The sequence below is a fragment of the Euprymna scolopes genome, chromosome 46 (genome assembly GCF_053919585.1).
Source record: "Euprymna scolopes isolate OS-2025 chromosome 46, ASM5391958v1, whole genome shotgun sequence".
Lineage (NCBI taxonomy): Eukaryota > Metazoa > Mollusca > Cephalopoda > Sepiida > Sepiolidae > Euprymna > Euprymna scolopes.
The window spans coordinates 88,912,729-88,984,817 of record NC_136527.1 but is presented as its reverse complement, the minus strand read 5'-3'; the positions used below and the strand labels follow the sequence as shown (position 1 = coordinate 88,984,817).

At 37.3% G+C, this 72,089-nt stretch overlaps 2 protein-coding genes across 2 annotated transcripts in view; one reads left to right on the top strand and one right to left on the bottom strand.

The window, feature by feature from the left end:
* Positions 1-31,918, top strand: part of LOC145270177 (uncharacterized) — a 43,921-nt gene extending 12,003 nt beyond the window's left edge. The window contains exons 3-4 of the mRNA XM_080125804.1: positions 12,742-12,774; positions 22,125-31,918. Of these exons, the coding sequence (XP_079981930.1) occupies positions 12,742-12,774; positions 22,125-23,173 (1,082 nt within the window). The 3' untranslated portion in view covers positions 23,174-31,918. The remainder of the gene's footprint in view (positions 1-12,741; positions 12,775-22,124) is intronic.
* Positions 31,919-50,196: 18,278 nt separating this feature from the next.
* On the bottom strand, positions 50,197-66,581 carry LOC145271288 (uncharacterized). Its single transcript, XM_080126839.1, has 2 exons — positions 66,183-66,581; positions 50,197-52,160 (listed from the first exon to the last, which is right to left on the bottom strand). Exon 2 carries the CDS (start codon positions 52,098-52,100, stop codon positions 51,051-51,053), a length of 1,050 nt encoding a protein of 349 aa, XP_079982965.1. The 5' UTR covers positions 52,101-52,160; positions 66,183-66,581; the 3' UTR covers positions 50,197-51,050.
* Between the last annotated feature and the right edge of the window lie 5,508 nt (positions 66,582-72,089).

Sequence of the window (72,089 nt, the reverse complement as noted above, 5' to 3'; positions counted from 1 at the left end):
CATGTAGATCAAAATCTATCTGGAATATGCGTGTGTGCACATCCCCATACCCAACATATCCACGACCACTGAAATTTTATATAACAGTTGAGAATCCACTTCTAATCTGTGACTAACCAAAAATGGTACCTGAACGTGTATTTGTTTTTTGTTTTTTTCAAATCGGTTTCTATTTAACCCATAGTTGGAACCCTAACAGGTACTACCAGTCTGGGTCAGAGTGGACCTGGGAGGAATGGCAATTAAAGTGTGGCTCCACATTCCCCAAAGTCCACAAGCTGGGGCCTCACCATCGGATATAGTTTAAGGTCATATCCAGGACGCAGAAAAATTTAAGTTATCAACCAAGAAATCAGTGACCAACAGGTGGCGCCATCAATAATCTATAAATGATATCTAGTTTCATTTTATTCGTTTAATCAGCAAAGGATAATCGCACAAGTGATTGTCATTTACAAGAGGGAAAAGTCGGTGAAGATTTAGGGGGGGGAGCTATGTACAAAGGGAAATAACCACAATAACTTTAAGCTACATGTGACACTTTATTTATAAAAAAATCCGTAAGTTCAAGCCTTGTGTTATCCTCATAAAAAATCCTCACTTTGTTAATCCTTCATTATCAACATTCAACGCAAGAAAACACTTATGGTTTTTTTGTTTTTTTTTTACAAAGGCGTCACCACTTATCAAGGCCGAGAGGCCACTCAAGGAGAAGGGTTAAAGAGTGTACAGCAGTCAAAAGGACAATATAGTAATTGATAGTAATGAAATTTTTTTTTTTTTTACACGGTGGTCACCACTTATCAAGGCCTGGAAGCCACTCAGGGATAAGGGTTATTGCAAGTACAGTACGTTAGTGTGGAGATTTGATGAAGTGTTTACTTAAGGGGCGGTTCATTAGGAATTTGTTACCGTTGGACTTGAAGACATCCAAGTTGTAGTCCAGTGGGAAGCAGGCAGACGGAACAGAGTTCCACAGACGTGCAGTTCTAAGAAAGAAGCTTTGTTCATGGAATCCACGTTTTGATTTAGGCACAGATAAAGAGTGGGGGAAATTTTTCACAGTGGATTCAGCTAGACGGGTGTTTTTCGTGAAAGATTGGCGAGGGGGGGGGGCCAGAGATTGGAGTTCAGACAAGCACCTGCCATGGAAATAACGATAAAACAAGGATAGGCTCGCAACGTCTCTTCTGTGGGAGAGAGGTTGCAGGGTAGAGAAAAGGGCATCCCCCACTAAGCCACGAAGTCTATTTTGTACTCTGTCAAGGCAGGATAGGCTGTTTTTAGCAGCTCCTGCCCAGATATGGCAGCAGTATTCCATCCTTGGACATACTTGGCTTTTATATAGATAGAATTCGGTAAATTTGTTAACTTAAGTGGAACAGCTCATCAGAAACTTGTTTGCATTAGACTTGAAGACAACCATATTGTAGTCAGTTGGAAAGCAGCAAAACGGAAGACAGTTCCACAGGTGTGCAGTTCTAAGAAAGCTTTGTTCATGGAATCTACGTTTAGGTTTAGGCACAGATAACGAGTGGGGGGGAATTATTGATAATTTTACAGCTAGACGAGTGTTTCTTGTGAAAGTTTGGCGAGGAAAGTTGTGAAAGTTTCTTGTGAAAGTTTGACTTATAGATTGAAGCTCAGTCGAACACTTTCCATGAAAATAACGATACAGCAGAGACAAACTCGCAACATCTCTTCTGTGAGATAAAGGTTGCAGAGAAGTTGGAACAATTTGAACTAATCTTCCTGACACGTAAATAAATGTTGCTTATTTCATGTTGATGCAAAAATCAAAAAAATCCGATCTTAAAAATGTCTTTTCTATTTTATAGAAAAACAATTGAAGCACGCATGGTCCTCTGTGAGTGCACAGTAAACGAAGCATAAAAAAAATGACTAAGTTCAGCATTTACTCCCCCGACCTTTTAGCCCCAAAAGATCCCAGGGAACGTCAAATCCTGGTGAAAATGAAAAAATGGTGCAGTTATAGGTCGTTAACATATTTAAATTTGAGTTCAGCACTATGCAAAACTGCTAAATAGACATACACAGAAAATTTTGGACAAATATGGGAAAATAGTCCCAAAAATGGAGTGTTTTTATTAGCCCTAAAAGAACCCCTGGGGCACACCCAAGAGTTATCGCGAAGTATAGACAAACAAAATTATATAGAAATCAGTTAGTTTCAATTTTTCAGAAAGTTTTATAAAAATCCAAGGCATCAATTTTTTTTTAAAAAAAGCACAAAAGTGTCAATTTTAGCCATTTAACTTTTAAATTCTATCATCGTATAGAAACGGCGCGTCAAGCAGCTCCTGATCAGCAGTGGCATTTTTAGGGCATATTTCGCTCTTATACGGATAGAGGATTGCATCGGCAGAGATAATGACTTCCTCACGACAAGAGCCATTCATTTCAATTGGGGGTCAAAACGATTATGATGAAAGGAGAGAAGCTTGGTTTTCAATGCATTAAAATTAACCAGCCACCCTTTTCCCCTCTTACTCCTGGACAGGGTTATTTTTTTACTCATATCATGTTTAATGTTTGTGCAAAATTTCAAAAATACTCCAAGGTGTAGTTATTGAAAAAAGTTTGGACAGACGAACATAATGAACAAAGCTTTTTCTTAGAATTGCACGCCTGTGGAACTCTGTTCCGATGCCTGTTTTCCACCTGACTACAACCTTACCAAAAAATAATTTTTACAGGGGAATATTTTACATTACACAGCCCAAGTTTAAACTACATAAGAAATATGAATTCACTAGATGTTGCAGAGTTTTTGGGGTTTTTTTTTTTTTGGCAGCACCAAAAAATTCGTGGGGTTGTTAAAATTTGTTGAGTTTGTAAAAGCAACTTTCTTTTTTTTTTTAACAAAGGAGTCGCCACTTATCGAGGCTCAGAGGCGACTCGAGGATAAGGGTTAAAAAGTGTACAGAGGTCAATGAGATAATATCGTAGTAATTGTTAGTAGTGGAAAGTTAGTAAGTTGGATTACTTAAGGGGGACAGTTTATCAAGAATTTGTTTACGTTGGACTTGAAGACAACCAAATTGTAATCAGCTGGAAAGCAGGAAAACGGAAGAGAGTTCCACGATTGGTATATATATATATTATTCCTTAATTGGAATTCATTTTTGAGATGAGCATTATATATATTAATTTATTTTTATTTCGAACTACTAGTCTCATCTTTATTAGTTGTTGTTTTTCATTTCTTTATTGGATTGTTTATTCACAACGTTTCGGCCAACTAATTCCTCTGGCCTTCATCAGGTGGTAACCGCGACGGATAGGAACTTCGAATCTCCTAACTGCATTCTCAGCCATCACTGCCATCCGTAGTTGTTGTCGTCTCACCACAATTTTGGCCAATTAACCTCTGGCACGCTTTGGGTGGGATTGAAACCGCTATCTTCAGACAATGTTCATCTGGAAACGTGGATTTATAAGATCAAAGAATCCAACCTTGATCGCCCTTCGGGGCCCGTGGCGCAGTTGATAGAGACATTGAATCTCTACAGTTCCAGATGAACATTGTGTGAAGATAGCGGTTTCAATCTCACCCAAGGCGTGCCAGAGGTTTAATTGGCCAAAATGTGGTGAGACGACAACAACTACGGATGGCTGAGAATGCAGTTAGGAGATTTGAAGTTCCTATCCGTCGCAGTTACCACCTGATGAAGGCCAGAGGAATTAGTTGGCCGAAACGTTGTGAATAATCAATCCAATAAAAATAAAAAAAATGGAAAACAACTAATAAAGATGAGACTAGTAGTTCGAAATAAAAATAAATTAATAGAGTTCCACGAGTTTGCAGTTCTAAGAAAGAAACTTTGTTCATGGAATCTACATTTAGGTTCAGGCACAGATAAAGATTAGGGGAAATTATTGATAGTGGTTTTTGCTAGACGGGCGTTTCTCGTGAAAGTTTGGCGAGGAAGAACCATAGTTTGGAGCTCAGACAAAAGAGTGGGGGGGGGGAATTATTGAGCACTTGCCATGAAAATAACGATACAGCAGTTACAGGCTTGCAACGTCTCTTCTGTGGGAAAGTGGTTGCAGGGAAGAGAAAAGGGCATCCCCCACTAAGCTACGAAGTCTATTTTCAACTCTGTCAAGGCAGGATAAGCTGCTTCTAGCAGCTCCTGCCCAAATGTGGAAATAGTACTCCATCCTTGGACATACTTGGCTTTTATATAGGTAGAGAATTGCATCAGTAGTGAGATATCTACTGGAGTGGTAGAATGATCCAACCATTTTCCCAGCTACCTTGGCAACAGATTTGATGTACGCATTCCATTTCAGATTAGGAATAAAGTTGTTAAGGAGGTCAGATGATGTAAAGATAAAAGCTTGGTTTTAGATGCGTTAAAATTAAGCAGCCACCTTTTTACCCCCATTGCACCACGTGCTCAAGATCAAAGGAGAGAGAATCAGAGAGATCTTGGTCATTTACGGCCTTTGATGTGTTTCTATAGATGGTAGTGTCGTCAGCATAAATGTCTACAAATGATCTTAGGATGTGATTTGGAAGATTATCAATGTAGATCAGGAAGAGAGTTAAGCTCAGAACGAACCCCTGAGGGACGCCAGCATTAATACTGTGAGCTTCTGATTTCTGCCCATCAACCACTACTCCTATGAACCTGTCAGAGAGAAATGATTTAATAATTGAAAAGACATTTCCAGCTAGAGTATAGCTGGAGATCTTATGGAGTAGATCTTTATGCAGTATCTTATCGAAGGCTTAGAAACAAAGCCTTCGTCCAGAGATTCACTAATCCTATGAGATATAACAGTTAACATGTCTACATCCATCCATCACGCACATAGCCGAGATTGAACTCACTACACAAGTTTGTAGTGTAATTCAAATCTTTTCGGTAGCTGAATATTTGATGCTACGATACAGCACATACTTGACACTCCGGTTCTCACTAGATCACCAAAGTTAAGCAATGTTGAGCCTGGCCAGTACCAGATGGGTGACCATTTGGGAAGGCAAGTTGCTGTATGTACCATGAGGTAAAATACCAGGTTGAGAAACTGGTGCAGTCTATCCTTCTCTCGAGGGTAGATGGGACTCTCTTAAGCCGTGGTAGGCACCCCATCTAGTGATGGCGTTACGATAAAAATACCCTTGATAGCCCAGGTGAAGCATCAAGTATTCAGCTACCGACAAAGTTTGAATTAACACGTGTGCTGTAGGCAAATTAAAAGATTTAAGTTAAGATTCATTCGACAAATCGAATTTTACATATTTCGTTTTAAACAAAAACAATATGACGTAATTAATTATGTTGAAAATAGTAATATATCCAAAAATTATGAAAAATCATCAAGTAAAACAACTGCTATCATGTTTTTAGTAAAAAACGTTTATTGCTATAGACAACAAATATTGCAGCCATGAACATGTAAGTTAAAACGTTCGTTCCGAGTTATGTCTCTTATGTGTAGACTTTTCACTGTCGACTTTATAATGTCTATGAAAAATGCAATTTTACCTAATTTTCCATAAAAATTACTTTTAACTATAAATATTTGGGTGTGTATTATTGTACACATAGATTCGAAAAAGTTGTCAAAAAACAAATATATAACAAATAAATGTTATCAAAGGCAAAATAAGTTACTTTTCTACCAAACTGGATATATTTTTCGTGTTTTTATTCAATGTAACATGTTTATTCAGCTCGAAAAACATACTGTGTTTACCGATGTATTGGAAAATTCAAAATGGCGCCCGACTCTCTCTTTAACACGGTAAGTTCGGAAAAAGGTGCTATAAATATAAAATTAGACAAAATACTGTTAGAAACTCACTCAATAAGTTGACATATATTCGGTGGAGTTTTAATAGTGTTTTGTCTAGTTTATTATTATTATCCCTTTAGGACCTTTTATCATGTAGACCAAGTCGGCGATACGTTTATCTACCGTACCCGACTCCCAATATGACATATTATTTTTAAAACATTTAAAATATACCTGATCACCAGGTTTAAACCGTTTACGTGATGTGTGTGTCGTTTTATATACGACTGCTTGCTTTGGTATTAATTTATCAAATGGTGATTTTATTTTTCTCGCAAACATTAATTCTGCTGGCGATAATTTTGACGGTGTATTTGGGTTCTCAGTTATCCTGTATATTTGCAGGAACTGTTGTAATGCTTTATCCGTCGGTGTCCCTATCGATTTTCTAAGGGCACGCTTTATCGTATCTACGAACCTTTCTGCTAATCCATTTGATCTAGGATGGAACGGTGGTGTAGTTATATGGTTTAGCTGAAACGATTCACAAAAATCCTTGAAAACACTTGAAGTAAATTGTGTTCCGTTATCTGTGACTACAATGTCTTGTACCCCAAAATGTGCAAATATTTCATGCAGAAAACTTATTATGTTATCTGTCGTTGGGTTTTTGACCCGCTTTACTTCCGGCCATCTGGAAAAACTATCTACTATGATTAGGTAGTAGTGTCCCTCGATCGGTCCAGCAAAGTCTTGATGAATGCGTGACCATGGCTGGTCAGTATTTTTCCAAGGTTTATGAACTATCGGTGGTGCCTTAGCGGCTAACGCACAACCTTTACATTTGTTTACTGTTAATGCAATATCCACATCCATATTACGCCAGCAAACATAACTCCTCATAAGTGTCTTCATCCTATTTATACTCGGGTGTCCTGTATGAAAATCACGTAAGATATTTTTCTGCAAGGTTTTCGGTACAACCACTCTTTCACTATATAATAATACCTCATTGCATAAGGAAAATATACTTTGCGTTTTTCCGTCATTTTCCCTTAATTTTTTCTTTATGTCTTTGATGACGTCGTCATTTTCAGCCTCCCTTTTTATATCGGTAAGCGTGACTGATAATTCTCTTATTATATTTGCCACCATGTTTTTTCCTCATAATTGGAACATATAGCTGCAATTACTGACTCTTCAAAGGTTTCATCCCTTTTCGGTATAAGCCTTGACAATCCATCCGCATGACCTATTTTTCCCGAACGGAGATGCTATATTTGAAAATTATAATTTAGCAAGATCATACCCCAACGGAGTAACCAATTTGCCGTATATACTGGTAAGCCCTTTTTTGAGCCGAAAATAGTCACTAGGGGCTTGTGGTCTGTTTTCAGTATAAAATGTCTTCCGTACAGATAACGGTGGAATTTCGTCACCGCGAAAATAATTCTTAATGCTTCCTTTTCTATTTGGGAGTAAGTCTTCTCTGACGGAATTAGGGTCCTTGAAGCGTGCGCTATAAGTTTCTTCGTTCCATCTGGCATGATATGCTGTATACATGCTCCTATACCATACGAGCTCGCGTCACTCGCAACAATTATTTGTAATTTTGGGTCGTAATAAGTTAAGGATAAATCTGACATCAAAGTCTTTTTAATTTCCTCAAATGAGTCTTGACATTCTTTTGTCCATATCCATGGTGTTTCTTTCTTTAATAATTCGTTCAGCAGAGCTCTTAGGTCACGCATGCCTTTGATAAACACTTGGTAGTAGTTCGCAAGGCCTAAGAAGCTCTGTAAAGTCGTCACGTTATGTGGTGCTGGCATGTTCCTAATTGCTATCGCTCTTTCTGGATCAGGGCGCCGACCATCTTTACTTATTATTTGTCCTAAATACTTGATTTTGTCTAGACAAAACTCACATTTGTTTTCTTTCACCTTGAATCCGTACTCGTTTATTCTTGTGAACACTTGTTTTAAATGCTCTATATGTTCACTTATGGACGCGCTCCTTATGATATGTCATCCAGGTATGCACAAGCACAATCTAAACCGTTCAACATTGTGTCCATCGCTTGCTGGAATATTGCCGGCGCGACTTTTATCCCGAACGGTAATCGGTTATACTTGAATAACCCTTTGTGTGTGTTAATGCATAAAATCTTTGAGCATTTTTCTTCTATTGGAATTTGCAAATCGGCGTCGGACAAATCTACTTTTTGAAAAATTTTTCTCACTATTTAGTTTGGCAAAAATCTCTTCCGGGCTTGGTAAAGGGTAATGGTGATCTTGTAGCATATTATTTAACCCGGTTGAAAAATCTCCGCAGACTCGAATTTGTTCCGATTTCTTCTTTACGTACACTGTAGGCGCTGCCCAAACGCTATTTTCGATTTTCGATAAAATGCCCGTTCTTTCAAGTCTGTCTAATTCGCTATCTATTTTGTCAAATCCGGCGAACGACACGTTCCGTTTTTTTCTTAAATACGGGTGTTGCATCCTTTTTTAGCTCGAACGAAGCTTTAAATTTATTACATCTTCCCAGTCCCATAGTAAATATTTCTGGGAATTCGTTCTTTAGTTCATTTTTAATATTTTCTGACGTTGTGGTGCAGCTGGTGATTTTTTTTACAAAAAGCGTTCATCGGTTTATCCCAAAGGTTGAATTTTCCAATAAAATCTGTTCCCAATAAATTCTTGCTTTCTTTAATTACGAAGATTTTCAATTTCTTTGTCGTGCCATTTAAATTAATGGGCAGGACGACTTCTACTTTCAATTTGATTTTGTCACCGTTTTAGCACCCTTATGTGACTTTTTCAGAGTCAGTTTATCCAGTTTTTTCCAAGTGCTAACGTTTATTACCGACAAATTTGCTCCAGAATCAAGTTGAAATTTTATTTGTTTGCCGAAAATATTAACTAACACATATTTTCGTAAATTGTCTTTCTCTTTGTCGTTTGTTCTCATTTCGTGTACTCTATATTTTGTTCTGCAACAAATACTCTTATGTCCGACTTTATCGCAATTGACGCATCTGATATTTTTGTAAGGACAATCCTTTCCCCAATGTTTTTCATCACATCTTCCGCAATTATTAGTTGGTCCCGATTTTCTATAGCTCCTTTGACTTGAATCGTAATTTCGTTTTCTGTAATTCGAGTTTTAGTATTTATAACTCGCGTAATCTTTTGGATTTTGATGAATCTCACACTTTCTTTGCCCTGCGTTTCTGCCAGATTTTTTAGTCTTCCTTATGTACGACACTCCTGCTTCTTCTATATCTCTGGAGTCTTTTTTTAGTGATACTGCCCTTTGACAATCTTCTGCTAACTTTTGCAGTGTCAGACCTTGTTCTGTCTTTAATTTTGAGAGAACGCATCTTCGGATCTCTGAATTTTTTGTAGAAACTAGCCCCTGTGCAAAAATTAAACATTTGAAGTCGTCCACCGTAAGTTCCGATAAGTTAAAATTGTCGCAGTGTTTATTCACTACTGACGCATATGTCAGGTAGTCCTGCTCCCCCGTTTTCTTAAGGTTCATACACGACCATCTCTTATGAAAAAGAGACATGTTCAGTCCGAATAACTCCTTAAGAAGTTAAGTGTCCCTGGTTTTGAATTTCCTTTTCAAGTAGTCTCAAAAAAATCTTGGTGACAATTTCGTAGTTGCTGCGTTTTAAACATTGAATTTCCGAGTGATGCTTTTTTTTAATCTTTGACAAATAAGTATTTCCCGAATACCACTGTTGAATTTGATAGTGTATTTTCTCACACGTAAATCTTTTTCTGAAATCCCGTCACCACTGTTGTGTCTGTATCAATAACAACACGAACGCAGAAAGTAAAGGTAAAACAAATATATTAAGACGAAAAGATAATACATATTTACAAAGGTGCAGTTGTATTGCAGTTGGAAGATTGTCCGGCAGAGGGTGTGTTAAAGTCTTCCAGGGAGCAACTGGCACATGCGTCTTGCCTATTCGGCGTTCGAACACAGCTCCCTGATCTTGCTGACTTGATACCTTTATCTATATCTTGTTCAACCACGTATGCTAATTAGTGGGCGTCTCCACAACATTTATTGTTTTGGGCTCAAATCAAATTAAAAAGTTTGATTTATGTCCAAGTAACCTACATCTAAAATTTCAAGTGTTTTTGATCCAAAATTAGTGGAGGAGTTTGGTGGAGTTTTCAAAGGTCAAATCGTTTAACTTTGAGCCCTTAATAGCCAAATTTCTGGCCGAAAACCAATTAAAAAGATTTTACCAAATCTCAATACCCATTATCTCAAATCTCGAGTCTGTAGACCGAAAATTGACAGAGTAGTTTGGTAGGGAAATGTAAACACACAAACACACACACAAACACACATGCAGAAATTTCACTTTTATCTATATATCTATAAAAGTGAACGTGTTTGTGCGTGTGTGTCTGTGTACATTTCCTTACGCAATAACTCAATCAATTTTAAGTATACAGACTCGAAATTTGATATACAGGTTACTTACTGATATTGGGAAAATCTTTGTGATCGGTTTTCGACCAGAAATTTGGCTGTTGAGGGGTCAACGTTCAACGATTTAACCTTTGAAAACTCTACCAAATCTTAGTTGAAATGTATCATTTTGTTTAAACAAAAAAACCAAAAAAAAACCAAAAAAAAAACCGGCAGTCTTGCAGTTAAGCCCGGCAAACTCGAAAGTAAGTTCGACAACTCTAGAACGATCACATCAGCATTTACACCATCAAATCACGATATTACGAATTATTAAAATTTTAAAACAAATAAAAAATATTTGATTAATATTTAATAAAAAATATTTAAAAAAATTATTTAAATATTTTTATCTTTATTTTCTTTTTTCACGGTTTAAATTTTTATTTTTTTAATTTAATTTGAGGGTAATACCGTCAGATCACGATATTACGAATTATTAAAGTTTTCAAATATTATTTTTAATATTTAAAAAGAAAAAAAATTATTTAAAGTTTTACACACGACAAAGTTTCATTTTTTTTATATTATATTTTGTTCTGTTAAGACAATACATGTACTTTCTAAAAATTGTTTAATTTTTCTGTTAAATAAATAATTATAAATATATAAAAATGAATATTTTGTTCGTTTTACCGATGTATTGGACAATTCAAAATGGCGGCCGACTCTCTCTTAAACACGGTAAATTCGAGAAAAGGTGTTATAAATAATAAACTAGACAAAATACTGTTAGAAATTCGCTCAATATATATTACCGTGACATAGGTTGACATATATTCGGTGTTTTTTTAACAGTATTTTGTCTAGTTTATTATTTATAACACCTTTTCTCGAACTTACCGTGTTTAAGAGAGAGTCGGTCGCCATTTTGAATTTTCCAATACATCGGTAAACACTGCATGTTTTTCGAGCTGAATAAATATGTTACATTGAATAAAAACACAAAAAATATATCTAGTTTGGTAGAAAAGTAACTTATCTTGCCTTTAATAACATTTATTTGTTATATATTTGTTTTTTTGACAACTTTTTCGAATCTATGTGTACAGTAATACAAACCCCGTAATATTCATGATTTGACGGTGGAAAATACTGATGTGACCCTTCTAGAGTTGTTGAACTTTGCCGGGACTTAACTGCAAGACCACCCCCCAAAGAATGATTTTTTTTTTAATGAAAATAAAGCATCATAAATCGTAACAATAAAAAAAAAGAAAAATTATTTTTTTCAGAGACATTACTAGACAATTTTTATTTTTGTTCCTGCCCGGAGTACCCCATTTGGGGGAGTTGGATTTCTCCACATTAAAAAAAAAACGACCTTGTGTCTAACTCTGCCCTCGTGGGGAGGCAAGTAAATAATATAAGGCATCTTGCTGCTCAACTTCCTACATAGTATCCCTGCAACTTATGCCCATGATAGCACCTATTTACTGTGCCTCCCCACAGGACAGAGTAAGACAACAGGGTCGTTTTTTTAACGTGGAGAAAAGGTACAAAAATAAAAAATATGTCTCAGTCGTGAAGGATTTCTCCTCCACAGAAAGAGAACAAAAAATGGAAGTGCAGCATCTGAAGAACAGATACTACACTTTTTATTTATTTGCTTCCCCACTAAGCAAATTAGGCAGGAGGCCGTTTTTTAATGTGGAGATAGGGGGAAGGGGGAGGGAAAGAGGGGATCCAGCTCCCGAGAGGTGGGAAGTGGGAGCTGGATTCGAAACTGTTGGTATGAAGGGTTGCCCCTTGTGACCTTGTTACCCCCACATATGGTCTTTGCTAGTCATACTGGTCTTTGCTAGTCATAGCTTTGCAGCATCTGCCGGAACAGATGGTGTTTATTTGCTCCCCCACCGAGCAAATTAGGCACAAGGCCGATTTTTAATGTGAGGAGTGAAGGGAGGGGGAAGGGAAAAAGGGGACCAGCTCCCGAGAGGTGGGAAATGGGAGCTGGTTAATGGTCAGGCATGTGGGGTTGCCCCCACATCTGGTCTTTGCTAGTCATAGCTAGTCATAGCTAGTCATAGCTTGCAGCATCTGCCGGAACAGATACTACACTTTGATCTTGATCAAAAGGTCAAATTAAAAATGGCCCTGATAATACCTATTTACTATGCCTCCCCACGGGACAGAGTTAGACACCAGGGTCGTTTTTTAACGTGGAGAAGCTCAGAAAAGGTACAAAAATAAAAATTGTCTCAGGCGTGAAGGATTTCTACTCCACCGAAAGAGAACAAGAAATTGAAGTGCAGCCTGAAGAACAGATACTACACTTTGATCTTGACCAAAAGGCCAATGTGGAGTGAAAATGTAATTAAAAATTTTTTAAAGTATAGTAGGTATTTTTAAAGTATAGTAACGGTACATTTTTTTTCTAAGGGACATTTTATGCTGATCACCGCTAAACGATTTCCTGTTCCGGCGAATCATAAGATATGACCCCCCCCCCTCATCGTACCTCCTAACTTATCCCCAAACATCCTGCTCTAAATAATGTCATCGACGGTACGTAGTTTTTATTTTTATTTGTTTTTGTTACTTTAAACATAGAATTATTTTTATTCTTAATATTTCTCTTCATAAACGGTTATTTTATTTTGGTGCTTGTACAGTTTAATTAACACATAAAAAAATAATTAAATATTCAAAAAAAAGAAAAAAAAAAGACATACTCGTTATGGAATAAAGTTTTCACTTAATTTGATCAAGTATTTTTTTTTATTATTTTTTTTTTTTTTTGCAGGGGAAAATCAAATTTTAATGAAATCGATCGTATCGTAGCCATTTGCCTATTTACGGGAACGAGGAGGGGGGGGTACCTTTAAACGAAAAATTGATTAACAAAGGACAGAAACTCTATAAAATAAGTGAAAATAAATAACCGGTACTTGTACAGTTTAGTCAAGACATTAAAAAATGAAAATATCGAAAAGAGTTTAAATTGTATGTATCCGTTATGGAACGAAGTTCTCTGAAAAAAAAATTCACTTAATTTCATCAACTAGTTTGTTTGTTTTTTTTTTTTTTACAGCGAAAAAAAAACACGTTTTTATGAGAGCGCGTTGAAGGCAACCATCTTGAATTTAAAAAAAAAAAAAAATTTGTTTGAATTTTAGAAATGTCAAAGGGAGATAACTCCAGTCAAAGCGCTGACATCCCTCCCCATCCCTAATACTAGCTTTTCTTCCTAAAAATCGAACATTTTTCTCGGTATCATAACAAATTGTTTTTTCGCTGTAAAAAAAAAAAAACTACTTGATGAAATTAAGTGAATTTTTTTTTCGGAGAATTTTGTTCCATAACGGATACGTACAATTTAAACTTTTTTCGATATTTTCATTTTTTAATGTGTTGACTAAACTGTACAAGGACCAAATAAATAAACTAAAATCATGGGTAAAACCTTGCAGAGGATGCATTGTTTTACGGTTATTGTAAATATGGAACAAAAATTTAAATTTCGTTCCGTTTTAATTTTTTTTTTTTTTTGAGCCCTAAAAACCAAAGTAATCGAAATTTTACAACCGTAAAACAGCGCATACTCCGCAAGTTTTACCCTGCCGATGTTTCAAAATAATCTTGTTAAATTTTGACAAACTTTAAGCAGTGGTCGAGTTATCTCCCCTAGCGCCCTCCTCTTCATCAGCGAAAAACAAAATGGTCGCAACTTGATCGATCTCACCAAAGTTTGATTTTCCTCTGTAAAAACAACCAAAAAAAAAAAATAGTTGATCAAATGAAGTGATTTTTTTTTTTTTATGAAAACTTTATTCCATATAATTTTTATTTTCAACATTTTCATTTTTTTAATGTCTTGATTAAACTGGACAAGTACAATGAATTTTGGTGCTTGTACAAATAAAAGCAACAGATTTTTTTTTTTTTTTTTTTAATAAGACTAGCCTGGGTACCCGGCGTTGCCCGGATGTTTGGAGGTGTGTGTTGAGCAAAAAAAAAAAAAATTTGTAGCAGGCAAGCCGGCTTGAACCCATACGAAGGAGGAAAAGAATGTAAAAAAAAAAAGTGATATCTTTGATGTTGCGCCCATCGCCAAACCGGAAGTGGCGAAGGTTTAAATTAAGGCTAGTCAGTCGAAAAGAGGGGATGACATCAAAAAATATCGGAGGAAAAAGCGACACCTCCTTGTAGAAAACTGCCCAGTTGAGGGTAAAGAAATTAATGTTTTTGGCCAATTTTTCAGTATTTGTCGTCCGTGCAACATCATTACGTGCAACGTCATTATGTGCAAAATCATTACGTGCAAAATCATTACGTGCAACGTCATTACGTGCAACGTCATTACGTGCAACATCATTACGTGCAACATAATTACGTGCAACATAATTACGTGCAAAATCATTACGTGCAAAATCATTACGTGCAACATCATTACGTGCAACGTCATTACGTGCAACGTCATTATGTGCAACGTCATTACGTGCAACGTCATTACGTGCAACGTCATTACGAGCAACGTCATTACGTGCAACGTCATTACGTGCAATGTCATTACGTGCAACATCATTACGTGCAACATCATTCCGTGCAACGTCATTATGTGCAACATCATTACGTGCAACGTCATTACGTGCAAAATCATTACGTGCAACATTATTACGTGCAACATCATTACGTGCAACGTCATTACGTGCAACGTCATTACGTGCAACATCATTACGTGCAACGTCATTACGAGCAACGTCATTACGTGCAACGTCATTACGTGCAACGTCATTACGTGCAACATCATTACGTGCAACATCATTACGTGTAACATCATTACGTGCAATGTCATTACGTGTAACATCATTACGTGCAACATCATTACATGCAACATCATTACGTGCAACGTCATTACGTGCAACATCATTACGTGCAATGTCATTACGTGCAACATCATTACGTGCAACGTCATTACGTGCAAAATCATTACGTGCAACATTATTACGTGCAACATCATTACGTGCAACGTCATTACGTGCAACGTCATTACGTTCCCACGCATCTGTCAAAGTTTTAGGCGGATGTACAAATATACTTACATACATTTAAACAGACAGCTGAGATTTATATAATAGATTACGAGCATATCTTTGTCTATAGACCGTCAATGAGATGGGGTATGTTGTGTCTGTTCCGTGGGAGGAGTCGACTGGAATCTTCTCCTCAGTCACAATCAGAGGTTGACTGGTTGGTAGTAATTTCTTGTCGCTAGTTATGCTGCTAATCGTCTCAGGGATGGAGGGCTTGGTATGCCAGGCCATGTCGCTATCTTCCTCATCACTGTCATCTGGATGTTCAAGACTAATCCTCGGGCCGTTACCCGGATGAGAAAGGACCTTGAAGTAATCATCTTTGTGGTCCTTGTATGTAAAAACCCTTAACTGGGAGCCAGCAAACTTTCGAATGTACATCCACTCATCTTGCTTGGATGAAACTAAGTATCGCTCACGTCCTTTATGTTTTGATAGGTCACTGTGAAGGTACTCAATGTCTCCAACATTCACCCCCATACAAGATTTATGTGACCAGGTAGGAGCCTTAGCCCGCTCACTATAAACATGGTTGGCCTTGCGCCTATGATACTGCTCTTCTATAAGATCCATATCATTGAATGGGATGTATTCATTGCTAAATTGGTCCTGGTGGTACAAGATCTCTCAGGGGGACAATCCAAGTGATCCAAACCTACAGTTTAACGTGCAACATGCTGCAGAGCGTGAGACTGTAGAGATCTGCGAACCAGCTGGGTCCGACTTGAGCTCTCGCTGCACATCTCGGATGGGCTTTTCAGTTACAATTGAGGTTTTAAGGAGTGCCTATCCTTATTGAAATATGGTGAGTGAACAGAAACCCATAATTTTGAAGAGATTTGAAGCTGGCGGGGAGGGCGTAGTCTGTCCTTACGACTGCAGGTGGATTAATGATTGGTCTTTTTCTTTTTTTTTACACAGTGATCACCACTTATCAAGGCCCGGAAGCCACTCAGGGATAAGGGTTATTGCAAGTACATTACGTTAGTGTGGAGATTTGATGAAGTGTTTACTTAAGGGGGCGGTTCATTAGGAATTTGTTAACATTGGGCTTGAAGACATCCAAGTTGTAGTCCGGTGGGAAGCAGGCAGACGGAACAGAGTTCCACAGGCGTGCAGTTCTAAGAAAGAAGCTTTGTTCATGGAATCCGCGTTTTGATTTAGGCACAGATATAGAGTGGGGGAAATTTTTCACAGTGGATTCAGCTAGTCTGATGGGCAAACAGGTCTTTAGAAGAGCCTCCCACAATATGTCACTTTGCTCATTTGGAATAAGGAGTGCAAAAGTATAAGAACTGACGTACCCACGTAAGACAAAAATCAGTTGTCTATTTCTCTTGATATCAGCAGCGAACCTAAGCCCGTGTATTCGGGGGGGGGGTCTTTACAGGACTGAGAAACAGCTACGGGTGGGGAGCTGCTTAATGAATCGCGCTGGTGACATGAGGATACAATTTTTGTTTACGGCTTCAGCCACGTCCAAGGCATAGAAATACCAGCTCACTACCTGTTGCATCTGGTGTTTGGTAAGGTGTCCCAGCTTAATATGCAACGTTGTCTATATAAAAGCCAAGTACGCCCAAGGATGGAATACTGCTGCCATATCTGGGCAGGAGCTGCTAAAAACAGCCTATCCTGCCTTGACAGAGTACAAAATAGATTTAGTGGGGGATGCACTTTTCTCTTCCTTGCAACCTCTCTCCTACGGTGCGAGCCTATCTTTGTTTTATCGTTATTTCCATGGCAGGTGCTCGTCTGAACTCCAATCTCTAGTCCCCTCTCGCCAATCTTTTATGAAAAACACCCGTCTAGCTGAAACCACTGTCAAAAATTTTCCCCACTCTTTATCTGTGCCTAAATCAAAATGTAGATTCCATGAACAAAGCTTCTTTCTTAGAACTGCATGCCTGTGGAACTCTGTTCCGTCTGACTGCTTCTCACCTGACTACAACCTGGATGTTTTCAAGTACAATGTAAACAAATTCCTGATGAACTGCCCCCTTAAGTAGACACTTTTATTAATTCCCCACACTAACATACTGTACATGCAATAAGCCTTATCCCTGAGTGGCTTCCGGGCCTTGATAAGTGGGGAATCTCCTTGTAAAAAAAAAAAAAAAAGGGGGCATGTTGCAGAACAATAATTGCATTGTGGGAGAAGAGGGTCCTTTCGACAAACAATTAGAAGGCCATCCTGGACTAATGTGACAGTCTGAAGATATCTTTTAACATTCTTAATGCCATTAAGACGCTTTGATAGGTGAGTTCCCTGTGTTGTGTGATCGTCTAATATGTTCTGATTATTTGTGATATCTTCATATTTAATTGCTCATATGCTTTTGTGTGTGTGTGTGTGTGTGTGTGTGTGGTACATGTATGTTGGACATACCTTCATGCGTCGTCGATGTTCCCACCTGGAATTCATCTCGTTTTGGACGAAGATTCATTCACTCCAAGACGATAAATTGGTTTTATAGTTTTTATTCACTTACCCTGCAACCTCTCTCCCACAGAAGAGACGTTGCGAGCCTATCCTTGTTTTATTGTTATTTCCATGGCAGGTGCTCGTCTGAACTCCAATCTCTGGTCCTCCCTCGCCAATCTTTCACGAAAAACACTCGTCTAGCTGAATCCACTGTGAAAAATTTCCCCCACTCTATATCTGTGCCTAAATCAAAACACGGATTCCATGAACAAAGCTTCTTTCTTAGAACTGCATGTCTGTGGAACTCTTTTCCGTCTGCCTGCTTCCCACCGGACTACAACTTAGATGTCTTAAAGTCCAATGTTAACAAATTCTTAATGAACCGCCCCCTTAAGTAAACACTTCATCAAATCTCCACACTAACGTAATGTACATGCAATAACCCTTATCCCTGAGTGGCTTCCGGGCCTTGATAAGTGGTGATCACTGTGTAAAAAAAAATAAAATAAAAATCTTGTCCACCTGGAATTCATCTTGTTCTTGGATGGGAGGCTGGAAACCTGTTTTGGATGAAGATTCATTCACTCCAAGACGATGATTAATTTTATATAGTTTTTATTCACTTTCTAGATGTCGATCGCAGAAGGATGGAAAGTGAATCTCTTGCTTGCGTGGTTTACTTATTCACACATGTAAGCGTCCCCACTCTCCAGTGAAGGGGAGAGGACGACTGTTAAGCCATCCGCTGTCTTCTATGTTCAAACCCGAACTCACTGATTCCAGCTAACCTGATCACATGACTTACACGCAAATCCGATCAGCTGACCCTCACTTCCGGTAAAACGTGTTTACAATATAATTTACACACCTCCCTCTATTTCTCAATCCATTTCCTAACACCTGCATCAGGCGCGTCCATGTTTGTCTAAAGTCTGAGCACTCATTTTGAATTTCTGTCCATGCTAGACGGCTGGTATACGGGAGGTTCAAGGATCCCTTAATGATCTCCACAGGAGAAGTCCTAAACATGACGACCTCCTCCTGCACCCACAAGAAGGAACAGACCTGACATGTTGGATGCCTTACCAAAATAAAATTGCATGGTAATCACCCAATTTCTGCCACAAAATTTTGATTGGCAAAACTCATAAACAGAAAATATATATTTTCTAATTTCATCTTTTTTTTTTACATAATCTGATTTGATGTTTTCCTTAATATTCAAATCACTATATTTTGCTGCTTAATATCAAATACAGCAAATGAGTTATTTTTTATGCATCAAACAATTACATTTTCTCATTCATCCAAACTAATCACTGAACATCAATTTCATATTTTCTTCACTAAAATATTACTGTGCTTGATGTCATCAAGTGGAGCGGATCATTTTTTTTTCATTTGTTCACACATTTTTCCAATTTATATATATTTTGTCAAAGATTCTTAGCCTATGTCATTGCATACCAAGCTGTTTATTAAAAGTTAAGGTTCACTGTAAACACATACGTTACACCAAAATAAAAACGCTTCAGATAATGTCTTGATATTCAATTCAGTTTCTCACATGACATCTTATGAAGTTAGTAGAAATGTTACAGACTTTTGAATCTCAAACACTTTCAATACTGTGCACTGATATTTTCTTTTTTGGAATATAAGCACATTCATGATTTTTTTTACAAACGCCAACAAATGTCACATTGTGTAGCAATGTACTGAAACAATTATAAAAAATATTTGTTTTTATTTTGGATGATGCAGGGCATCCGAAGAGAGATTTTTCTAACAAAATGAAAGTATAATTTTTAGCAATAGGTATCTAGGAAAAGGCCACTACATATGTTATAAATTCCAAATTTCCACAACCTGGCAAACACTGGTACACGCTAGCAAATTTAGATTTGCAATTACAGAATATGATTCTAATTTTTTCCTTTGCTCTTTATTCTAACACTACACTAAGTTTACTGTGTTATTTCGCTACAGTTGATATTGTGTAGAACAATAAGAAAATCATAGTGAACAATGCATTCAACAAAATTTCACACACATTTCTAGATACCTATAAAATCAGCAGGCAAGTTTGCTCTGCCGATGTTGGACGAAAGCCTGGAAATCGCAAACAGTTGAGAACTTTCCATAGGCCTCGCTATCGGTGAGGATAGTGGGATGATTTTCTGATGGAATCGGGTATATCAGCCAAAATTGCTTGATTGCTATAAAATTGCTTGATTGATACACAATTGCTTGATTGCGACAATGTTGTTATGGTGTTTACTCGAAGTGGAGTAGGTATTCACCAGAAGATGGTGTTATCGGAACGAACGTGGATATAGCTTGGCAGATGTGTTGTGATCTAGGTATTTGTCGTTGTTTACTGGCGTTGTTGACAAGACACACACTGCTTCCTACACTCCTTGTGATTATGGGTAACGGCCAAGGTTTAGCTGATACTATGCAGCCTGAATCCCAACGAGGCTCAATAGCAAGTTTGTCATCCTCATCAGCAGGCATGGAGAGTTCCAAGTACTCGCCAGGCCACACTCTGATTTGTTGGGGATGGGGCATGCAAAACATAAACAGGTCTGACCAGTCTTGTGTCAGAAGATATAGTAGAGCCATACCTGAATTGTGTGTCACCAATCCATATGCCAAACGTATCAGGTCTCACTGACGTCATTACTGTGTATAAATTGGACACTGCCAAGTGTCTTTACATCAAGATTCTCAATAACCAGGCCTTCAAAGAAGCACATTGTGTCCCCTCTCTCCAGACTAAGCCTGGTCTCTCCAACCACATTGAGGGGGGAGGATCTGTCTGCTTATTTGGCAGACTGGGACGATTTCATGATTTTAGCACTCAGGCACTTGGTTGTTGAGTGTCGTATCATATTGTGGCAACACTGTCCACAATGATTCGTACCAGATGATGATTTGAGAACATATTAGTGTAGTGGGGATTGTTCAGTTTTTACTCGCCGTGAGGTTGTCATATTTTCATCCTCTGTATATAAATTGTTTAAGGTCTCGGGACAAGTGGACTCATCAACCTTGATAATATATCTATAGTTTGATTCAGGAAGGTAGATACCTGATTTCACAGTAGATAAGTCTTCTTCAATTGAAGCTTCCTAGAGTAGAAAATGTCCAACTCACAGATGCCTCACTTTCCAACTCTTCAAATAGAGAATACAATGCCAGGGAGATCTCGGGCTTGATTGACGCCAATGTCTGTGATCTCAACTCTGTCCCATAACGTTGCTTGACTAATTTAGGGAGGGCTGGATGAAGTAGGCAGAACCAAGTGAGGACTATTAGATTCTCTAATGTAGGGGTGACTGCTTCATTTTTTTTATGTAACTCTCCTCCCACATTCTTGGTGAAACTCTCCCCACCCTCTCTAAGTTTCCTCTCTAGTTATGTAATTCTTATACAACAAAATCTTTGACATAATTTAAAATTTCTATTCTTTTTTGTAGATTTTCTGACTAAAACACTTGAAGATTTATAAAAACTCTCCCGTCACTCTCACTGTCTATAACTCTCCTCCTACCATCTCTCTTTCTGTATCTCTCCTCCCACCCACACCTTCTGTAGCTCTCCCCCACCCACTCTGTAAGTCTCCCCCCACCCCTCTATAACTCACCTCCCACCCACACTTTCTGAAGTTCCCCTCTCACCGATCTCTCTTTGTGTAACTCTCCTTCCACCTACTTCTTAATAACTCTCCTCCTGCCTACTTTCTGTATCTCTCCTCCGACTCTCTCTAGTTATGTATACTTGTTAAACAACGAAATGTTTGCCATGATTTAAATATTCTTTTTTGCAGAAGTTTTATAAAAATTATGGAGTTGAATTGAATGTCTCTCCTCCCACCCTCTCTCTGTAACTCTTCTCCCACCCACACTTTCTGAAACTCTCACCCCCTTTCTCTGTAACTATTCTCCCACCCTCCCTCTGTAACTCCCCTCACCTTCTCTCTTTATGTAACACTCCTCCCACCCCCCTGCTGTAACTCTCCCCTCCGTCTGTAACACTCATCACATCCTCTCTCTCTGTATCTTTCCTCCCACTCTCTAAGTTCTCTCTCTAGTTATATATAATTGTTAAACTGAAATTTTTGCCGTGATTTAAATATTTCTATTTTTTTTTTCCGATTTTTGACGTTTTATAAAATTTGTGAAGCAGAATCAACAATCATTTCCCTCCCACCCTCTCTCTTTATGTAACTCTCCTCCCACTCTCTTGCTGTAACTCTCCCCTCACTCTCACTCTGTAACACTCATCTCACCCTCTCTCTGTATCTTTCCTTCCACTCTCTCTCTAAGTTCCCTCTCTAGTTATGTATAATTGTTAAACTGAAATTTTTCCCGTGATTTCTATTTTTTTTTCAGATTTTTTGGCTAAAACATTGTTGACACTTTATAAAGTTTGTGAATCAGAATCGACAATCATTTGCCTGGCGATGAGAAAAATGGAACAAAATGACAACCAACCGAAAATGAAATATTGCTGCAAAACATGCGGGTATAACTTTTTAAATGTTTCGCATTATAAAATACACTTGCGCACACACAAAAAAGATGCAAAACGTTCTAATGAGGCATCTGGCGCTTCCGTACGTGTTCGTAAAACAAATTCGGACAATCACTTGCAAACGGGCCGGAATCGAGGGAAAGAATATAAATGCGGAATTTGTGGTTTGGGTTTTTCAAAGACATATTTGCCGATTCATATGCGTCGACACACGAACGAGAAGCCATATTCGTGTGAAGTTTGTCTTTCGTCATTTTCGCAAAAGTCAAATTTGGTTTATCATATTCGGACACATACAGGAGAAAAACCGCATTCATGTCAGGTTTGTGAAGCCTCGTTTTCGCGGAAAAGTTTGTTGAGCGGACATATGCAAATTCACACCGGGATCAAACCATTCACTTGCGACGTGTGTGGAAGTTCTTTCTCGCATTCAACGAATTTAAAAAATCACAAACAAACGCACAGCGGCGAGCGTCCGTTTGTTTGCGAAAAATGCGGCAAGTCATTCTCTCGAAATGCGCATTTGAAGCAACACATGTTCACGCACACCGAACATCGGCCGTTCACGTGCGAGATTTGCGGGCTCTCATTTAAAATGAAGCCCTATCTGAAAGAACATTTAAGGATACACACAGGAGTGAAACCATATTCTTGTCAAGTTTGTCGGGCATCTTTTTCACAGTCGTCGCATCTAAAATATCACGAGCGGACACATAGCAAACGTGAGAACGCATTCGCTTGTGAAATCTGTGGGATTTTATTCTCACAGAATTTCCGAATGAAACAACATATGCAGTCACACATTGGAGCACTGACGTATACATGTGAGCTTTGTGATTGTTCCTTTCACACGAGTTCCCAACTCAGCCAGCATATGCTGATGCATTCTGAAGATGAGAGAAACTGAATGCCTAGATATCATTCTTGGGTGTCTTCGGTCTCCCTGTATAGGGCTTAATCAGAGGATACTTCTTATCGGAAGTAATTCCTGACTAAATATAAAGAAAACATGGTGTACTGTCCTCTCAAGCCATCCAGCACGGTCTACAGGTTGTTAACAGGGACACCACCCTTTATTAATAGAGGGCAGCTTCTAATACCAAATAAGTCATGAACAATGAGGAATTTCTAAGAAAAATTAATAAAAATAGATATGCATACTGGCAGGTTGGCAATCAGGATAAAAAGGGCGCTTCTCCTTGTTTATACACCAACTTAGTTTCACCAGAAATTCACATTTAGAAAAAAACATCTGAAAACTCGCAAGGGGCATGGAGAGAACTTGAACTTCTACTAGACACTGTCCTCAAGTGTCTAAGGTCTCTCTGTAAAGGGGTTTGTTAGAACAACCTGGCATGAGAATACTTTTCCTTACAAGTAAACTCTGATCAAATATTCAAAATCACATAGTATTCGCAGCCTAAATAAGATCTCCTCACTATGGCTAACCCACATTAGCTTTTACGAGGAATGGTGCACCTTCTCCAAGTGATGTTACCTCAAGTAACAGCACGAAGCTGGATACTCCACCAGACTAGATAAATTCTTGTCCTGGAATCCAGTAAGACCAAGAGACCAACATGAAAGATATACTACAACGTATGAAAATGGTTAATTGGGGAGAGGAAAATTATGTTCTAAATTCTTTACTAACTCAGTGCTTGAGAGATAAAGAACTTTAATGGAACATTCGAATATCTATGTATCTCATATAGACTTTAAGTGTGGGCCCCTTGATTTCTGAGAACTTCGACTGAAGTAAAATAAAACAAAATAGTGAAAAACCATTCTCGGGTGTGTTTGGTCTCCCTGTACAGGGGTTAGTCAGAGCCCTGACATGAGGATACTTCTTATCGGAAATAAACCCTGACTAAATATTGAATAAAAACGTGGTGTGCTGTCCCCTCAAGCCATCCAGTATGTTCCACAGTTTGCGAACGGGGACACCGCCTTTTATTAACAGGGCAGCTTCTAATACTGAATAAGTTGTGGATAATGAGAAATTTCTAAGAAAAAATAAATGAAAATAAAAAGACTTGCATCAAATCTGTTGCCAAGGTTGCTGGAAAAATGATTACTTCATTGTACCACTCCAGAAGATATTTCACTCTCGACGAAATCCTCTACAAGTATAAAAGCTTAATACATCCTAAAATATTGTTGTCACATCTGGAAAGGAAGCTACTCAGAACACTCTTTTCTGTCTTGACAAAGTTCAAAATCGACTTCGAAATCTAGTAGGTGATGTCCTTTTCTCCTCCTTGCAACTTATTTCTCACAGAAGAGATATTCCTAGTTTATCTCTACTCTAGCATCATTTTTCATGACAAGTGCTTGACTGAGCTTTAATCTATTATCCCCCTGCAAAACATTCATAACTAGTACTCACCTAGTTACAACCACTGTCATTAATTTAAACCAATTTCTATCCATGCCAGCTTTTTTCCTAGAACCGCTCGCCTCTGAAACTCTGTACCGCAAGGCAGATTTCCATTTAACTACAACATGGTTAACTTAAAATCCAATGCAAACAAGTTGCTGTTGAGCCGTCGTCTTCAATTATTAAATTATACCCAACTTCCACCACTACTCTATTGTCCCACTGATCACCTTACAATCATTAAGCTTTATCCTCGAGTGGCCTTCAGGCCTTGATAAATGGTGACTCCTTGATAATAAAAAGTCCACTTCTCTTCACCCTGTTGTTTCTGGCAGCCAGGATAAAAAAGGCGAGAAGAGGTAAGTGATGGCGTAAAACTTCTTTCCCCTGAAAGTGTTACTATAGCCGTGGCATAAAAAATTAACAAAAATAAATATGCATAATGGCAGGCCAACACCTAGGATAAAAAGGGTGCCTCAGCCTGTTTATACATCAGGTGGAAAGAACTAAGTAATGATGTAAACCATCTTTCCTCTGACAGAGTGCAGCCTCTCTTTCACAGAAAAGATATTGTGAGCCTATCTTTTTTATCATTATTTCCATGGCAAGTGCTCATCTGAGCTCCAATCTCTGGTTCCTCCCTCCCAATCTTTCACAATTAACACCAGTCTAGCTAAAACCACAGTCAATAATTTTCCCCAATCCTTATCTGTGCCTAAATCAAAACATAGATTCCATGAGCAAAGCTTCTTTCTTAGAACTGCACGCCTGTGGAACTTCCGCTTGCCTGTTTCCCTCCTGACTACAACTTGGATGTCTTCAAGTCCAACATACCTGATTAACCGCGCCCTTAAGTAATGACACTTTATCAAATCTCCAATGCTAACAGATACTACACTACCCCATTGATTACTGTACACACAATAACCCTTATCCCCGAGTGGTTTCTGGGCCGTGATAAGTGGTGACCTCCATGTAAAAAAAAAAGAAAAAGTGGCATGATATCCATGACAGGCCAACAAGGATTAGCCACCAGACCTTGGGGCTAGAGTTGCTGACTCCCTAGCTCAAGCAGTTTCAACAGCTAAAAAGAAAGTGTTGCTGTTTCGCTATCACTACTGAAAGTTTGAAAAGGGGAGCAAAATAGCAAATGAAATATTAACTGAGAAAATAAAAGAGAATAATTTTACTGTGGAGTTTATTGCTCATTGTTTACAACTGGATCAGGTTTAAAGTATCATGTATGTCTTTCTTTTTTTTTTTTTACACAGTGATCACCACTTATCAAGGCCCGGAAGCCACTCAGGGATAAGGGTTATTGCAAGTGCATTACGTTAGTGTGGAGATTTGATGAAGTGTTTACTTAAGGGGGCGGTTCATTAGGAATTTGTTAACATTGGACTTGAAGACATCCAAGTTGTAGTCCGGTGGGAAGCAGGCAGACGGAACAGACACTAAACACACTTAGGTCGTTGAACATCTGGGAACATGAACCACCACGGATAACATCAAATGGAAAAGTGACAGTGTTCTACGACAAAGACATACAGGCAGGCAGATACATAAAAGACAAGGCCATCAAGCCAGATATAGTAATATGGAACAAGTCTGAAAGAACTGCACTCATTATCAATGCCACAGTCCCAAATGATTTTGACCTTAATAAAGCTGAACGGGAAAAGATAATAAAATATCAGGACCTAAAAAATGATCTAAAAACGACATGGTTTCTGAAAGAAATAAACATTATACCGGTTGTGATAGGAGCAACTGGCTTAATAAAAAAGAACTTTCAGAAATACTTAGGAGCAATCCCTGGAAGATCAAGCTGTAACGAAATAAAAATAGTAGCCATAAAGGGAAAACAGAATCAAGTGTTAGCTCCAGGAGGGATTAGCTCCTTAATCTCTTAAAACTTATTGAAGTAAAATAAAACAAAAGAGAGAACTTGAATGCCTACTAGACTCTGTCCTTGAGTGTCTAAGGTCTCTCTGTAAAGGGGTTTGTCAGATCAATCTGGTATGAGAATACTTTTCCTTATAAGTAAACCCTGATCAAATATTCAAAATAACATTGTATTCACAGCCCAAATAAGATCTTCTTTCTATGGCTAACTCACATTAGCTTTTACAAGGCATGCTGCACCTTCTTCAAGTGATATTACCTCAAGTAATAGCATGAAGCTGGATACTCCACCAGACTAGATAAATTCTTGTCCTGGAATTCAGTAAGACCAAGGGATCAAAACAAAAGATATACTACAACGTATGAAAATTGTTAATTGAGGAGAGGAAAATTATGTTCTCAATTTCTTTAATAACTCAGTGTTTGAGAGATAAAGAACTTAAATGGAACATTCGAATATCTGTGTATCTCATATGGAGTTCAAGTGTTGGGGGGGGGTCACTTGATTTCTGAGAACTTTGGCTGAAATAGAATAAAACAAAGAGAAAAGGCACTCAACATTTTGTTCCCTAGAGATAATAAAGCACTGGACATATTAACGCCTACTGAAGATAAAACAGGCATATTGTGATGCGTTTGGGTTGGAGATAAAGCAGTCTTGGCTGGAGAACATATCTGCTCTCGGCTCAGCCTTTGGTGGCTTCTGGTTAACACACACTCAGACTAACCGAGTCTTGCTATTTATGTGTAATATTATCCACATATGTAAATGAGTGAGTGCCACCACAACACTTGCCATGTTGAAAATTTGGAGAGAAGTCTGTATAGAGCTGCGCGTTGTATCTGGAGGTTGTATTTTGAATTGTTTGAACTGTAACACGAGAATAACGTCAAGAATGAGAGTTCAATATAGAAATGTTTTAATTTGAATAAAATATGCATCAAGAGGGCTTGAAACCAAATAAAAACACTATTTTTGTCACCTAGAGATAATAAATAACTGGATATATTAACGCCTACTGAAGATAAAACGTTGGACATATTGTGATGCGTTTGGGTTGGAGATAAAGCATTCTGCGTTATCTTCTACTAAAGCTAAAACTCTTATTAATATTTTGATGTTATTTACAACAGACTTACGTTTAAAGTAAGTATACATATTGTAGGTGAACTGTTGGATATCTTATCGACCACTAGAAAGGAAACACATCAGTAGGCATTAATATGTCCAATGGTTCATTATCTCTTGGCGATAAAATCTCGAGTGCTTTTTCTCTTTGTTTTATTCTATTTCAGCCAAAGTTTTCAGAAATCAAGGGACCCCCCCCCTACCTGGGGCTAACATGAACTCTATATGAGATACAGAAACTGAGAACATAGTTTTCCTTTCCCCAATTAACCATTTTCATATGTTGTAGTACATTTTTCATCCACAACCTAAGACATGCTTGAACTCTATATGAGATACATAGATATTCGAAGGTTCCATTAAAATTCTTTATTTCTCAAAAACTGAGTTAGTAAAGAAATTGAGAACATAATTTTCCTCTCCCCAATTAACCATTTTTTTTTATTTTTTAAATTTTTTTATTACATTTTCGCCCCAAACAAGGCAGATTGCCACTTTGGTGTAGGGGGCTACTATCAGGGGTAACAACTACTGGGGTACTATGTAGGGATTTGGGCAGCAAGATGTCGTTCACGTTACACTTGAACTTCTGAACGTCAGTACTGTTGAGGGAGCAGGGACCTGGAATGGAATTCCAGAGTCTAGCGGTTCTGGGGAAGAAACTATTGGAGTAAAAAGATCTTTTACATCCAGGGATCTCTACAGTGTGGGGGTGAGATTTAGCAGCCTGTCGAGTTTGTCGAGGGTGCACACGTCGTGGGGGCACAAGTGATTGCAGTTCGTCAGAGCATTCGCCACTAAAATACTTGTAGAAAAGGCAGAGGGATGCAACATTTCGTCGATGGGACAGAGGCTGGAGCTTAGATGCCAGTTCAGGGCCTATCAGGTTTGCGACTCTCTTTTGAACCTTGTCATGGAGCGAGAGACTAGTAGCAGATGCACCAGCCCAGATGTGGCAGCAATACTCCATACATGGGCGAATGGTGGCCTTATAGAGGTACAGGATACTTTCGGGTGTTAGTAGTTTTCTAGCATGGTAGAGAGAGCCCACCTTCCTTGCAGGAAACGACTGAAGTAAAAGAAAAACGCATGAGTTAGAGGGAAAATATCTAACATCTAGTAGGATGCCCCATCCCCAGCTAGAACAAAAAAATAAAATAAAGAAATAGGAGATAACTTGAAACTGTTGGATAGCACGGTACATATCGCCATGTTATTTTGATGGGATAACAAATACTTGTACATGAAGGGTTAGAGATAAAACATTCAGCGTTATCTTCTACTGAAGCTAAAACTATTAATATTGTGATCTTATTTGCAACAGACTTTAAACTATATATGAAACATTTGACATATATATATATATATATATATATATATATATATATATATATATACTAGCATGGGTGCCCGGCGTTGCCCGAGTATTTGGAAGTGTATGTTGAGCAAAAAAGAAAAAGCAGTCAATTTTTTTTTGATTTTACCCCTATTATGACTCCTTAAAATTTATAGTTTCGGGCTCAAATCACTTTATTAAGTTAGATCCAGGTTCAAGGAACCTATATCTAAAATTTCAAGTGTCTAGACCCAAAATTGTCGGAGGAGTTTGGTAGAGTTCTTAAAGGTCAAATCGTTGAAATTTGACCCCTTAACAGCCAAATTTCTGGCTGACACCCGTCACATCGATTTTCCCAAATCTCAGTACCCGGTATTTCAAATTTCGAGTCTATAGACTAAAAATTGACAGAGTTATTGCGTAGGGAAATGTACACAGACAGACAGACAGACACGTTCACTTTTATAGATATACTAGCATTTCAGCCCGGCGTTGCCCGGGTGTTTGGAGGTGTATGCTGAGCAAAAAAAAAAAAAGAGAAAATTTTTTTTTTTTTTGATCCCTATTATGACCCCTTAAAATTTATAGTTTCAGGCTCAAATCACTTTATTAAGTTAGATCCAGGTTCAAGGAACCTATATCTAAAATTTCAAGTGTCTAGACCCAAAATTGTCGGAGGAGTTTGGTAGAGTTCTTAAAGGTCAAATCGTTGAAATTTGACCCCTTAACAGCCAAATTTCTGGCTGACACCCGTCACATCGATTTTCCCAAATCTCAGTACCCGGTATTTCAAATTTCGAGTCTATAGACTAAAAATTGACAGAGTTATTGCGTAGGGAAATGTACACAGACAGACAGACACATTCACTTTTATAGATATATAGATATATACATTGGAGATGAAACAGTAGAAATCTTGTAATGTCATTTCGTTTTTTTAATTAATCCCGTTTAAAACATTGTAAATGTACAAATATTTAAACTTTGTTCTATCCGGAAAAATATCAGCTTTAAGGAAACATATTTGCCATTAAAAATATTTCGCATTCTGTGGAACTTTCTCAGGTTCTACTAGTTTTGATTATTTCTATTTTATGTTTCAAGCATCTTATGAAATTCTCCTCTCACCCTCTCTCTGCATCTCTCCTCTCACTCTCTCTCTCTCTATCTATCTCTCATCTCACCCTCTCTCTGTATCTCTCCTCCCACTCTCTCTAATTCTCTAATTAATCTATTTTTTTAAAAGCATTTTTACGCCAGACAAGGCTCAGAGCCACTTTGGTGTACGGGGGACATAATTTTCAGGGTACTATGTAGGGAGTTGAGCAGCAAGATGTCTGTTTACATTATACTTGAACTTCTGCATGTCAGTACGGTCGGGGAAGCAGGAACCCAGGAAAAAATTCCAAAGTCTAGCAGTTCTGGGGAAGAAATTATTAGAGTAGAAGGCTTCCTGGCATCTGGGAATCTCTACTGTATAGGGGTGGGATTTCGCTGCTAGTTGGGTTTGCCGGGGTATTTACGTTGAGTGGGGTACAAGAGCTTGTGGTTCGTTGTAAAACAGGAAGAGGGTTAGGGTTAGGGATGCAGCATTTCGTTGGTGGGAGAGAGGCTGAAGCCTAGCTGACATTTCAGGACCTATTAGGTTGGCGATTCTCTTTTGAACCTTTTAAAGAATCATAATTGAAAGAAAATCCATTTTTTTTGTTAACATATTTCCAATTACAAAGACAAATGCGAATACAGTTTTGGTTAGTGGAGAGAACTTGAATGCCTATTAGACACTGTCCTTGTGTGTCTAAGGTCGTTCTGTACAGGGGTTAGGGTGCAACTTCTACCTTTATGATAACGAGATACGTCATAAAACGGAATACTGTTAACGCATCTAGACAGGAGTTGCTTGGAGTACCAAGATAAATGAAAAAAAAAAAGGAAAGATCAAAGAGAACAGAAATGGTATAGGGCTGAAACAGAGTTTGTGCAACCCGACACAACCTCCATCTGTCGCAAATGACACAGAGAATAAACAAAAAAGGCATAGAGGAATGTTCTGACGTCATCCATTTCAATAAAAAGGAGACAGCTAGGCAAGGAGAAAAGAAGCGATCATGAGATGAAGCAAACTCATATCTCTGCTATTTTTTTTTTTTTACACAGTGATCACCACTTATCAAGGCCCGGAAGCCACTCAGGGATAAGGGTTATTGCAAGTACATTACGTTATTCTATCTGGCAAGTTCATTTGGGATATATATTGTTTTATTTTTTATAATAGATTTTTTTCTTGTACATAAATGTTTTTTTTTTCTTTTTTTTACACGGTGGTCACCACTTATCAAGGCCCGGAAGCCACTCAGGGATAAGGGTTATTGCAAGTACATTACGTTAGTAGTGTGGAGATTTGATGAAGTGTTTACTTAAGGGGCCGGTTCATTAGGAATTTGTTAACATTGGACTTGAAGACATCCAAGTTGTAGTCCGGTGGGAAGCAGGCAGACGGAACACCCTGCAATCCTCCTTGCGGTCAGTAATGTCACTGAAGAATAACGCATCTAGACAGGAGTTGCTTGGAGTACGAAGATAAGTGAAAAAAAAAAGGAAAGATCAAAGGGAACACAAATGGTATAGGGCTGAAACAGAGTTTGTGCAACCCGACACAACCTCCATCTGTCGCAAATGACGAAGCAGAGCTACAGCAGATGCTGTTATTCAGCAATAGATGCGAAACTTGATCACCTCCTGAGCATCCTAAGCTTGACAAGTGAAAGAGGAAAACATGCAGAACTTTTTGATAAGCAATTTGTCAATAACAAGCTCCTCTATGAAAATAGTTTTGCTTTAAAACCATGACATATCGTTAAATGTATGTAATTTAAAAATAAACACATTATTTATTGCTCGAGCACTATGTACTGTTCATAACTTTATGTGCATATGTATATATATATATATATATATATATATATTAAAAATTTTGACTCATGTCCAAGTAACCTACATCAAAAATTTCAAGTGTTTAGACCTAAAATTGGTGGAGGAGTTTAGTAGGTTTTCAAAGGTCAACTCTTTCAACTTTTGACCTCTTGGCAGCCAAACTTTTGCCCCAAAACTTATTAAAAAGCTTGCTGCATGTCTGAATACCCTTTATGTAAAATTTTTAATGTTTAAATCCAAAATTTACTGAATAGTTTTTTAGAGACTACAAAGGTTAAATCTTTTGAATTTTTACATCTTGGCAGCCAAATTTTTTTACCAAAAACTGATTTAAAAGCTTGCCTTATGTCTGAATATACTTTATGTATAATTTCAAATGTTTAGACCAAAAATTGTCTGAGTAATTTGATAGAGACTGCAGAGGTCAATTTTTTTTTTTAAATTGACCCCAATTTTGACCCTTTAACATTTAGTGTTTTGGGCTCAAATTAAAAAGTTTGATCTATGTCCAAGTAACCTACATCTAAAATTTCAAGTGTTTGCACCCAAAATTGGCAGAGGAGTTTGGTAGAGTTTTCAAAGGTCAAATCGTTGAATCATGATCCCTTGACAGCCAAATTTCTGGCCAAAAACCGATTAAAAAGATTTTCCCAACTCTCAATATCACTTATGTCAAATCTCGAGTCTGTAAACTGAAAATTGACAGAGTAGTTAATTTTGACCCCTATTATGACCGCTTAAAATTTATTGTTTTGGGCTCAAATCAAGTTATTAAGTTAGATCCATGTTCAAGGAACCTATATCTAAAATTTCAAGTGTTTAGACGCCAAATTATCGGAGGAGTTTGGTAGAGTTCTCAAAGGTCAAATCATTGAACTTTGACCCCTTAACAGCGAAATTTTTAGCCGAAAACCGATCACATAGATTTTCCCAAATCTCAGTACCCTGTATATCAAATTTCGAGTATGCAGACTAAAATTGACAGAGTTATTGCATAGGGAAATGTACACACGCACAGACAAACACACAGACACGTTCACTTTTGTAGATATATAGATAGATTATCACATAGTGTTGGATATTATGGTCCAGGCAATGTCGGGTGGTCTGGGTAGAAGTGTGACTGGCTTCAGTTGACACGAAAATTAAACTATTGACATATGTATTCAAGCTCTTCTATGAGAATATTTTCATTTTAGGTCCATGAAAACATAATAACATGCATGGAGTTTAAAAGTAAACATATTTTATATTGTCGTATAATTGGATATTATTGTTATATAGGAAATGGAGTTGCAGCTGACAGAGGTGGTTCTGGAGAAGATGGTTGGCTGTCTGGGCTTGCAGAGATGATGTCAATAGAGGCTGGACCCAGGAAGTCAGTCAGGGCAGTGAATGATGTTAAAGAAGTTTAAAATGGGGGATGCAGAATTCCCGGGAATTTCAGAGAATAAACAAAAAGGGCATAGAGGAATGTTCTGACGTCATCCATCCCAATAAAAAGGAGACAGCTATGCAATGAGAAAATAAGCGATCATGAGACGAAACGAACTCATATCTCTGCTATTTTGCACACGCACCACTGCCACTCTGCAACCTTCCTTGCGGTCAGTAATGTTACTGAAGAATAACCATTGTATCTAATCATAATTAAGGGGACGGCTCATCAAGAACTTGTTTACAATATGGTTGTCTTAAAGTTCAATCTAATCAGTTGGAAAGTAGGCAAACAGAACAGAGTGTGTAGTTCTATGAAAAAAGATTTTTCATGGAATCTACGTTTAGGTTTAAGCTATTCTTACAGGGCGTATCCATTGTCTTTCAAAACTGAACAGAGGCATCACACCTAAAATAAAATCCCTGGAGTCAAATTAAATTGACAAAATTTAAACATTATGCCCAGCGTTTCTTCCATTCAGTTCGTCTTAAAATTTGATTATCTCAAATATAAAAACAAATTTGATCAACTTATGTGATTTTTGGAATATGTTATCTTCATTCTGTGATATGTACGTACACCAGGAAGACTTCCCTGCATGTTTTTACATAAAAATGTTCATTATAAGCGCTATTTTGAATAAGCACCAGGTTAATTGATTATATTCTTACAAAAATCTCAAGACAACCTAATTTATAAAACTCACTCTGTCTGTCTGCATATTTTCAAACTCTATCTCCTCTGAAACAAAAAGTCACAGAGCGGCGCTAGGAACCTCAAATGATTGGAGTTTTTATGGACCATTCTTTTGTGGGTCTTTAGTCGGTTAAAATAGTTTTTAACGGGTCACGAAGGGGTCAAAATTTTACAAATCGTTAAACATTTTGTACATTCATTTTAGTTTATTTTTAATTTTTAATCATGGCGGCTACCTATATATGCAACAGGTGCTTTAACAAAACACTATCGAAAACCCCATATGAAGCTTCCTGTGGTAAAAAAACAAATTTAAGCCAAATGCTTTATTTGATTCAACTTGTTTTGCATATATAGATAAAAAGAGTAAATTAAATATGAAAATGGATAGAGGTATATTTGTTGGATGCGATAAAAACAGTCCAGCCAATTCAGTATTTTTTTCAGAGAAAAATAAAATAAAAAGAATCCAATGTGTAAAATTCACAGACACGTTTAATTTTAAAGACAAAACCCCATCATATGAAGAGGATGGAATTATATTTCCTCAAGTTATTAAAACAAACAAAGACAATAAAGATGACGGAGACAAGAGTGCCCATGATGATGATGATTATGATGATGATGACGATGCTGCTGATTGTGATGATGATGATGATGATGATGATGTTAAAGTCGAAAGATATCCCAAAAGAAATAGAAGGTGACCTGATTTTTTTGTAGTCGACAATATAAAAGATCATTAAATCGAATATTGCTATGCCATGGAAAATACGCCAAAAAGCTTTAACGAAGCAATTAATTCAGAACATTGTGATAAATGGAAAATTACCATGAAAAAAGAAATAGAAGCTTCGACCGAGAATAATACCTATACGGTAGTACCTCTCCCAAAAGATAAACATGTTATTTCTACAAGATGGGTCTTTACAAAAAAGACTACTGCATCAGGCGTTGAACAGTACAAAGCTAGATTTGTTCTTAGAGGACACGCTCAGATTTATGGTATGGAATATTTTTCTACGTTTTCACTTACCACAAACCTAACGACAATCAGAATTTTATTGCAAATTGCATCGCAATATGACCTAAACATCCATCAAATTATATTTCCTCAAATTATTAAAACAAATGAAGACAATAGTAATTGTCTGTATTTTTGAGATGAAGTGTTTCCATTGATTGACATTGTCGGACTGACTTCCTCATCTTGGTTGTTATAGTCACAACGTTTCGGCCGTTCTGCCCTCCGGCCTTCATCAGGTGTTTTGTAACGAACTGGGGAACCGTTTGTTAGGAGTCTTGAACCCAACCCTTTATTATTATTACGGGGGTACCGTGTTCGGACTCCAGCTAGGCTCTGGGACATAGGATGGGATGAAGTAAAAATAATAAACAGAGAGACCCACTGGAAAGTGAGAAAACTTAAAGAAACAGCTCACATGCTCGGACATAACAACCTACTGAGCAAACCAAGCATAGAGCTGAATGCAATTTGGACACCTCTGATAGAGAGAGAAGACCTTGAATAACAACATAGGTTTATCATTAACAAAAATCAACTAAGAATTGTCCTAGTGACATATGGCTGAGTGGTCCTTGACGTTGTAGCAAAGTTTACAGTTACCCAAAGGTGCTGAGTTCAATCCTGGGTTAAAGAGTGTACAGTAGAAATTGGACAATATAGTAACCGTTAGTAATGGAGATTCGGTAAATTTGTTAACTTATATGGAACGGCTCATCAAAAACTTGTTTATGTTAGACTTGAAGACAACCATATTGTAGTCAGCTGGAAAGCAGGAAAACGGAAGACAATTCCACAGGCATGCAGTTCTAAGAAAGAAGCTTTGTTCATGGAATCTATGTTTAGGTTTAGGCACAGATAAAGAGTGGGGGGAATTATTGATAGTGTGTACAGCTAGACGAGTGTTTCTTGTGAAAGTTTGGCGAGGGGGGGGACCATAGATTGAAGCTCAGTTGAACACTTTCCATGAAAATAACGATACATCAGAGACAAACTCGCAACATCTCTTCTGTGAGATAGAGGTTGCAAGGAAGAGAAAAGGACATCTCCTACGAGGCTACGAAGTCTATTTTGAACTCTATCGTTCGTTTAGTGCATGTTGTTGTAAAGCCTCATTTTTTAAACTCAAAAAGTTGAAGAGCTACGAAGACAGGAGTGGTGCCATAAAAACGAGCGATCTTTTTTGCTCCAGAATTTATTTTTCTACATAGTCACTGACATTCTCAACGCACGTCTCTTGTTATAATTTTTTTTTTTGGGGGGGGGGTAAATCCTTTGAGATGAGGCTTCATAATTTGTGTATCCATTATTTTGCGGACTCTCATCCTCATCTTCATAGTTGTTGCGGTTAATCACCTGAAGAAGATGGTGAAACAACAAAAAGATAAAGATGAGGATGAGAGTCCACAAAAGAATGAATAAAAAATAAGGAAGCCTCATCTCAAAGGATCCCCCCCCCACAAATTTTTTTTTTTTTTTAAATGAACTAACACTATTCTCAACAATAGAAGATCAGAATGCAAAATTGGATTCATAAGGCCATAAAATCCAACCTTGATTGCCGTGATAGGCATGCTGGGATATAATGACAGTAGAAGAAACAATGGACAGCATACAAACATGTGTGAAGAACAGGGGGCTTTGACGAAATAATGGATCGAAGTTCTTGGGGTTAGGGTTAGGGGTAGATGTAGAACAGTTTAGATATCAGAATCAGTTCGTACGAGAATTCAAAGGAAAACATATAATAATAAAAAATTGATAAAGAAGGAGTAGATAGAAGCGTTAGGTCTCTGTAGTTCCAGGTGAGCACTATCTGAAAATAATGGTTTCAATCCTATCCAAACAGACCAGAAGATTAATCACCCAAAGGAGGCCAGAGGATCAGTTGGCCGAAACATAGGTTGGCCGAAACAAATATGAGGTGGCTTGTTATTTTAATGCATCTAAAACCAAGCTTTTATCCTTACATCATCAATGCTCTGATCCCCATCTGGCATCAATCGAAATGAATGGCTCTCGTCTTGGGGAGGCCTCATGTTTTGACAAGCTTCTGGGCTTGACCTTTACTCCTAATCTTAAATGGAACACATACATAAAAGATAGAGGCTTTTCTAGTGCAGAAAGTTTTCTCACCTTAAATCAAATTGATTGAGGTGTTAATGCCACTTTCATTAGAAATCTATGTTCATAATTATCGATTACCTTCGATGTATTGAAAGTTGCGTGATAAAACGTATCGATTATAGAATACAGAAATATCAGAACATTGCAAGAATCGGAGATTCTCTGGCGAACCGTTAATCAGAAATATACATAATGTTGTATTCCCTTAGCCAGTCTATCGAATAACACGAGGGTTGGCTGCGATATATATAAAAAAAAAGTTAAATGAGGAAGGGAGGAATAAACACGATGGCTGCTTGGGATATATGAGATGCCTTCAATAAGTTTCCAGACTTGTTTTATGTTTTAAAATTGTCATAGACTTGAAAATGCAGTATATTATTGCTATAAATCTTATGGGATAATTGATCAATTTTTATGATTTCAGGTTGAAATGAATAGCTACAGCTGAATTTGGAATACACGCTACTAAGTGTGATTATCACAGCTGGTGAATTTCAAAAATACAACCTGGACATGAGGACACTTTTTAGAAGGACAATATACAATAAAATTAGGTTAAACTTGGGAAAAAAAACGCTTCAGACTGTTATTGGACCATCTTGCATGAATTAAGCAACGTAAGATCAGTTGGCCAAAACAACCTTGATCGCCGTGATAGGCATGCTGGGATATAATGACCGTAGAAGAAACAATGGACAGCATAGAAACATGTGTGAAGAACAGGAGGCTTTGACGAAATAATGGATCGAAGTTCTTGGGGTTAGGGTTAGGGGTAGATGTAGAACAGTTTAGATATCAGAATCAGTTCGTACGAGAATGCAAAGGAAAACATACATGAAATTGATAAAGAAGGACTTGAAAGAAATTGAGCACTGTCTGAAAATAATGGTTTCAATCCTACCCAAACAGACCAGAAGATTAATGACCCAAAGAAGGCCAGAGGATCAGTTGGCCGAAACATGAAGATGAGGATTATTGCGGTTAATCACCTGAAGAAGATGGTGGAACAATAAAAAGATAAAGATGAGGATAAAAAAGAAATGAATAACAAAAGAATGAATAACAAATAAGGAAGCCTCATCTCAAAGGATCCCCCCCCCCACAAATTTTTTAAAAAAAAAATTAACTAACACTATACTCAGCAATAGAAGATCAGAATGCAAAATTGGATTCATAAGACCATAAAATCCAACCTTGATTGCCGTGATAGGCATGCTGGGATATAATGACAGTAGAAGAAACAATGGACAGCATAGAAACATGTGTGAAGAGCAGGAGGCTTTGACGAAATAATGGATCGAAGTTCTTGGGGTTAGGGTTAGGGGTAGATGTAGAACAGTTTAGATACAAGAATACAAAGGAAAACATATAAAAAATTGATAAAGAAGGAGTAGATAGAAGATTAATCACCCAAAGAAGGCCAGAGGATCAGTTGGCCGAAACATGAAGATGAGGATTATGAGACCCCGAAAAATGTAAGCAAATTTGAATGTTTTTTTTTCTTAATAAAATTTCTATCATTTAACTCATTTTCCATTCCTTTCAAACCGCTGTTCCTTAACAGTTATCTTTGAGTGGCTTTTAGGCCTGTGTAAGACGTTACTAGCTAGTATAAAAATAATATTCATTATTTGATTAAAGATATTTACTCTTTACTTCTATAGTGGTACAATGGGGAAAGAGGTGGCTTGTTACTTTTAATGGATCTAAAACCAAGTTTTTATCTTTACATCATCAACGCTATGATCCCCATCTGGCATCAGTTGAAATGATTAGCTTTCGTCTTGGGGAGGCCTCATCTTTTGACAAGCTTCTGGGCTTGACCTTTACTCCTGATCTTAAATGGAACACAAGAAGCTTTGTTCATGGAATCCGCATTTTGATTTAGGCACAGATATAGAGTGGGGGAAATTTTTCACAGTGGATTCAGCTAGACGGGTGTTTTTCGTGAAAGATTGGCGAGGGGGGACCAGAGATTGGAGTTCAGACGAGCACCTGCCATGGAAATAACGATAAAACAAGGATAGGCTCGCAACGTCTCTTCTGTGGGAGAGAGGTTGCAGGGTAGAGAAAAGGGCATCCCCCACTAAGCCACAAAGTCTATTTTGTACTCTGTCAAGACAGAATAAGCTGTTTTTAGCAGCTCCTGCCCAGATATGGCAACAGTATTCCATCCTTGGACGTACTTGGCTTTTATATAAATAGAGAATTGCATCAGTAGTGAGATATCTTCTGGAGCGGTAGAAGGATCCCACCATCTTTCCAGCGACCTTGGCAACAGACTTGATGTACGTGTTCCATTTCAGATCAGGAGTAAAGGTCAAAACCAGAAGCTTGTCAAAACACAGGGCCTCACCCAGACGAGAGCCATCCATCACAATTGATGCCAGATGGGGATCAGAGCGTTGATGATGTAAGGATAGGAGTTTGGTTTTGGATGCATTAAAGGTAACCAGCCACATCTTCCCCTACTGAACCACGTGCTCGAGATAAGAGAGAACTTTCTCATTTACAGCCTTTGATGTGTTGCCGTAGATGGTCGTGTCATGAGCATAGATGTCAACGAATGATTTAAGTATGTGTTTAGGGAAGTCATTGATGTAGATCAGGAAGAGAGTTGGGCCCAGGATTGACCCCTGAGGGACTCCAGCATTTATATTGCAGGTCTCCGATTTTTGTCCATCTACCACTACTCTTATGAACCTATCGGAGAGAAATGATTTAATGATTGAGAAAACATTTCCAGTTATACCGTAGCTGGAAATCTTGTGAAGTAGACCCTTATGCCATACCTTGTCGAAGGCCTTTGATATGTCAAGAGCAATTGCCCTAGAAAGGAAGCCTTTGTCATGAGATTCACTAATTCTGTGGGATATAACCGTCAGCACATCTGCGGTGGATCTTGCAGAGCAGAAACCATATTGTGTGTCACTAAGAAGGTTATTTCTGCTGAGGTGGTTGACTATTTCTCTATTTAATATGGATTCCAGCAACTTACTCATAACACACAGGAGACTTATTGGTCTGTACTGAGAGGGAGATGACTTATCACTTGAATTCTTAAATACAGGACAAACTGATGAGGTCTTCCCGGGAGTCGGAAAGCACTTTTCCTTAAGGCAGCGCTTAAATAGTTCCGTAAGTATGGGAGCGAGTTCTGGTTGGAGCTTTTTTAACACTATAATTGGGATGCCATCAGGACCAGTTGCTTTACTGGAATCTAGGTTCTTGATTAGCTTGGCGACCTCATGCACGGATATTTTTATGTTACCTAGCTTGTTCTGTGTTATAGGAGGAAATATGGGGAGTTGATGGCCTTTGTCGCATAGGGTAGAATTAGCTACAAAGGTCTTTGCAAATAGTTTGGCCTTGTCTGATGCTGACGAGATGACGTCTGGTCCATTGAGCATGGTTGGGATAGAATGCACACTCCTGTTCAGGATCCTATTTGTTATTTGCCAAAACTGGTGGGAACCAAGCCGCTGATCAGCTACCTTGGATTTAACAGACTGGGCATATAGCTCTCTTGCATTTTTTATTACTCTTTTACAGTGGTTGCTGGCAGTCCTGAAAGCAGCTTTAGTCTCAGTGCATCTATTACGTTGGTAGCTATGGAAAAAGTGATTTCTGTGCGTGATAGCAGCGGCACATTCAGGGGAGAACCATGGCGGGCTGTTAGGTTTTTGTTGGAATTTTTTAGATGGTATGAATTGGTCTATGCCTACAATTAATCATTCGGTCAGATCTGATACTATAGAGGACACTTCCTTTTTAAACATGGAGTGCAGAGGTAAATCAGATATGAATGTACGGACGCTATCCCAGTCAGCCATAGAGTATCGGTATACAGTACGGTGGAGGGGTACGTCTGGGGACTTCTTACATTTCGTTTTTATCTTAACTGATACTACGGAGTGGTCGGAGGATCCTAGAGGAGAATGAACGGAACATGAACATAGCTCAGGGGAAGTTGAGAGAAAAAGGTCTAGGAGGCTTGCATATTGACCGAGTGTATCGGGCACACGGGTGGGTTCGCGAACAATCTGAGTGAGGTCATAAGCAATGGCAAAATCATGACAAAACCTCCCCTCATCGTCTGTCTTATTTCAATGGGTCAGCCATTCCACATTATGGACGTTGAAGTCACCACAGATGTGGATGTTAGCCGAAGGATGTGTAGATAGTATGTGGTCTATTTTCTCAGATATGCTCTCAAAGATAGTAACTCCGCTGTTGTGGGGCCGATAGAGGGCAAATATAAATGCAGTGGTGTTAGCAAGTGCAACCCTGAAGCACATAATGGGTAAATTAGGATCTTCTCTAGAGATATCCCTGCCACACGGGAAGCCATCCTTAATGTAGGCACATATTCCATGCCGATCTTGGGGGTCAGATTTAGATGTTAAATTTGAGTATCCGTTAATTATGAACTCATCGAGGGAAGTGGTCGGCCCTATTCCAGTTTCACTTAGAAATAATATGTTCGGTTTCGTCTCCTGTAATTGGGTTTCAACCTCTGGAAGGTTGGAACGTAGACCCCTTATGTTGGAGAAGGAGACCTGGTAGTAGGAGTGTACGTTGGAAGATGAGGTTCTAGGTTTAATCAAGTTTTTATTCTGGAGATATTTCATGTTGAGGTTTTGGGATTTGTGGAATAGGTCAGCATACTTGGTTAGAGCAGTACAGAGAGGGAAAGTAAGAGAGAAAAAGACAGGAAATTTTTTTTTTTGTAGCATACGAAAAGGTAAAGCCGTAACAATTACCCACTAGTATGGCATCGCGAGGCCCCACCAGAGACTACTGCATGGTCCAGATCCACTCACCAAATGGCAATACAGCAGTCCCAGTACTTTGCGCCTGCTGATAGGACAGCCTCCTTAGTGGTTAATCCAAGGTTCGGGTCCCTGACTATCAGGCGGATAATGTCAGCCCAGACAAAACGTTTACCTCCAGCACCCTTACTAGCGACATGGCCACAAAGACAGACAGAGACAGAAAAATTTCCGACATCTCAGACTACTGGTCACCAAGTACTACCGACCTTTAAGCAGCTTTTTCTTCACCCTTTGTCAGAAAAAATCACTCATTGAATGAGGACTGAGGGACAAAAAAAAAAAAAGAAAATTAGAGTTGGGGCCCGTTTTTGTAGGGTCACCCTATATATATATATATATATATATATATATACATATATATATATATATACACACACACATATATATATATATATATATATATATATAAATATACATATACACACACACAAGAGTTTTTCCAAAAGTAAAACTTCTCATTTTTTTAATCCAAAAAAGTTGAAGAGCTGCGAAAACAGAAATGATATTATTTAAACCATCAAACTTTGTACCCCAAAATTTATTTTTCTACAGTCACCACCAATCTCAATGCACTTTTCCCAAGAATTCAATGATGCATCTCTGCTTCTGACACACATCCACGACAGAGGTTGCTTTCTTAGAGTCTCAGACTGTTAATATCTGCAACAGAGAGATGGAAATTTCAAATTAATAAAGCATAAGTTCAGTCATCTGATCCATTCAGACAGAAAAGAATAGGAGCCATTACTTATGAAACGCCCCTTGTAATTTAAACTTGATCAACTTCAGGTGTCTTGGAGAATTTCCGGTAACCTCATCTCACTTCCATTATTTGATCCATTAGTCCTCACATACCATAAGGGAATTTTCTGACAAGGAGGGAAGAATTGCTGTTTGTTGGGTTAGAATCTATGCATATAACATTTATCATTTTCTTTTTTTACTTTTTTTAGCTGCTTATATTAAGTGGCTTTATGCTCTGTCTGGATAACCTGTATTTGAGGCGTATTGCTGATGATCACCTGAGACACTCCCACTGGAGAATTCTGACAACTTCGTTCTTGGCTATTTTTCTAACCATGTGAGCTGGCTCGTCCATCTTCTTGCCTTATATCACACCTTGCCTTGAAAATAGAATGTGACAAGTGAGAAATCTGGGAGATATGACCCGTGACGACATGCTACAGATAAATGGCAACACCACATGAACAATAGAGTTCTTCTTGCAATTTTCTAAGGACGTAAATGTCCACAGATACAAATGTTCATCCATCAGAAAATGTAAAGTGTCTGTATAAATCATGAGTAGACGATAACTCCATAGATACAACAATCGGTACGGACCCAACAATTGGAAGAACAAAAACATAGATTCCATGAACAAAGTTTCTTTCTTAGAAGTGCACGCCTGTGGAATTCTTTTCCATTTGCCTGTTTCCCACCTGACTACAACTTGGGTGTCTTCAAGTCTAACATAAACAAATTCCTGATTAACCGCCCCCTTAAGTAAGGCACTTTATCAAATCTCCAATACTAATGATTACTACAATACTATCCCACTGATTACTGTACACGCAATAACACTTATCCCCGAGTGGCTTCCGGGCCTTGATAAGTGGTGACCTCCATGTTAGAAAAAAAAAAAAAAGAAAAGAACAATTGGGTTCATAAGACCAAAAAATCCAACCTTGCTTGCTCTTCGGGGCTCGTGGTGCAGTGAATAGAGTTGTGGAATATCTATGATTCCAGGTGAGCATTGTCTAGAGGTAGCAGTTTCGATCCTACCCAAAGCCAGTCAAAGGATTTATTGACCAGACCGTGGGGAGATGACAACAGATATTGAATGCAGCAATTGCTGTGGATGATGTTAGCATTCAACATTCCCATTCTGTTGTGCCTAACAAAGACCAGAGGAATAATTGCCCAAAACGTTGTGAAAAACAACTAAAAGATAAGGATAATAGTCCAAATAATTAAAAAAAATATATATACAATTTACTCATCTCCAAAATAAATCCAAACTAATTCAATAATATAACTCTATAGAAGTCGGGGTTGCTCAGACCTGTTCATCACAATTTTTTAGCAATGCATTGACTATTTTAATGTTAAATGAATATTTGCAATTTGTACTCCCTCTGATCCATTCGGGTGGAATAATCTTCAGTATACCAATATCTTATTTCTTTATTTCTGTCTCCAGATTTTAGGGTCCTGGATATGACCTTAAACTATATCCAGTGGTGAGGCTCCAGCTTGCGGGCTTTGAGGAGTGTGGAGCCACCCTTTAATTGCCATTGCTCCCAGGTCCACTCTGACCGGGAGTGGTAGTACCTGTTTGGGTCCCAACTATGGGTTAAATAGAAACCAACTTGAAAACAACAAATATATTCTATGAAAAAATTTTCTTCAAAATCTTTGGATTCGGCATTAAATACTCCGAAAAGGGTTGATATGCCGTAAAACAAAAACAACCAACCAGATTTTAGTGGAAAATTTTATCAATCATCTTTTGGATCAAATAGAGTTGAGGCACCCCAGAAAGAGCAATAACCAAAGGAACAAATTTTCTTAAGATTTTTTTTATAATTTTAGACTTCTTTTAACACTAATGCTTTTCATTATAAAAAATTGAATATTTAAAAAACATTTTTTAATGTTTTAAAAATATTTTTGCAAAAACATCTTTACAAACTTTGGGATTCTATAGTCTATATTATCAGGGCTTTGCTTTGCGACTGAAACAGTCACATTTACAAGTGATTTTTTTTCAAAGTGGTGACTAGAAATAATAAAATGCTTATCTCCAATACTAACTATCCTGTCGTGGTTACTCTGACGAAGGCCAGAGGAATAATATATACAAGTTAGAAAAGCATTTCGTCCAAGGCATGAAAATTGTTAAACAAGACGTTTTATAGGCTCTAAAAATAAAGGTACAAGATTCAATTTGAAATTTATTTATCTTCAAAGTGCACTTGTATACATTTTACAAAGTAAGGTATTAAATTTTTATACCTTACTTTGTAAAATGTATAAAAGTGCACTTTGAAGATAAATAAATTTCACATTGAATCTTGTACTTTTATTTTTAAAGCCTATAAAACATCTTGTTTAACAATTTTTATGCCTTTGATGAAATGCTTTTCTAACTTGTATGGTATCTTTTTAGGATTATATTTTATTTAATTTATTAATTTGATTTAAAAAAAAAATGAATGTGGTTTTGCATGTACTTATAAAAACTCTCCTACTGTCTATTTCAGTTTGTATTTCTCCTCACACCACAACTCATTTTTGCAACCCTCTCTTTGTATTATTACAGGTCTGAATATTCTCTCTGTTTCAGTTTGTATTTCTCCTCAAACCACAACTCTTTTTTGCAACTCCCTCTTTGTCATACATGTCTGCATAATGAGAAAATCTGAATTTTTTTAACAAAAACTTTAAAATAACTTTTTCAGATTAAATTTTTTTAAACTTCTTTCAGAATAGAAAATCCTTAAAATTTAATAAGGAACATATTTCGTATAGGTTTCGTTAAAAATATTCAGTAGATTACGAGAAAAATAGAGATGAAAATTTCAAAAGGAGTGTATAACTGGTTACGCTCAATAGTAGTCCTCGCCAGCGAAAGACTGTTATTCTATTACTATTATTTAAAACATTTTGTGTCCTGCTCTTTTGCACGAGGACTAATATATATATATATATATATATATATATATATATATATATATATATATAATAATTAGTATATTTAGGCGGCATTTTCTCATTCAAGCAAATATTAAATGCAACAGAGACATTTATGATTCTCTTTTAATTTTTGGATTTTCCATATAATCTTTTTTATATCCAAATCAAAAATATGAATAAAACTCCATAATTCTCAGGAGCACTTTTGGATTCGTCCACGAATCATCTTTATTTTTAATTGACTTTTCATCGACCATGTTTTTTTCACTGACAATCTTCCTAAGCTTATTGGCGAGTGTAAAAATGTCTTTCCAACGATTTTGTTTTTATAAATAAAATGAGCAAAGTCAAATTATTTAAACAATAAGTTTAATAATTTTTTTAACGAAGGCTGATTAAACAAAACAGCTGAAAAATTTTGAATGTCTCTACGTTCAAATCTTAACATAAAATTACGAGCATATTTAATTACACTTATTTAAAAAAAAAAATGCAGAGCAAATCTCTATAATGTACACACTCATCACAAAACAAAGATGCCATATTCCAAAAGTCACGTTTTGGCTAGTAACTTTTGTATTTGGCTGGTAAACAAAAATATTTAGCTGTGAAAAGTCAACTAAAGATAAAACCTGATTATCATGAATTTTCTTTTTTTTTATTATTACATATATAGGGATTTGGGCAGCAAGATGTCGGTTCACGTTCCACTTGAACTTCTGCATATCAGTACAGTTAGGGAAGTAGGAACCTGGAATGGAATTCCAGAGTCTAGCAGTTCTGGGGAAGAAACTACTGGAGTAGAAAAATCTTTTACATCTAGGGATCTCTACTGTGTGGGGGTGGGATTTAGTTGCCTGTCAGGTTTGTTGAGGGTGTCTACGTCGTGAGGGCACAAGTGTCTGCAGTTCGTCAGAGCATTCACCATTAAAATACTTGTAGAAAAGGCAGAGGGATGCAACGTTTCGTCGATGGGACAGAGAAGCTTAGATGCGAGTTCAGGGCCTATCAGATTGGCGAATTTTTTGAACCTTGTCTAGGAGCGAGAGACTAGTAGCAGATGCACCAGCCCAAATGTGACAACAATACTCCATACATGGGAGAATGGTGGCCTTATAGAGGTACACTATACTTTCAGGTGTCAGTAGTTTTCTAGCATGGTAGAGAGAGCCTACCTTTTTCGCAGCGGCCCTGGCAATGTTTTCAATATAATTGTTCCAACTCATGTTTCCTGTGAACGTTAGGCCAAGCAGTTTGAAAGATGTACTCTCAGACAGAGTCACTGGCCATTGCTATTGGTGGCAGAGAAGTTTTCTTGTAATTATTTAAGGAAACCAGTTTAGTCTTGGCAGCATTGAATGTGACCATCCATTTATGTCCCCATTCCACTACAGATTGGAGGTCATCCTTGTGAAATCAACATTTTTGATAGAGATGTTGGGGACAGGCTGGTTGTGGCTGATATTCATCTAATCTGGTAGCATATCCAAATTAAGGTTATTACTTAAGATAGAATCACTTGGAGAAGGTTGACCATTTACTGTATCAATCAGTATTAATCTGCAATCGTCAAGTGTTCAATTGAAATTCTATTTTATCGCTCAAACGTTGAATTAATAAAGAAGTAATAAAAAAATAGACTTAATTTTCCTCCGCTGACCTATGTAACTATGTTATAGTATTTAGTTCTTGTGGTTGCTTGGTCTTAGTGGATTCCAGGACAATTCATCTAGTCTAGTAACAAACCCACAAGCAACAAAATCGCACCCCTTCACTGCTGAGGTTCATATATGCCAGAAAAATTTCTACTGTAATAGTTTCTTTCCTTGATCAGCTAGACTTTGGAATTCCCTTCCTACTACCTGCTTCCCTGACTGTACTGATATGCAGAATTTTAAATGTAATGTAAACCAACATCTTGTTAATCTTTTTTAAGACATGGTCCCAAATAGTAGATTCCATGAATAAAGCTCCTTTCTTAGAATTGCACGCCTGTGGAACTCTGTTCCGTTTTCCTGCTTTCCAACTGGCTACAATATGGTCGTCTTCAAGTCCAATGTAAACAAATTCTTGTTGGACAGTCTCCTTAAGTAATCCAATTTACCAAATTTCCACTACTAACGATTACTACAGTATTGTACAATTGACTACTGTACACTCAATAACCCTTATCTTCGAGTGTCCTCCGGGCCCGGATAGGCGGCAATTCCTATGTAAAAAAAAAAGAAAAAATAGTAGCTCCTTACATCCAAGTGGCAATATGCCTTATGTTAAAAATGACTCAACGCTCAAAACCGTGCATTGATTCTTTGCCGACTGGATTTATAACCGCAATCGTTCAGAATTGGCGCGATACTTAACGCGTTGTTTGGGATGAACGCGAGTAAAAAAAAATAATGTTTTTAATGTCGTTAAATCTTATTTAATTTATTTTTTTTTAATTACATTCTCACCCCAAAGGCACGTTGCCACTTTGATGTAGGGGGCTACTATCAGGGACATAAGCTACAGGAGTACTATGTAGGGAGTCGGGCAGTAAGATGTCTGCTCACGTCACACTTGAACTTCTGAATGTCAGTACAGTTGGGGAAGCAGGGATCCGGGAGTTCCAAAGTCTAGCAGTTCTGGGGAAACAACAATTGGAGTAGAAAGCTCTCTTACATCTAGGGATCTCAACTGTGAAGGGGTGGGATTTAGCTGCTTGTCTAGGGTATTCACGTCGAGGGGGTACAAGTGCTTGCAGTTCGTCAGAGCATTCACCATTAAGGTACTTGTAGAACAGGCTGAGGGATGCAACATTTCGTTGATGGAACAGAGACTGAAGCTTAGATGACAGTTCAGGACCTATCAGGTTGGCGACTCTTTTTTGAACCTTGTCTAGGAGCGAGAGACTAGCACCAGCCCAAATATGACAACAATACTCCATACATGGGCGAATGGTGGCCTTATATAGGTACAGGATACTTTCGGGTGTTAGTTTTCTAGCACGGTAGAGAGAACCTACCTTCTTCACAGCGGTCTTGGCAATACTCTCAGTGTAATTGTTCCAACTCATGTTTCCTGTGAACGTTCGGCCGAGGAGTTTAAAAGATGTACTTTCAGATAAAGAGTCTTTGGCCATTGCTATTGGTGGTAGAGAAGGTTTCTTGTAATTATTGAAGGAAACCAGTTTAGTCTTGGCAGCATTGAATGTGACCATCCATTTATGTCCCCATTCCACTACAGATTGGAGGTCATTCTCTAGTGTTTTTGCCATTTCTTTTGATATATGTTCATTTGTTTTCCTGTTGTGTCTGTTATAGAGTGTGGTGTCATCAGCATATATATATATATATATATATATATATATATATATATATATATATATATATATCCCACAGACAATTTTATATTTCTTTATGAGTGCAAAGAGTATATCTGATCAGATTTCATTAAGAAATTTTGCAAAACAGACACAGTATATCCTGTGGTTTCTTGGTCTTACCATATTCCATCTAGTCTGGTGGAGTTTGCTAATTAAGGTTATTACAAGAGATAGAATTACTTGGAGAAAGTTGCCCATTCATTGTATCAATCATGTCGAGTGTTCAATTCAAGTTCTTCTTTATTTCTCAAGCATTGCAAATCTAAAAACCTTTCTTTTTTTTTTTTTTTACACAGGAATCACCACTTATCAAGGCCCGGAGGCCACTTGAGGATAAGGATTAATGGGTATACATTTGTAAATGTGATTATAGCGTAGTAAACATAAGTAGTGGGAATTTTTTAATTCGATTCCTTAGGGGGACGGTTCATCAAGAATCTATTGTTTGCCGAACTTTCACAATAAACACTCGTCTAGCAGAAAACACTAATTTCCCCTACTCTTTATCTGTACCTAAACCTAAATGTAGATTCCATGAGCAAAGCTCCTTTCTTAGAACTGCACACCTATGGAATTGTCTTCCGTTTTCCAGCTTTCTACAATATGGTTGTCTTCAAGTCTAACGTAAACAAGTTCTTGATGAGCCGTTCCATAAAAGTTAACAAATTTACCAAATCTCCATGACTAACGATTACTATATTGTCCAATTTCTACTGTACACTCTTTAATCCTTATCCTTGAGTGGCCTCCTGGCCTTGATAAGTGATTATGCCTATGTAAAAAAAAAACAAAAAAACTTGTTTACGTTAGACTTGAAGACAAGCAGGTGTATTTAACAAAAAAGATATTAAAATAAAATAAAAATACATTTCTCTTAGTCTGTCTGTTCCACTTTTTCTTGGAAACTACTGGGCGGATATGGCTGCAAATTTTTACGGACTTTTATAATAAGGTGCAGCAAAGTAAGTATTATGGTATCCGTTTGGATAGTTAGAGATTTGTAGGGATTATTTATAGGGATTAATGGAATTATGATTTGATGCAAAAAAAAAAAAAAAAATGAGCACAAATGTAACTTTATTCAACCATCAACTTGGCATAAATCATTTCAAGTCAACAGGATATATTGTACCTATTTACTATGCCTCCCCACGGGCAGCATCTGAAGAACAGATACTACACTTTGATTGTAGCCAAGTGTCCGCCCGTCGTTGCTCAAGCATAAAATATACTTAAATATGATATTTTAATTTATATCACTTTCATATTTATTATTATCGAGCAAATATTATTGTATATATGGCATAATCGCATTGACTCACCAGTTCTCGTCAGATCACCGAAGTTAATCTTTTTGGGGTATTTTTTATTTTAATTCAATTATGAAATTATTTTTTCCCCTCTTCAAGATTCTTTTTTTTCCTGGATTTGAGAATCTTTTAAAGATAAAAATTCTTTTTAATTCTCATCAGATCACCAAAGCTAAGCAACATTGAGCCTGGTTAGTATCAGACGGGTGACCATTTGGGAATTCTAGGCGCTGTATGTGCTCTCTGCTTATCTCGGCATTTGTTTCCAGTCGTCCTGTATATACACTTCACTTACCACTGGTATTTAACAATGTCGTCTCAGGAGAGTTGTGGTTGGAGATTGCACACCTCTTGCCACAAAAATTTCATGCGCAGGCACCCTTTCGTGGGTATCCATAGTCTGTCAAAGACTAAAGGAGCCCTTTTTATTATAGAGCAAATATTTAAAACATTGAATTTAATAAAGAAGTAAAAACAACTAAATTTTCCTCAACTGATGTTTAAATGGTGATATACTTTGTTTGGAGTGAACGTGAGTCAAAAAAAAAAAGAATATTGTTCTTGTGGTTGCTTGGTGTTAGTGGATTCTAGAACAAGAATTCATCTAGTCTAGTGGAATATCCAAGTTAGTGTTGTTACTAGAGGTAATATCAATTGAAGAAGGTTCACCATTCATTGTTGTCTCAATCAGTACAGTGTAATCATCTTCAGAGTGTGTTTGAATGTGTCGTTTTAAGCTCGAATTCTGTGAAAAAGTCGAGCCACATAGTTTGCACGGATATGATTTCGCACTCGTTGCCGTGTCGTGTCGCCTGATGTGTCGTTTTAAATTCGAACGGTTTGAAAATGATGCTGTGCATGTGTCGCAAGAAAATGGCCTGTCGCCGTGTGTTTTTTGCACGTGTTCCTTTAAGCTGGAATTCTCTGGAAACGAGCAATCGCAGAGGCTGCACATATAACGCTTTTCGAGTGTGTGCGTGCGCATGTGTTTTTTCAGGCTGGAACTCTGTGAAAATTCTGATGCGCATTGTAGACACGAATACGGCTTTTCACCCGTGTGGACGCGGATGTGCTCGTTTAGATGCGACTTTTTGGAAAACGATGATTCGCAAACGTGACATGAAAATGGCCGATCGCCCGTATGCGTTCGAACGTGTTGCTTCAAACTTGACTTTTCTGCAAACGTTGATTCACAAAGCTGACATGAAAAAGGGCGCTCGCCAGTGTGCGTTCGAATGTGACCTTTGAGATGCGAACTGTGGGAGAATCGCGCATCACAGACATGACATGCATGTGGCTTAACGCCAGCGTGCATGCGCACGTGTTGTTTCAAGTTCGAACTATCGGCAAACGCAGCCGTGCAGATTTTACAAGCATATGGTTTCTCACCCGTGTGCCGTCGAATGTGCTTGTTCAGATCCGAACGGTTCAAGAAAGCTGCATCGCACACTTGGCAGGCATGTGGCTTTTCCCCACTGTGAATGCGCATGTGACGTTTTAAACGTGATTTTTGCGGGAAAGCTGACTCGCACAGCTTGCAGGAAAAAGGTTTTTCAATGTTTTTCGTTTGAACACGATTTTTGCGTATGGATCTCGTTTTGATTGCCGATTTTGTTTCATCAGAGAGTGATTTCGTTTGAACTTGTGCTTCCATGTTTATTCACATCAAACCAATCACGTTAGCGGACAAGTTTTTTTTTTCTAATATCCGTATCTGTGAATGAAAAAAGAAATATTAAAGAAATTATGAAACATAATTAACACCACCCACGTGTGTTCTGCAAAAACAGGAAGAGGGGAGAGTAGTTAATGACAACATAATTCTGGTGGTTGGCATAAACAAAATTGAAAAACACACAAGTTGAATGACAACAAATATTTTTGGTTTTTAACGATTTTCAACAGAAACAAGGAACACTGTTACTTGGATGTAAGAGGCAACTATTTAAGACTAGAGCTACAGGGACACTATGGCGTTGAGTTGAGTAGCAAGGTGTCTGTTAACATTACACAGAAGAGACGTTGCGAGCTTGTCTCTTCTTTATCGCTATTTTCATGGCAAGTGCTCGTCTGAGCTTCAATCTATGGTCCCCCCATGTCAAACTTTCACGAAAAACACTCATCTAGCCAAGCCACTATCAATAATTTCCCACACTCTTTATCTGTGCCTAAACCTAAATGTAGATTCCATAAATAAAGCTTCTTTCTTAGAACTGCACGCCTGTGGAACTCTCTTCTGTTTGTCTGCTTTCCAGCTGACTACAATCTGATTGTCTTCAAGTCCAATGTAAACAAGTTCTTGGTGAACCGTCCTTCTAATTAATCCAATTTACAAAATCCCTACTACTTATGTTTACTACGCTATAATCATATTGATTAATGTATACCCATTAACCTTTTATTCTCGAATGGCTCCCGGGTCTTGATAAGTGGTGATTCCTGTGTAAAAAAAACAAAAACAAAAAACTTGAAGCAGGAACCTAGGAGGAAATTTCAAAGTCTAGCAATTCGAGCAAAGAAACTATTAGAGCAGAAAGCTTTCCAGCATCTCTACAGTGTAGGGGTGGAACTTTGTTGCTTGCTGAATTAGTCAGAGGGCATTTACATAGAGCCAATCATATTAGTAGATGAGTGTTTTTCTAATATCCGTATCTGCGAATGAAAAAAAAGTATTAAAGAAATTATGAAAGACAATTAAGACCACCCCTCACAAAGACAGAGTAGTTAATGTCAACATGATTTGGGAGGGAGACACAAACAAAATTAAAACAGACACAGGTTAAACATCTTTTTTTTTTTTTTACCAGTTTTCAACCCAAGCAACACTTGGATTTAAAACATTATGATTTAAGTTGACAAATTGGTATCGTTTTTAAGCTCGACTCTTCTGACGACGAATATCGAAAAATTGGCTAAAAACATTAATTCCTTCACCCTCAACTGGGCACTTTTCTACAAGGAGTATTTGCTTTTTTCGCCAATATTTTCAAAAGTCACCCCCCCCTGTTCAATTGACTAGCCTTAATTTAAACCTTCGCCACTTCTGGTTTGGTGATGGGCGTAACAGCAAAGACGTCACGTTTTTTTTTCACGTTCGTTTCCTCCTTCAACCCTACATGCTTACTACCAAGGACACTATTTAGGTAGTCAAGCAGCAAGGTATTTGTTTACATTGCACTTGAAGCCAGAGAAGCAGGAACCTAAGAGGAAATTCCAAAGTATAGTAGTTCAAGAGAATAAACTATTAGGGTAGAAAGCTTTCTGGCATCTAGGGATCTCTATAAGGTAGACGTGGGATTTTGTTGCTTGTCAGGTTAGTCGGGTGTATTTATGTTGATGGGGTACAAGTGTTTTGCAAAGACAGAAGAGAGCAGTTAATTCTTAATCTGATGCACAAACAAAATTGAAACACACAAGCTGAACAACATCTTTTTTTTGTTGTTTTAACAATTTTCTATGCAAACAAGGCACAATGCCACAAAGATGTAAGAGCCTACTATTTAAGACCATAGTAGCAGGGACACGATGCAGGGAGTTGAGCAGCGAGATGTATGTTTACATTACACTTGAACTTTCACATGTTGGGAATAACAACTACACTATTCACTATGACTACATAATCCCTACTGCTACATATCTTGAAAACGCAGCTGTTAAACCAGATATAGTGATTTGGGACAGAGCAAACAAAAAAGCGACCGTAATAGAGGTCAGTGTACCCAATGATACAGGGCTTAACAGAGTTGAGAGGGAAAAGATAACAAAGTATCAAAGACTTATGTATGATATGAAACGAAATTGGAAATTAAAAGACGTTTCAATTATACCAGTCATCATAGGAGCAACTGGGCTTATGAAAAAGAACTTTAAAAAGTACATAGCAAGCATACCCGGTGAACCAAGTGCAAGTGAAATACAAACGATTGCACTGAAAGGGACGGCTAGAATCCTGAAAAGATCTCTTGGTTGGACTCACTAAAATAGGGGTAAATGTCAGACATCTGGTTGGATGTCCCACCCTCTAGAAGAAAAAGTTTAAGAAAAATGAAAAAAAAAAAAAAGAGAGAGAAAGCAGGGATCTGATAGGGAATTCCAAGGTCTAGCAGTTTGAACGAGAGAAACTAAGAAATATTAAATAAATTATACATTATGAAAATAATTAAGACCACGCAGATCTAACAAATAGAATTATCTTGAGGAGAATCTACTAATGCGTCATGGAAAGCACAAGACTGACAACAAAAACGCATTTCATAAAAACAAATAAATAATATAACTTAAATTTTCTACTCCCTATTTTGATATTAAAATAATTTTAAGAAACATATACATCGAAAAATAGGGTTTGTATTGCTATACACATAGATTCGAAAAAGTTTTCAAAAAACAAATATATAACAAATAAATATTATCAAAGGCAAGATAAGTTACTTTTCTACCTAACTGGATAATTTTTTAGTGTTTTTATTTAATGTAATGTGTTCATTTGGCTCCAAAAACATAGTGTTTACTAATGTATTGGAAAATTTAAAATGGCGCCAAACTTTCTGTTGAACACAGTAAGTTTGGGAAAATGAGTTTAAAATAAAAAATATACTAAATAGTGTTAGAAACCCACCAAATATGTCAGCCTATGTCATATATTTTTATTTATTTTATTACATTTTCATCCCAAACAAGGCGCATTGCCACTTTGGTGTAGGGGGCTACTATCAGGGACAGCAACTACTGGGGCACTATGTTGGGATTTGGGCAGCAAGATGTCGGTTCACGTTGCACTTGAACTTCTGCATGTCAGTACAGTTAGGGAAGCAGGAACCTGGAATGGAATTCCAGAGTCTAGCGGTTCTGGGGAAGAAACTACTGGAGTAGAAAGATCTTTTACATCTAGGGATCTCTGCTGTGTGGGGGTGGGATTTAGCTGCCTGTCGGGTTTGTCGAGGGTGTCTACATCGTGGGGGCACAAGTGTCTGCAGTTTGTCAGAGCATTCACCATTAAAATACTTGTAGAACAGGCAGAGGGATGCAACGTTTCGTTGATGGGACAGAGGCTGAAGCTTAGATGCGAGTTCAGGGCCTATCAGATTGGCGACTCTTTTTTGAACCTTGTCTAGGAGCGAGAGACTAGTAGTAGATGCACCAGCCCAAACGTGACAACAATACTCCATACATGGGCGAATGGTGGCCTTATAGAGGTACAGGATACTTTCAGGTGTCAGTAGTTTTCTAGCATGGTAGACAGAGCCTACCTTTTTCGCAGCGGCCCTGGCAATGTTTTCAATATAATTGTTCCAACTTATGTTTCCTTTGAACATTAGGCCAAGCAGTTTGACAGATGTACTCTCAGACAGGGAGTCACTGGCCATTGCTATTGGTGGCAGAGGTTTCTTGTAATTATTGAAGGAAACCAGTTTAGTCTTGGCAGCATTGAATGTGACCATCCATTTATGTCCCCATTCCACTACAGATTGGAGGTCATCCTCTAGTGTTTTTGCCATTTCTTTAGATATGTGTTCATTTGTTTTCCTGTCATGCCTGTTATAGAGTGTAGTGTCATCAGCATATATACCCATCTTAGAGGCAATTTTGTTGGGGAGGTCATTAATAAATATTAGGAACAATAGAGGTCCAAGGATAGACCCCTGAGGCCATCCCGCATTTATATCACACTTTTTAGATGTACGACCGTCGAGGACAACCTGGATTTTTCTCTTATCTAAGAAAGATTTAATTATGTTAAGTATTCTACCAGTGATACCGTATGATCTAATTTTCCTGAGGAGACCCTTGTGCCATACCATGTCAAAAGCCTTAGATATATCTAGAGCTACCGCTCTGCCCTCCCCTGCTTTGTCCAGTGAATGGTATATACATTCAGAGATTACAGTGAGGATGTCAGCTGTGGAATGGGCTTGTCTAAATCAATATTGCTTGTCAGTCAGAAGTTTAGCATCTGTAAGGTGCCGGACTAGAGCATGGTTAATTATGGTCTCAAATATTTTGGCGAAAAGTGGGAGGAGGCTAATGGGGCGATATACTTATTTTGAATCCGTGTGTATAATAAAACAAACTCAGCAATTGTTTTCTTTCGTCCGAAAAATGCAGAACATTTATTTTATTCATTTGTGAGTGAAATAACGCTGTTTAGGTCATAAATGAAAAAATGCGTCCGTTTAACAAACTTTCCAGCTAAAAGTTTTTAAAGAAAACTGAAGCAACTTATGGAATTTAAATATTTGCTTATATATAACATTTGTACGGCATAAGCACAGATCACCAAAGTTAAGCAATGTTGAGCCTGGCCAGTACCCGAAAGGTGACCATTTGGGAAGGCTAGGTGCTATATATATCTTCTGGGAAGGTTAGATGTGGGTCCAGCAGATATGTTTGCTGCAAGGCTACAAATCAAAACATGAATCAATAGCTATTTACATTACGCATACATATTCGTAAGGCTGTCGTTCAACATTCATCAGGCAAATATAATTTTTTCAATTTTCACACTTTTGCACTGATTTTCCCTGGCTAAAACCCAAATATAAAGTTTTGCATGGTTCAAATACCATATATATATTAAGTTTAAAGTCTGTAGATCAAAAACTGACTGAGGAGTTTGGTAGGCAAAATTTTTTTTTAACAAATATATATACGCATACATAAGTATATATAGAAAGAGTTTTGTGTTTAACATAAACTTTTTATGAAAATATTATGCAAGTATAAATCATGTAGAATATCTGCATGAATATAATTAAACGTAATAGTTAACTAAAGATGATCATTTCATAAGAAAACCGAAAACACTAATAGGGAATTAATTAAAATGAATGTTTAAAAGAATATGCAAATTAGTTAGATCTTTTGCTAATAAATGCAATAACGTGACTAATATATAAGAAAGATGTATTTTCTTTTTAAATAGAAAAAAGGGTTTTTCATATGAATATCATGAATATCAATACAAAAAAAAATTTATAGGAGTATAGACAGATTTGAGTCAAACTTTGAAAATTAAAAGATTGAAATATGATTTGAGTCAGACATTTTTAATCATCATCGTATAATGCAAAATTACGATTCAACTGATTTTTTAGTGTTTGAGAAGTTAGTAAAGTCTAGCAGTGTTCGAGAAGCTAGTAAAGTCTAGCAGTGTTCGAGAAGCTAGTAAAATCTAGCAGTGTTCAAGAAGCTAGTAAAGTCTAGCGGTGTTTGATAAGCTAGTAAAGTCTAGCAATGTTTGAGAAGCTAGTAAAGTCTAACAGTGTCTGAGAAGCTAGTAAAGTCTAGCAGTGTTCAAGAAGCTAGTAAAATCTAGCAGTGTTTGAGAAGCTAGTAAAGTCTAGCAGTGTTCGAGAAGCTATTAAAGTCTAGTGATGTTCGAGAAGCTAGTAAAGTCTAGCAGTGTTCGAGAAGCTATTAAAGTCTAGAAGTGTCTGAGAAGCTAGTAAAATCTAGCAGTGTTCGAGAAGCTAGTAAAGTCTAGCAGTGTTCAAGAAGTTAGTAAAGTCTAGCAGTGTTCAAGAAGCTAGTAAAGTCTAGCAGTGTTCGAGAAGTTAGTAAAGCCTAGCAGTGTTCAAGAAGCTAGTAAAATCTAGCAGTGTTCGAGAAGCTAGTAAAGTCTAGCAATGTTCAAGAAGTTAGTAAAGTCTAGCAGTGTTCAAGAAGCTAGTAAAGTCTAGCAGTGTTCGAGAAGCTTGTAAAGTCTACCAGTGTTCGAGAAGCTAGTAAAATCTAGCAGTGTTTGAGAAGCTTGTAAAGTCTGGCAGCGTTTGAGAAGCTAGTAAAGTCTAGCAGTGTTTGAGAAGCTACTAAAGTCTAACAGTGTTCGAGAAGCTAGTAAAATCTAGCAGTGTTTGAGAAGCTAGTAAAATCTAGCAGTGTTTTAGAGGCTAGTAGTGTTTAATGGTAATTGAAGTTGATGTGAGTTCCAATCTGGACACAGGGTTATGAGATGATCTGTTAAGATCACAGGTAATGTAGTTTGGTATGCATTGATTTGCATATGAATAAAGCCAAGCCTCCCCAACCCCTCCCCAAGAAAAAGAATAAAATCGAGAGGGCTAAGTAATTGAGTTCTTGGAATTGAACTGAACAAGTCGGAATATAAAGTCGAATGAATGCTGATCACAATCCTTTTGGTTTTAAATTACAATATCAACCACTGATTGCCATGGTTAATGGTATACAACCTGAAAGTACTTTGTTTAAACGTCTTGGTTTACCATTCACAGGCCACATGAATTGGAACAAATATATTGAGGTCATTAACAAGGCTGCTGGGCTCAAATACATTATATATTAATTTTCAAGTCTGTAGACCAAAAACTGACAGAGGAGTTTGGTAGCCAAAATTTTTTAAACAAATATATATATGCATACGTGAATATATATATATGTGTTTACTATAACCTTATTATGCAAATATAAATCATGTAGAATATCTGAATATAATTACACGTAATAGTTAAATACCGAGGTAAGTGGAGAGCACATACAGCACCTAGAGTTCCTAAATAGTCACCTATCTGGTACTAACCAGGCTCAACGTTGCTTAACTTCAGTGATCTGACGAAAACTGGTGTGTCAATGTGATTTTTTTTTATGCCATATATACAATAATATTTGCTCGATAATAATAAATATGAAATCTACATAAATTAAAATATATTTAAGTATATTTTATGTTTGAGCCACGACGGGCAGACACTTAGGTACAATATATCCTGTTGACTTGAAATGATTACTTTATGCAGAGTTGATGGTTGAATAAAGTTACATTTGTGCTCACTTTTTTTTTCATCAAATACTAATTTCATTATTCTCTATAAATAATCCCTATAAATCTCTAACTATCCAAACGGATACCATAATACTTACTTTGCTGCACCTTATTATAAAAGTCCGTAAAAATTTGCAGCCATATCCGCCCAGTAGTTTCCAAGAAAAAGTGGAACAGACAGACTAAGAGAAATGTATTTTTATTTTATTTTAATATCTTTTAACTCTTTCCCACAGAAGAGACATTGTGAGCTTGTCTCTTCCTTATCGTTATTTATGGCAAGTGCTCGTCTGAGCTTCAATCTATGGTCTCCCCTCGCCAAACTTTCACAAAAAACACTCGTCTAGCCAAAACCACTATCAATAATTTCCCATACTCTTTATCTGTGTCTAAACCTAAACGTAGATTCCATAAACAAAGCTTCTTTCTTAGAACTGCACGTCCGTGGAACTCTCTTCTGATTGCCTGCTTTCCAGCTGACTACAATCTGATTGTCTTCAAGTCCAATGTAAACAAGTTCTTGATGAACCATCCCCCCTAAGTAATCCAATTTACAAAATTCCCACTTCTTATGTTTACTATGCTATAAACACATTGACTAATGTATACCCATTAACCCTTATTCTCGAGTGGCCTCCAGGCCTTGATAAGTGGTGATTCTGTTTAAAAATCCCAAAATGATCATTTCATAAGATGATCATTCCATAAGAAAGTGGGCTCGCTATACCGTGCTAACTTACTCACACCTGAGAGTATCCTGTACCTCTATAAAGCCACTATTTGTCCAGGCATTGCCGCGGAAAATTTATAGAATCACTGCCATCTTCAATCATGTGGGCTTTTTCAGCACGGTAACAAAAGTGCATAAGTACCAAAATTTCCATATTTCGGTGTTTATTCAAATTGGTACTTTTTGCCCGATAAATAAAAATAAATAAAAATTTTTATATTGTATCTACTTGTCACAGAATGAAGATGGCATATTCCAAAAATCACAAAAACTGATCAAGCAAATTTTAACATTTTTTTTAATTATGAAAAAAAAAAAACAAAACAAATTTGCCATTTGTTTTACCGTTAAGTGACAGACGAGGTCATGTTTTTCTAGAGAATGTAAGGGGAGATAATCAGTGATTCCCTTGACAGACGAGGTCATGTTTTTCTAGAGAACATAAGGGGAGATAATCAGTGATTCTTTTGACAGTTTCACTATGCATTAGAGTTGTCTGCCCCTTGTCAACTGATCTGTTGGATGCTTTTTTTAACGCTTATCAAAACAGCAAAATTTGATTTTATTGAATAAAAAAATATGTATATACTTGATCAAATTACGTGATTTTGGGGAATTTTTCATCTTCCTCCAGTGACTAGTACATACATCATATAAACATTTTTTTGTAGTTTCTTTAATTTTAAATGCCACCATAAGTGCCAATCTGAATAAGCACCAAAACCTTATCCAGGTAGGTAGAAGAGTAACTTATCAGTTCTCATGTACATTTTGTCTCCCTGTTTATAGTATCGCTTTTTTCTTGTTCACATATCCCTGTTCCGAATTCGCTGACGTGGGCTGCGCCGGTATCAGTGGACTTTACTTTTTTTTTTAGCGAGAAAAAAAAAACAAGGCTAGAGACAGGAAAACAAAAAGTCAACGAGAACCATTTATCTTGCCTTTGGTAACATTTGTTTGTTATAAATTTTGGCCCCTTTTGTTGACTTCTCTGCTAAATACCTAGAATGGGTTTCTAAATAATAACATTATTATTTCAGCACGGTACCTTCTCTGCATAAAGTATTGAAAAGAGATTTAACCTCCAGTCTATAGTGGAATGGGGAATAAAAATGGATGGTAACATACAACTCTGCCAAGACGTGTTTCCTTTAATAATTACAAAAAAACATTCTCAACCGCTAATAACTATTCATGTTATTTGGATTCATCAGATTAATCAGTTCTCATCTTGAGTGTGATTTTCAAAACGTTTCGGTTGATGTAACCTTTTTTTTTTTTACACAGTGATCACCACTTATCAAGGCCCAGAAGCCACTCAGGGATGAGGGTTATTGCAAGTACATTAAGTTAGTGAGGAGATTTGCTGAAGTGTTTACTTAAGGGGGCGGTTCATTAGGAATTTGTTAACGTTGGACTTGAACACATCCAAGTTGTAGTTCGGAGGGAAGCAGGCAGACGGAACAGAGTTCCACAGGCGAAAGAAGCTTTGTTCATGGAATCCGCGTTTTGATTTAGGCACAGATATAGAGTAAGGGAAATTTTTCACAGTGGATTCAGCTAGACGGGTGTTTTTCGTGAAAGATTGGCGAGGGGGGACCAGAGATTGGAGTTCAGACGAGCACCTGCCATGGAAATAACGATAAAACAAGGACAGGCTCGCAACGTCTCTTCTGTGGGAGAGAGGTTGCAGGGTAGAGAAAAGGGCATCCCCCACTAAGCCACGAAGTCTATTTTGTACTCTGTCAAGGCAGGATAGGCTGTTTTTAGCAGCTCCTGCCCAGATATGGCAACAGTATTCCATCCTTGGACGTACTTGGCTTTTATATAGATAGAGAATTGCATCAGTAGTGAGATATCTTCTGGAGCGGTAGAAGGATCCCACCATCTTTCCAGCGACCTTGGCAACAGACTTGATGTACGTGTTCCATTTCAGATCAGGAGTAAAGGTCAAACCCAGAAGCTTGTCAAAACACAACCTTCTTCAGGTGTATCTTGTTGAACTCGGGGATGTTTCTGTCAAACTTGGAAATTTGGACGGAATTTATTTACTTCACCGGAGTAGTGTGCTTTTGTTCTCTCAGCCATGACTGGACAGTGGTCCTAAGTAATTTGCAATTGTATTTTTTAGTCACCCACATTGAAGATTGAACCTTCAACCTGTAAAATTCTTACTAGAATTGTCCGCAAGAACCATCCATGCTTCCGTTCAGACCAGGACGACTGGAAACAATGCCGAGATAAGCAGAGAGCACATACAGCACCTGAAAGTCCCAAATGGTCACCGATTTAGTACTGACCAGGTTCAACGTTGCTTAACTTAGGTGATCCAACGAGAACCGGTGTGTCAACGTGATTCTGCCGTGCCGCAAAGACCTATGGCGCAGTGGTTAGAGTACTTGGAAAAATCAATTGTAAAAGTGATATTCTCCTGAAGGTTTAAGGTTCAATCCTCAGTGTGGGCAACCAAAAAATATAATCGCAAATTACTTAGGACCTCTGACCTCATGGCTGACAAAACAAGAGCACACTACTCTTGTGAATAACTTGAAATTCCATCCAAATTCCAGAGTTCGACAAGATACACCTGAAGAAAGTTGGAGGTTACACCGACCAAAACATTGTGAAAAATCACACTCAAGATGAGAACAGTAGTCCGCAGAATCCAAATAATACGAATAACGAATCCTCATCTAAAAAATTCAGAAATATCACTAATAGCTATGGCTAATCATAGACTAATGAAAGTACTTCTCGGCTTAATGTTCAAAGGGAACATGCGTTGGAACAGATACAGTGAGACCATTGTCAAGGCTGCTGCAAAGAAGGTGGGCTCTCTCTACCATGCTAGAAAACTACTAACGCCCGAGAGTATCCTGTACCTCTACAAGGCCACCATTTGCTCACGTATGGAGTATTGTTGTCACATTCGGGCTGGTGCATCTGCTATTATTCTCTCGTTCCTGGACGGGGTTAAAAAGAGAATTCCCACCTGATAGGTCCTGAACTGTCATCTAAGCTTCAACCTGTCTGATTGACCACATGTATTCCTCTGCCTATTCGACAAGTATTTTAATGGTGGATGCTTTGACGAACTACAAGCTCTTGTACCCCCGACAAGCAGCAAAGTCCCACCCCTACGCAGTAGAGATCCCTAGATGTAAGAAAGCCTTCTATTCTAATAGTTTCTTCCCCAGAACTGCTAAACTAAACCAGGTCCCTGCTTTTCCAACTGTACTGACATGCAGAAGTTCAAGTGTAATGTGAACATCTTGCTACTCAACTCCCTTCATAGTATCCCCCTACTTCAAAGTGCCACTGTGCCTTGTTTTGGGTGAAAATGTAATAATAAAAAAAATAGAACACAATAAAGATGAACTTTCAAATTTACTTACATTTTTTTTGTTTTTTTTCTTTTTTGATTTCTTCACAAAAAAAAACTCAACGGACCGCACTATTTTTTAAAATGGTATTTTCAAGTTAAATTCTAGTTTTATGCTATCTTATTAAATTAAATTGTTAGGTGAAAGTACAGAAGAGTTAACAAAACACCCTTCCCTCTCTTTTTAAGTCATTATGAAAACTTTAAATATTTAGGTGTCAATTCACGGCCATCTTGCTTGTTCTCACCTAACGCTCGACACTATATGTTTTTTGGAACTGAATAAACGTTTTAATGTAAGTAAAACCATTAAAAATATTGGCACTTATGCAGGACAGTTACATGAGGCGAATGTTTATATTTTAGTTTTTTTTTTTTTTTTTTTTTTTTTTTTTACATAGGCATCACCACATTATCAAGGCCAAGAGGCCACTCAAGGATAAGGGTTAAAGAGTGTACAGTAGAAATTGGACATTATAGTAATCATTAGTAATGAAAATTTGGTAAAGTTGATAACTTATATGGAACGGCTCATCAAGAACTTATTTACGTTAGACTTGAAGACAACCATATTGTAGTCAGCCGGAAAGCAGGAAAACGGAAGACAATTCCACAGTTTCAAGAACTGCCGACAGATGTCGCTTGTCAGGGGTCGATAACTCTTCCTTTTCTAAAAGTTAGTGAAAACTAAAATTATATTTTTATACAAACTTTCTGTACAAAAAAAATTCTTAAATCTCTAGAAATTGTTCCCAGTTTTTTAAATTATATTTTGCTAGATTTTTACACAACCTTACAGTAAAAAAAAACCCAAAATTCTAAAAACAATTTATAAATGTTTCTTTTTTTTTAACAAATTTATTATTTTATTTTCAGTTGTGAATCATTCATTGAGAAAAAAAATTATATTAATAAATTAAAATTATATTTTTTTAGATTAGGTCCACCTCCACAATTTTCTTTTAAATGACGACTTTCCAGGTTTTCGACTATGCTGAATACGAAACTCGCATTTAAATTTTGCAGAAATAAGTAGTTATCTAGATATAAAAAATTGTATTATGCATTGTATTCTTTGGCGGCCATCTTTTTTACGCATTTGTCATCAATTGAAATGAATGGCTCTCGTCTTCAGGAGGCCTCAAGTTTTGACAAGCTTCTGGGCTTGACCATTACTCCTGATCTTAAATGGAACACGTATATCAAATCTGTTGCCAAGGCCGCTGGAAAAATGGTGGGATCTTTCTATCGATCCAGTAGATATCTCACTGCTGATGCTATTCTCTACCTATATAAGAGCCAGGTACGTCCAAGGATGGAATACTGTTGCCACATCTGGGCAGGAGCTGCTAGAAAGGACTTGTCCTGCCTTGATAGAGTTAAAAATAGACTTCGTAGCCTCGTAGGAGATGTCCTTTTCTCCTCCTTGCAACCTTGCAACAGAAGAGATGTTGCGAGTTTGTCTCTGATGTATCGTTATTTTCATGGAAAGTGTTCAACTGAGCTTCAATCTATGGTCCCCCCTCGCCAAACTTTCACAAGAAACACTCGTCTAGCTGTAAACACTATCAATAATTTCCCCCACTCTTTATCTGTGCCTAAACCTAAACGTAGATTCCATGAACAAAGCTTCTTTCTTAGAACTGCACGCCTGTGGAATTGTCTTCCGTTTTCCTGCTTTCCGGCTGACTACAATATGGTTGTGTTCAAGTCTAAAGTAAATAAGTTCTTGATGAGCCGTTCCATATAAGTTATTAAATTTACCAAATTTTCATTACTAATGATTACTATATTGACCAATTTCTACTGTACACTCTTTAACCCTTATCTTTGAGTGGCCTCTGGGCCTTGATAATGTGGTGATGCCTATGTAAAAAAAAAAAAAAAAAAAAATGTGTGCGCACCATAAACAAATCTACGCGGGTAACAAAGATGGCCGCCAAAGAATACAATGCATAATACAACTTTTTATATCTCGATAACTACTTATTTCTGCAAAATTTCAATGCGATTTTCGTATTCAGCATAGTCAAAAACCTTCAAAAGTCGTCATTTAAAAGAAAATTGTGGAGGTGGACCTAATCTGAAAATTTACCCATTATTTTCATACTTTTTTTATGCAATAAATGTTTTGATTTTCATTTTTTTTTTTGTGTGTGTGTTATTTATTTCATTATATATTTTTGCGTTATCGTAAACACTTATTTCTATTTGAGGTTCATATAATGTCCACTAGATGGCAGTTCTCTTTCCAAGAACAGGGGTCGATAACTCGTCTCTGTTGCTAACATGTAACTGTCATGCAGAAGTGCCAAAATATTTCCAGATGGGTAAAAGAGTAACTTATATTGCCTTTGGTAACATTTATTTGTTACACATTTGTTTTTGTTTATTCAACCACTTTTTCGTACCAATGTGTATTGTAAAACAAACCCCTTTTAATTTATATAAATTGCTAAGTGAAAGTACAGAATAGTTTTTTAAAAAAAAACACCCTCCCCTCCCCATGTTAAGAATGGCTTTCTAAATATTATTTAAGCACGGTCCGTATTTTGCATAAATATATTTGTTTATTAAATTGTTAGGTGAAAATACAGAATAGTTACAAAACACACTCCCCCTTCCCTTATTAAGAATGGCTTTCTAAATAATAACGTTATTATTTCAGTACTGTCCACATTTTGCAGAAGTATATATAAATTGTGAGGTGAAAGTACAGAATAGTTACAAAATGCCCTCCCCTCTTCATGTTAAGAATAGTTTTCTAAATAATAACGTTATTATTTCAGAACGGTCCGTATTCTGCAGAAGTACGAAAAACAAACAAAAAAAGAAGAAAACTTACGTTTTTTTCATTTCTTCACAAACATAGAAACTCAACGGAAATTGCAGACATATTAATAATTGTTTCAAAATGTATTTCGTAGATTTCTAAATTTCGCCATTTTGTCAGAATAAATAAAACGAAATAATTTCGTTTTTGTTTGATTAAATAAAGAAAAAAAATTGTACCTATTTACTATGCCTCCCCACGGGACAGAGTTAGACACCAAGGTCGTTTTTTAAGGTGGAGAAAAGGTACAAAAATAAAAATTGTCTCAGTCGTGAAGGACTGCTCCTTCACCGAAAGAGAACAAGAAATGGAAGTGCAGCAGTGCAGCATCTGAAGAACAGATACTACGCTTTGATCTTGACCAAAAGGCGTTTTAAGTTAATTTAAACATTAAAGAAAATGGCGTTTAGTAACGAATTATCTCCCTTTGTTAAAAGGTGAACTTTATGGCCGAATGAAACGAAATATAGGAAATTTTATTTTTTTAAAATACTAATTTATTTTGATGTTTTTCTCATACATTCTAAAATTTTCAAATACGAATAATCACAGATTGTAAAACTAAATTGTTTATTTTATATCAGATGGTGAAGTTTGTTTTAAATTTGAAACTATTTGGATTTCGTTTGTAACTTTTCAGTTTCTATTTTTGTAAAATACCTTTTTAACCCTTTACAGCAAGATTTATTTATTTGCCTGATTTCTATTTTGTTCCAAATTATTTTCATGGTTTTACTTAAAATTACGGCAATTCTATAGAAAAAAAAAAGTGTATTTATATATATATATATAAAAAAAAAGTGCTAATGCACTTGGTGATCCGCGCTATTTTTTAAATCGTATTTCCAAGTTTAATTAAAGTTTTATTATGTGTTTTTTATTCAATTGTAAGGTACAAAACACCCTCCCCTCCCCATGTTAAGAATGGCTTTTAAAATAATACCGTTATTATTTCAGCACGGAGCAATAAGTGCACGAGTACCAAATAATAATAATGATGACGACTTGTACAGGTTTTCGACCATGCTGAATATGAAAATCTGGGTTTATAGATTCGAAAAATTTGTTAAAAAACAAATATATAACAAATAAATATTATCAAAGGCAAGATAAGTTACTTTTCTACCTAACTGGATATAATTTTCGTGTTTTTATTCAATTTAACATGTTTATTCAGCTCGAAAAGCATACAGTGTTTACCGATGTATTGAAAAATTCCAAATGGCGCCGACTCTCTCTCTTTAACACGGTAAGTTCGAGAAAAGGTGTTATAAACAATAAACTATACAAAATACTATGAAAAAACCACCGAATATATGTCAAGTTATGTCACGGTAACATATATTGAGCGAATTTCTAACAGTATTTTGTCTAGTTTATTATTTATTACACCTTTTCCCGAACTTACCGTGTTAAAAGTCACACACACACACACACACATACACACATGCATAAACACATACACACAAATACACACACACACATATACAGGGTGTGCCAAAAGTCACACACACACACACACACAGTCATACACACATACATACACACAAATACACACACACATATACAGGGTGTGCCAAAAGTCACACACACACACACACACATTCATACACACATACATACACACAAATACACACACACACACATTCATACACACATACATTCATACACACATACACACACAAACACACACACACATTCATACACACATACACATATACATACACACACACAAACACACACACATTCATACACACATACACACACACATACATACACACATACACACACACAAACACACACACATTCATACACACACACACACACATGCATACACACATACATACACACACACATACACACATATACAGGGTGTGCCAAAACTCACTACTTATTTTAATTTTAAATAACTCTTTTATTTCCAAGTATTTTTTCATTTCTTTATATTTTTTTTATTTTTTCAGATCCTGAAAATCAATTATGAAAAAGTTCATTCAGCGTATAAAAAGCGTACAATATTACTATCAAAATCGAGGCTCAATATCAGTGTTTTTAAAGGTTTAATTTTATCCGTTCTCAGTTGTATGTCTCTTTGGCGTAGGGGTAACGTGTCGGGCATTTTTTTTCCGCCTTAGCCTCGATGTTTCGGGTTTGAGCCTATCTTTCTACCTAAACTTTTTTTTTTCTTTTACACCTTTTTTTTTTTTTTTTTTAACGTTTGTTCGCTGTTTTGCTTCGTATTCGTTTTTACAATATTTCTTAACATCGTGTTCTTTTTATAATATTAAAATAGGGTAACCCTCTCCTACATACACCCCCCCCCAAACACCCGGGCAACGCCGGCTACCCCCGCTAGTCTATATATATAAAAGGCAAAATGTGTGTGGTCATTTTATGTATGTGTCGCAAAGGCTTTTTTCACCACCATTCTCGAAAGACTTACTATGTCTTAAACCTTTTTATATACCGTCTAAATAATAATATCTACGATTTGCATCGCGTCTAGATTTATTTACATCGACTTTTATAAAAATCGCTCTATTCTGCTGTGTTGTCTGTTTGTTCGGCTTTTAAGTATAAATAAAGTGAAACTAATTGAAACATTACCTGTTCTCGGCTTTCACGTCGGAACTGCAATCAGCTTTTGATCAATGTGGAGTTTCTACTTATATCAGACAATTGCTATCCAATTTGAACAATCCCCTTTTTATGAGTAGCTGGTTTCTCCCCATCATCATCTTGGGGAAGCGAAAACTGCCCTGCATTGAAACAAATTAAACAACCCCCAAAAAGCTGTCCCGCATTAAATAAAATACTGCCACATCATCGTAACGCTCCTGCGATGACCTCATTAAGCGGGTACCTGTCAATCAAACCTATATGACTCACTTTATAACCCTTAACGTAACACGCTCACCAATTTCTCTCACTCGTGGCCGAGATGGTTAAGCGCTTGGCTATTGTTTCCACGTCTGCATCAAGGCTTCGGGGTTCAATCCTACTAAAACTTTTTTTTTTAACACACATACCTCCAAACACCCGGGCAACGCCGGGTACCCCCTGCTAGTATAGAATAAAGACAACAAAAAAGAAATCTCATACTAGATATAGGTTACCTGGACATGAGTCAAACGTTTTAATAGATATATACATATGCATCTGAAAATTGCAAATAATGGGGCACTCTCTGGTAAACACGGTAAGTTTGGGAAAATGAGTTAAAACTAAAAAACTAACAAAAATATTGTTAGAAACTCAATATATGTTACCATGACATAGGCTGACATATATTCGGTGGTTTTTTAAAAGTATTTTGTGTATTTTTTTAGTTTTAACTCATTTTCCCAAGCTTACTGTGTTTACCAGAGACTGCTCCGCCATTTGCAATTTCAAATACATTGGTAAACATTGTATGTTTTACGAGCTGATAAACATGTTACATTAAATAAAAACACTAAAAAATTATCCAGTTTGGCAGAAAAGTAACTTATCTTGCCTTTGGTAACATTTATTTGTTATATATTTGTTTTTTGACAACTTTTTCGGATCTATGTGTACAGTAATACAAACCCTCTGAAAGTTATGAAACGTGATTGAATATTAGACAGGCTTGGTGAAAGAGAGAATAGTTCAGTGTACATGTGTTGAAGTTGGTAGTAGGAGCGTGCGTCCATGTATGCATGAGGGCAGTCCTGTAAGTTTGTGTTTGTACTACATGTGGGAATAGCCATGTTTGTATTCATGCTCGCCCGGGGCCAAACGGCCCAGGCGAGGTTGCGCGCAAACGTAGAAGTGTGCTGTCGGCAAGAGTTGGAAAAAAAGAGGGAGATTCTGTTGCCGGTTTCACGTTTTATGCATCACCACATTATCAAGGCCAAGAGGCCACTCAAGGATAAGGGTTAAAGAGTGTACAGTAGAAATTGGACAATATAGTAATCATTAGTAATGAAAATTTGGTAAATTTGATAACTTATATGGAACGGCTCATCAAGAACTTATTTACGTTAGACTTGAAGACAACCATATTGTAGTCAGCCGGAAAGCAGGAAAACAGAAGACAATTCCACAGGCGTGCAGTTCTAAGAAAGAAGCTTTGTTCATGGAATCTACGTTTAGGTTTAGGCACAGATAAAGAGTGGGGGGAATTATTGATAGTGTTTACAGCTAGATGAGTGTTTCTTGTGAAAGTTTGGCGAGGGGGGACCATAGATTGAAGCTCAGTCGAACACTTTCCATGAAAATAACGATACATCAGAGACAAACTCGTAACATCTCTTCTGTGAGATAGAGGTTGCAGGGAAGAGAAAAGGACATCTCCTACGAGGCTACATAGTCTATTTTGAACTCTATCAAGGCAGGCCAAGTCCTTTCTAGCAGCTCCTGCCCAGATGTGGCAACAGTATTCCATCCTTGGACGTACCTAGCTCTTATATAGATAGAGAATTGCATCAGCAGTGAGATATTTACTGGATCGATAGAAAGATCCCACCATTTTTCCAGCGGCCTTGGCAACAGATTTGATGTACGTGTTCCATTTAAAATCAGGAGTAATGGTCAAGCCCAGAAGCTTGTCAAAACTTGAGGCTTCCTGAAAACGAGAGCCATTCATTTCAATTGATGCCAGATGTGGATCAGAATGTTGATGATGTAAAGAGAGAAGCTTGGTTTTAGATACATTAAAAGTAACAAGCCACTCCTTTCTCCATTGTACTACTTGCTCAATATCAGTTGAAGTTTTCGTCTGTTACAGATACACTATAGGGCTTTTAATGTGCCGATAAATCTTGAACTTCTCTAGCAACATCTCTGTTGATGGCAGTCCACATGGAATGTGACATCACCAACTTTTGTGTTGCACAGATGCCTGGATGTGAGAAAAGGTGCAAGTTTGAAAAAAAAAAAAAAATGAACCACCTGTGTTTGAGAGGTATGAACGGATGTCCTTGTTCAACTGAAGTATTACATCAACTTGAGTCACTCGAAAAAGGTGAAGGAAATTGCTTGAACAATAAGTTGGCAGAATCCCTATCCCTCAATAGCCTTGAGGTGTCCACAAATTTGTAGATGCTTTTGTAGCGAGGAGTTCTTTTTTTTCAGGGTGAAGGTGCTGGCCCCACTCCCGACCTTCCCAAAAGGTACATACAGCACCTAGCCTTCCCGAATGGTCACTCATCTAATACTGGCCAGGCTCAACGTTGCTTATTTTTGGTGATCTAGTGAGAACCGGTGCATCAACATATTGGGCCACACATGAGTTGGCAGAATGGTCTAAGCAATCTAATGCAAATTGCTTGACAGACTACAGAATAGACTTCGTAGCTTAGTGGGGGGGGAGGGTGCCCTTTTCTCTTTCCCACAGAAAAGACTTTGCGAGCCTGCCTTCTTTTTATCGTTATTTCCATCTGAGCTCCAATCTCTGGTCCCTCCTCGCCAATCTTTCATGAAAAACACCCGTCTTGCTGAAACCACTGTCAATAATTTTCCCCACTCTTTATCTGTGCCTAAATCAAAACAAAGCTTCTTTCTTAGAACTGCAGGCCTGTGGAACTCTGTTCCATTCGCCTGCTTCCCAGCTGACTACAACTTGGTTGTCTTCAAGTCCAACATAAACAAATTCTTGATGAACCGCCCCCTTAGGTAATCCAATTTACAAAATTTCCATTACTAACGATTACTACGATATTATCCAATTGATTATTGTACACTCAATAACCCTTATCCTCGAGTGGCCTCCGAGCCTTGATAAGTGGTGACTCCTTTTAAAAGAAAAAAATGCCTGGTCGTTTACTATCATGCCAATGGGTTTCATGATAAACACGACAGCTTTTTCAACAAGCAGGCAGATTGGCTCAGCGTGTTAAGCTGTGAACTTCATTAATTAATTATAATTAATAATTAATTATTAATCCTTCATCAGCG

Coding starts and splice junctions, on each gene's coding strand:
- LOC145271288 (XM_080126839.1), bottom strand. CDS start 52,100: ATGGAAGCACAAGTTCAAACGAAATCACTCTCTGATGAAACAAAATCG.